Source organism: Apium graveolens, chromosome 9 (assembly GCF_009905375.1).
Source record: "Apium graveolens cultivar Ventura chromosome 9, ASM990537v1, whole genome shotgun sequence".
Lineage (NCBI taxonomy): Eukaryota > Viridiplantae > Streptophyta > Magnoliopsida > Apiales > Apiaceae > Apium > Apium graveolens.
In genome coordinates, this window is record NC_133655.1 from 280808922 (window position 1) to 280881010 (window position 72089).

At 34.9% G+C, this 72089-nt stretch overlaps 4 protein-coding genes across 7 annotated transcripts; all 4 read right to left on the bottom strand.

The window, feature by feature from the left end:
* Nucleotides 1-10277: 10277 nt before the first annotated feature.
* On the bottom strand, nucleotides 10278-13162 carry LOC141687161 (uncharacterized). The gene is made up of 3 exons (XM_074492345.1): nucleotides 12911-13162; nucleotides 10677-11960; nucleotides 10278-10603 (listed from the first exon to the last, which is right to left on the bottom strand). Exons 1-2 carry the CDS (start codon nucleotides 13130-13132, stop codon nucleotides 11175-11177), a joined length of 1008 nt encoding a protein of 335 aa, XP_074348446.1. The 5' UTR covers nucleotides 13133-13162; the 3' UTR covers nucleotides 10278-10603; nucleotides 10677-11174.
* Nucleotides 13163-13257: 95 nt separating this feature from the next.
* On the bottom strand, nucleotides 13258-26202 carry LOC141687160 (disease resistance protein Roq1-like). 4 transcript variants are annotated; one of them, XM_074492343.1, is made up of 5 exons: nucleotides 25988-26202; nucleotides 24761-25125; nucleotides 23352-24397; nucleotides 22881-23189; nucleotides 20090-20443 (listed from the first exon to the last, which is right to left on the bottom strand). In XM_074492343.1, the coding sequence occupies exons 1-3, from the start codon at nucleotides 25988-25990 to the stop codon at nucleotides 23743-23745; spliced, it is 1023 nt and encodes a 340-aa protein (XP_074348444.1). In that variant the 5' UTR covers nucleotides 25991-26202; the 3' UTR covers nucleotides 20090-20443; nucleotides 22881-23189; nucleotides 23352-23742. The 4 variants fall into 4 exon arrangements, with proteins under 4 accessions (XP_074348445.1, XP_074348443.1, XP_074348444.1 ...); XM_074492341.1 differs by having other exon boundaries at nucleotides 20090-20518; XM_074492344.1 differs by lacking the exons at nucleotides 20090-20443; nucleotides 22881-23189; nucleotides 23352-24397; nucleotides 24761-25125; nucleotides 25988-26202 and adding exons at nucleotides 13258-14435; nucleotides 14706-15394; nucleotides 15856-19365; nucleotides 19441-20054.
* Nucleotides 26203-37207: 11005 nt separating this feature from the next.
* On the bottom strand, nucleotides 37208-43032 carry LOC141687158 (TMV resistance protein N-like). Its single transcript, XM_074492339.1, has 5 exons — nucleotides 41795-43032; nucleotides 40435-41524; nucleotides 40020-40298; nucleotides 37869-39011; nucleotides 37208-37794 (listed from the first exon to the last, which is right to left on the bottom strand). Exons 1-5 carry the CDS (start codon nucleotides 42445-42447, stop codon nucleotides 37342-37344), a joined length of 3618 nt encoding a protein of 1205 aa, XP_074348440.1. The 5' UTR covers nucleotides 42448-43032; the 3' UTR covers nucleotides 37208-37341.
* Nucleotides 43033-52152: 9120 nt separating this feature from the next.
* Nucleotides 52153-53849, bottom strand: LOC141683576 (disease resistance protein Roq1-like). The gene is made up of 4 exons (XM_074488321.1): nucleotides 53621-53849; nucleotides 53232-53566; nucleotides 52729-53004; nucleotides 52153-52465 (listed from the first exon to the last, which is right to left on the bottom strand). Exons 1-4 carry the CDS (start codon nucleotides 53847-53849, stop codon nucleotides 52247-52249), a joined length of 1059 nt encoding a protein of 352 aa, XP_074344422.1. The 3' UTR covers nucleotides 52153-52246.
* Nucleotides 53850-72089: the final 18240 nt, after the last annotated feature.

The window sequence follows — 72089 nt, forward strand, 5'->3', positions numbered from 1 at the left end:
AGAAGATGTCAGAATAATGTCGTCAACATATATTAAAATATACGCCATATCTGCCCCCTGTTTGTAAATGAATAAAGAGTTGTCACAACGACTCTGAGTGAAACCGAGAGATAAAACATAATCACCAAAATGCTTATTCCAAGTTCGGGAAGCTTGTTTAAGCCCATATATTGACTTACGCAAGAGGCAAACATAATCTGGATGGGTACGATCTCTATACCCCAGTGGTTGATGCATGTACACAGTTTCTTGAAGCTCGCCATGAAGAAAGGCGTTCTTGACATCTAATTGATGGATAGGCCATGCCTTAGATAGAGAAATACTGAGAACTGTCCGAATAGTAGCCGGTTTAACAACTGGGCTAAAAGTTTCACCACAATCGATACCTATCCGTTGTGTTTTACCATCACCAACAAGGCGGGCTTTATGCCTCTCAAAACCACCATTAGAGTTAAATTTATGGGCAAAAATCCATATTGAACGAAATACATTCACACCAGGAGGTCTGGGTACTAAATCCCACGTTTTATTTTTCATAAGTGCATGGTATTCGTCATTCATGGCCATTTTCCAGTTTGAATCATGAAGCGCATCAACTGGGTTACGAGGTAACGATGACATGGAAATCTGAGTGTGTAGTGCATGATATTTTGGGTTTGGTTTAAAAATACCACGCTGACTACGAGTAACCATACTGGGTTTAGGAAGTGGAGGATCAGGTGAGGGTGCCATGGCTGTTTCTGGAGGTGATTGGGCCGTGGGTGAAGTATGAGGAATGTGGGTGATATATGATGGGGAAGTAGGTGGTGTATAAATTGTGCTATGAAGAGCCGGTGGAGTAGCAGACTGGTGGAGATGATCCACCGCATAAGGAGAAAAAACGTCATCTAAAAATTCATATGCATGTGATGAAAGAGTATGTAGTGAGGCAAATGGAAATACGGTCTCATCAAATATGACATGATGACTTATGATAATTTGACGGGAAGACAAATCATAGCATTTATAACCCCGATGATTAGGTGGAAAACCCAAAAATACACAAGGAGTAGATCGCGCTTGTAATTTATGGATTTTAGTGGAAGGAATAAGAGGATAACAAAGACACCCAAAAACCCGTAGATGAGAGTAGGAAGGGACCCTACGATATAGAACTTCTAATGGAGACTTATTATCCAAAAGTTTGCTTGGAAGAATATTTAGGAGATATGTTGCCATCTGTAATGCATGATGCCAAAAAGAAGGTGGAATAGATGCATGAGTGAGAAGAGTACGTATGATATTATTAATAGATCGAATTTTTCGTTCGGCCTTCCCATTTTGAGGAGAAGTGTGAGGACACGACAGACGAAAAGACATTCCACTCTTTTTACAAAAATCCCAAAAAGATTTATTGTCATATTCCCTCCCATTATCACAGTGCATGTTTTTAATATTACGTTCAAATTGGGTGACAACATGATTTTTAAAAATCTCAAACTTCTCATAGACGTCAGATTTTTGACCCAAAGGAAAAGTCCACAAGAAGTTAGAAAAATCATCCAATAATAAAACATAATACTTATGCCCTGCAGAACTCAAAATAGGTGAAGTCCAAAGATCACTATGAATAATATCAAAAGGTAAAGAGGTACTTGAAACAGAGGAAACAAATGGCAATTTAACATGTTTCCCAAACACACAAGAACGACAAACTGGAGATGTAGAAAAATTATTACAATCAATGCTTTTATTGACCCTAAGAGCTTGAAGAACCGGAGCACCTGGATGACCCAAACGATCATGCCAACGCGAGGAAGAGATAGCTGCAAAGGCTGATGGAATAGCTTGATTATTGATAGAATGAAAAGGATATAGATCACCCTGACTATCACACCTCATTAGAGGTATCCCCGTTTGAAAATCCTTCACAAAAAAACCATAAAGATCAAATTCAACCGAAACAGAATTATCAGTAGTGAATTTCCTAACAGAAATCAGATTTTTGATAATGTTGGGAGCATGTAAAACATTCTGTAAGGATAAATGGGTATTCGGAGAAGGTAAAACAGTATGACCATAGCCACTGATAGGAATTGAATGACCATTTCCAACAATAATACCAGAATTATGACTACTCAAATTAAAATAAGGTGAAAGAGTACCATTTGATGAAGTCATATGGGATGTTGCGCCAGTGTCCATATACCAAGTAGAATCCGGTTGATTTAGAGTCATTGTATGCATGGCTGACTCAATGTCTGTAGGTACATACGAACTTGTCTGGCCATGAACGGAGGGAGACATAAACGCAGTGTCAGCTTGGTACGCCTGATGCTGTGGACATGAACCAAGCACACCAGGTCTATTGTTGGCAGTAGGAGGACGAGCCCATCCCTGGGTAGGCATAGGACATGGTGGAGCTCCCCATTGAGGCCAACCCCAATTTGCAGATGGTCCCCAACCCCAATACGGCATCTGTTGTTGTGGATGTCCTCGCGTGCCAGGCCTGTTTGAACGTCCATTGTTGTCGCCTCTGTTTTGCTTGCCAGCATTACGACCTCCTGAATTTCTCCGGCCTTGCGAAGACTGTTTGCGACCGGTAGGCTGCTGACCCTTCCCTTGTCCCGAATGAGACGTAACAAAAGAGGGATTCTCATCGTGGTTCACAGCTGCAACCATGACAGATTCAGAATTCATAGTTGCCTCCTTAGCCAAGCCTGATTCCTCCAGGGTGAGCATGGACCTTGCTTGATAGAAAGGAGGTAGGGGATTACTTTGTCGGATCATAGTACCCACACCACGGTAAGGAGCAGTAAGACCCGAGACAAGCTGCAGTACCAATCGACTTTCAGAGACCGGAGCCCCAACATTCTTCAGTTGATCAGCCAAAGATTTGAGCCGTTGACAGTATGCTGAAGCATTGGAAAAATTTTCCATCCTGGTGGTAGAGAAATCATGTTCAAGTGTCACCGCACGAGAATGTTTATTGTCCTGAAAAATGTCACACAAACGGTTCCAAGCTTCCATGGCCGTAGCATCCGGCTCAATGATGGTGTGTAAAAGATCATTGGAAATTGTGGAATAAATCCACGATAAGACTGTGGCATCAAGAGTAGCCCACATGTCTTCATCTTCGACCTCCTGAGTCGCAGGCTGTTCCTTGGTCACAGGGGAGGCACTGGGAGTCTTCTCCTTGGTCGTAGAAGGGAGGATATGATGGAGAACCTTGTTTGATCCCTGCCACCCCCAATATTTCTCACAATTTATGAGGGACACGAAAGGCAAAGTTATGCCCCAAAGATGGGCGCCCGTGATCCACTCTTCGACCCATAAATGGGCTTTGGAGTGAGGGGGAGTGTTAGAATAATATAAGATCCTGGAAAGGGCCATTCTCTAACACCTTGAGGTTTTAGAGTAACTGGTTCCTTAACAACTTCATTCAAAGAATTTTCCATTTTTAAAACTAAATCTCTAGACAAATATTTGTGAGAAATACCAGCAAGTTAAGAGAAAAGTTAGAGCCTCTCTTTTTAATTCAATTAAAAGAAAACACTTAAAAAGGTTAAATTTATTTGTGAAAAGTTGAATTTTTAATTTTAAATTTTATTATGAATGGATTTGTTCAACTAAGTTTATTAAATTGAATTAATTTTATAAATTTTGGTTAAGAAGTTAAAATATATATATAAGAAAAATAAAAGATGAGTTGAAAATGGAAATTTCACTTAAATATATAGAGTTTGAGTCTGATGGGAGAAGGAAAAAAAGTGAAAAAAAATCTAAATAATAAATTATTGAAAATTTAAGTAACCTTCTAATCTCGGTATTGAGTCCGGAGGTTGCTCAATGGCCGTACAACTTAAATAATAAATTAGTTTTTGAAGAAAGATAATGATGTGTCAGCTGTAGTTCAAATGCAAGAAAGCGGGAGTCAAGGGGATGTGGTTATGGACAATGAAGATGTAGTAGTTGACCCGAAACGCAAGCGTGTCGAGGAAGATTTGAGTGGAGGAAATATTGGGATAGATGGTAAACAGAATAACAAACAAGATATCGAGTCAAAAAACTTGCAAGTGGCGGGTCCTGGGATCCAGGCCCGCCAAATATTATGAGTCTTATAGCTTGGAACTGTCGTGGGCTGGCCAACCCATGGGCAGTTCGATTTCTTAAAGAAATCATTAATCAATATAGGCCCAGTGTGGTTTTCCTTAGTGAGACTTTAGTGAAAAAAGAAAAAATCGAAAGAATAAAAAAACAATTGGGTTTTGCTGGATATTTTGCTGTCGATGTACAAGGTCATGGGGGGGCTTGCTCTGTTATGGAAAAACGAGGGGGGAGTCATGGTTAAGAACAGCTGTAGTAATTTTATTGATTTCGAAGTCGTTAATGAGATTATAGGTCGTTGGCGTTATACAGGGTATTACGGATTTCCTGAAAGAGAGAGAAGGGTAGATTCATGGCAAATGATTCGTGATTTGGCTGGGGCATCTTCTTTATCATGGTGTATTATAGGTGATTTTAATGATCTTATATCAATGATTGAGAAGGAAGGTGGAAGAGTGCATCCTCATGCTTTGCTTGATGGCTTTTCTGAGACAGTGGGGGATTGTGGTTTAGTTGATTTAGGTTTCAAGGGAGACAAGTATACTTGGGAGAGGGGACGAGGAACTGATAGGTGGATACAGGAAAGATTAGACAGGGGTTGGCAACGAAAGAATGGAGTGACATGTTTCCGCGTGCTGAAGTTAAAGTCCTAGAGGTGTCAACTTCAGACCACCTACCTCTATACTTGCAGCTGAATCAACAAGTGTATGTATCAAGGGGAAGGAGATTTAGGTTTGAGGATATATGGATTCAGGAGAAAGAATGTCGAGGGATAATTCAAGAGTGCTGGTCTGATGAGGGTAGTCGTGAGTTAATGGAAAAGATGGCTCGTTGTTGTGCTCGGTTGGAAAAATGGGGAGGAGGTATGATTAAGGAGATGAGGGTTCGAATATCAGAGTATCAAAAGGAGATGCAAAGATTTCAATCCAGAAGAGATGTAACTGGGGTTAGAAGATATAATGAGGCTAGATGGCATTACTTGAAGTTGCTGGAAAAACAAGGGATCTTTTGGCGATAGCGAGGTAAACAATATTGGCTCCGTGATGGTGATAAAAATACACGTTTTTTTCACAAGTTTGCATCTACGAGGAAGGATCATAATAGAGTAAAACGATTGAAGGACGAGAATGGTGAATGGAGGGATACAGATGAGGGAATTCAGGAGGTGATTACTCGATATTTTGATGATATTTTCAGTACAAAGGCAACAGGTGATGTTATATCAGACAGAATCAGGTTTGCAAGCATAACAGATGAGCAGAAACAGGAGGTTATAATGCCAGTAACTGGGGAGGAGGTTAAGAATGCTGTCTTTGATATGCATCCAGAAAAATCGCCTGGAATAGATGGGCTAAATCCAGCATTTTTCAGTCTTATTGGAGTATAGTGGGGAATGATGTGATTGTTTTTTGTCAGAAGTTTTTTAATACAGGGGAGTTGCCAGAGGGTATGAATCGTACACTTGTGTGTCTTATACCAAAAGTGAAACAACCTAAGCAAGTGGCTGATTTACGACCGATTCACTATGTAATGTGTTGATGCGTATTATTTCCAAAATCATGGCAAATAGATTAAAACCATGTTTGAATTCAATTATTTCTGAGAAGCAGAGTGCTTTTATTGAAGGGAGGTTGCTTACAGATAATGCTCTGATTGCGTTTGAGATCAACAATTATATTAAGAGGAAAACACAAGGTCAGGGTGGAGTGGTTGGTCTTAAAGTGGATGTATCTAAAGCATATGACAGGTTGGAATGGAATTATCTTGAACAGATGCTTAATAAGTTTGGTTTTCCATCAGTCTGGGTACAACGAGTTATGCAGTGTGTGAAGATTGTCACGTATAGTTTTGTTCGTGATGGAAAGATGTTTGGTAATGTTATTCCTCAACGAGGGATCAGGCAGGGCGATCCTATTTCGCCGTACTTATATATCTTGTGTGCAGAAGGCTTAAGTGGAATTATGCGAAGAAATGAGGAGACTGGTCTTATTCATGGGTGTAAAATAGCCAGAGGTGCCCCAAGTATATCCCATTTGTTATTTGCAGATAATTGCTATTTTTTCTTCAAAGCAACGCAAACGGAAGCAAATGTTATGAAGGGTATTCTGCAAAGGTATGAAAGGTTATCAGGTCAAATGATTAATTACAACAAATCTGATGTTATTTTTAGTTCAAATACAAGTAATGAGGATAGGGCTTTTGTTTGTAATTGTTTGGGAGTTAAGCAAACATTGAAACCTGGTAAATATTTGGGGATGCCCATGTGTGTGGGAAGAAACAAAACGGAGGTCTTTGGTTTTCTGAAGGATCGAGTTCAAGGCAAATTACAGGGGTGGTGTAATAAGGAGTTGTCGAAGCAAGGTGAAGTAACCTTGATCAAGACAGCAGCACAAGCTGTCCCTAACTTTTGGATGAGCTTATTCTTAATCCCAGCAAATATGTGTGAAGAAATAGAAAGAAAGATGAACGCTTTTTTATGGGGGTGTGGTTCGAATGGGAAAGGGGTTAAGTGAATTTATTGGAAAAATCTGAGTGTACCTAAAGCTTATGGGGGACTGGGTGTTCGTGATTTAAAGAATTTTAACTTAGCAATGCTTGCTAACAAGGATGTAGGCTGCTTAACGAAACAAATTCTTTGGTGTCTGCGATTATGAAAGCTAACTATTATCCAAAGTCCAGTTTTTTGAATGCAGAAGTTGGTGCCAATCCAAGCTATGTCTGGCGGAGTATTATGGCTGCTGTAGAGGGGGTAAGAGCAGGAGCTCGAAGGAAGATTGAAAATGTGATAGATACAAATGTGTGGAGAATGTCATGGCTTCCAAGTAAAACTGGTGGTTTTTTGACTACGCCAATGCCAGAGTATTTGAGTGATATAACAGTGAGTCATTTGATGGTTACTGGGGAACCTAGATGGGATATCAATGTGTTGAATGACATTTGTGAAAATGGGGATGTGGAGTTAATAAAGCGTATTCCACTTCCAATGGTAGATAGAGTGAATTCATGGTTCTGGATGCTCGAGGAGGGAGGGAAATTTACTGTCAGGAGTGTTTATAGGTGGTTGCAGGGAGAATATTTTGATGATTCTCAAAAGTTTTGGAATCGGTTGTGGTCAATGCAAGTCCCGGGTAAAGTAATAAATTTTCTCTGGCGTGTGTGTAAGGGTTGTTTACCTACTGCCCATGATCTGACAATAAAACATGTCAACATTGATCCTCGATGTCCATGGTGTCACAGTGTTGTGGAAACAGATACGCATGTGTTATTCTCCTGTGGTTTTGCAAAAATCGTTTGGACGAATGCAGGTCTGGACCGTTATGTTCAGAATTCAGAAGATGATACAGCTTTTAGGGTGATTAGTAGAGCTTTTGAGATGTGCACGAAGGACCTGTGTGTGTTTATTGGTTTGCTGTGCTGGAGTATCTGGAATAGGCGGAATAATTGGGTATGGAAGAAGGCTAATGGTTATGTTTTTGGTGTAAGGGCTGCAGCTAGCAACCTTCTTAAAGACTGGAAGAAAGCACAGGCAAAAGCAAATGGGGGTTTAGCACAGGTCTGTGTAGGTGCGAGAACTTGGAAGAAACCGGAGGTAGGGTGGATAAAGATTAATATTGACGCTGTAGTTTTCCAGGATAGTAATATTGGAGTTGGTTGTGTAGTTCGGGATGCACAGGGAAGGTTTATAGCAGCAAGGTGTAAGAAGGTGGAGGGGGCGTGGCAACCACGAGAGGCGGAAGCGATTAGTTTGAAAGAAGTTTTGTCTTGGGTGATAGTACGTAAATATGATCATTGTATCGTTGAAACGGATTCAAGATCTCTTGCTGTGGCTTGCAATGGAATACCAGGTGAAGCTTTCTTTGGTACCATAGTCGTTGATTGTATTCAGTTATTAAAGCACATTAATCCAGTGCTAGTTGAGTTTGTGTATCGATCTGCGAATAGTGTGGCGCACATGTTAGCGAAAGCTACCTATTCCATGTCAGGTCTAGAGGAGTGGTATGATATTCCACCTCAATTCCTCATTCATGTACTAGATTCGGATATTATTTATTGAATGCAAGTACGGTTTACTTCAAAAAAATTAGTTTTTGAAGAGTTGAGAATGGGGTCAGACAAAGATTAGTAGTTACTTCCTCTGTTTTTTTTAATATATGATTTTTGACTTTCTGGTACATATGTTTAGGAGATTTGACCGTATAGTTAAAATAATTTTTTTCGAAATTTTTTTTTTGAATAATATTTGTGAATGGGGTCAGACAAAGAGTAGTAGTTACTTTGTATTTTTTTTCCCATGTTTCTTCTTTGCAACATTGTAGCTCTTCTGTGATCTGTCCGTTTCTATGACTTTCTCATTTCAGATTTTTCTATCTATGTTGTATTATAATGGACGAAATATTAAAAATTTGATAGTCGGTCGGTCAGTATTTGCTGAAATTACTTAATTATCCTTACTTAATTATTCAAATTTTAATTATTGAGTTGATCAATTCTAATTCTAATTGATATTAAAGTCAACTTTTTCTATAGCTTTACCAATTTCAATTCTATTTTATATCGAACTATATATCATTATGATTTATATTAAATTCTTCTTCTATCAATTTATATTTTAATTCATATCGAATTCAATATTATTCTAATTTATAAATTCAGGCTAAATTAAATATAAGCAAACTAAATATAATTATTAATATTTAGTTGATATATCATGTGAATCGGGCTAAGATAAAATAATAATACTATTCATCCTCCTAAAAAAATTATATTAATGAACTTGGATAAACAAAACAATATTTTTTTTTATCCATGATAAAGAAATAATATTTTTTTATCAATGATAAAAATACATTATATAATTGATTCAGACTAACACAAAATTAAAATAAAAATACAATTCGACCAACAAAAAAAATTATATATACTAATTATTCAGTTTAAAACAAAATTATCTTATTAATCTAGACTTTAAAAAAATTAAAATTAAACTAAAAATAATTAGTTTGATTTGGTCAGTGTATTGGGCATTGGGCTAAAATAAAATAATGTAACCCACTGATCCGAGATAAATCAAATTAATATTAGACTAAGTATAATTCATATCTTATTGATGCGAACTAAAAAATCAAATATTAGTTAAAACATAAATATTATTTTTAAAAAAAATATACATAGAAATATCAATAAAACTATATCGTTCAATCAATAGTATTATTTTTTTCAAATATCTTTTATAGAATTATAATTAATCGATTAAGTAATCACCATTCTAAAATAATATTTTTTATGGTCTGAACATAATAAAGACATTATATTTTTACCCTCAATAAAAAATAATTTGGTTATAATAACATTTCCCCCTTACCAATGCTATCACTTTAAATAAGTTTAAATGTTCTAAAAAGTTATGAACATATATGTTTACTAATATAATTATTATGAAGTCATATCATTTAAAATTTTAAATGAACAAAATTAAGAATTGAATTCAATTTTTTTTTAAAAAAATATATAATATTAAAAAATATCTGTGTCATCCATGGCACGGGTTTTAAGCGAGTAATATCTAAAAAGTAAAACAAAAAGAATCAAAACTAAAAAACGAAAAAAAACTTGATAACCTTAATATTCTTGCTCTTAACCTTTACTGCCCCAATCTTTAGTGGGTGAAGGACAAATTTAGCCTATTTTTACACAAAATTAACAAAAATAACCAGTTTTTGAAAAGTTGGTCAACTTTAGCCGATGGGATACACAACTCTCAGTGGAGTATCCACTTTATACAAGATACCCAACTGGCAGTGGAGTATCCCATATATGAAATACCCAACTACCAGTGGAGTATCCTATACAAATTGGGATACCCAACTGACAGTGAAGTATTCAATCGGCCAAAATTGGCCACTTTTTTCAGAACGGCTATTTTTATTAAATTTTTTCAAAAATCGGCTATTTTTGTCATTTTTTCATCTTTAGTGACATGAGAACATCTATCGACAAAAACAGTGGAATGTTTTCTCTGACATTAGCACTCATCACGCTTGGCTCAAACAGAGGCAAAACTGATTTATCGGTATTTTTTTTAATGAACTGAAGTTGGGGGTCTATCTTCCATCACATGAACCCCGCACATGTTGACCTTCACTTCTCCGATACGAATTTCCACTTCAAAAAGAGAATACAATAAGCTTGAAAAAGAAACCTGGATTCTATCTCCACTTTTCACTGAGAGGTTCCGTATGCATTTGACCGTTGACTGTGCTTCACCGACTACGGGTTGTACATATAAAGAATATTTCTCTGTTATACCCTCCGTTTCATTCCTAATAACAGCTGTCATGCAGGATGCCCGGTGCTCTTTCTTGGCTTTGCATGTGTACACAACCCAGAGTGCAAGACCTAAGAAGTTCGATTCAAAGCTTGGCGGGATAACAAAAGAGACTGTATGCCCACTGCTTTTATAGTTGAACCATTCTGCTACCTCCGTGTTTGGTAGATGAGCTTCAAACGGTCGGTTACCCTGTAATATAAAATCAAAATGTAAATATACAGAAGTGTGATTGTGTGTCATTGTGAGACCAACAGCAGCAAACCTGAACGAAACTCTGTTCCAAACTTCTTGATTTCAGATTGTTGCACCCTGTAAAACTCAGATATTCCAATTCCTTCAACATTGACAGATCTGGTACATCTCGTAGGCTTGGGCATTCTTCAACTGAAAGTGATCCAAGATGAGAAGGAAGGAACGAGATTGATTGAAGGTTGATGCATCCCTTTATTTGCAACTGTCGCAACTTTCCTAAGATCGATAAATCAGGTAGTTGTTCTAGCGACGTGTGATTATATATGTACAACCTTTCGAGATTCAAAGGAAGCTCCGGAAGGGAGGTCCCAAGACTTGCACATTTTTTCAATGTAAGAGATTGTAGGTTTATAAGCTTAGAAAGGCTGAATGGTTTCGCCGAACAGAGAATCGGTCCCTGATCAGTAAGAGTTAACCTTTCCAAAGAAGAGAAACATTGAATCATAGGCAGGCATAATCTTACATTACAACGCAGGCTCAGATCCCTTAACTTCTTCATATCTTTTACTTAAGTAGATAAACTGATTTTATCCGTCTCCCCTGGGTGAAGCGTTAAATGTGCAACTGAGGTAAGATTCCAGATACTTTCAGGCACAAATTTAAGCTTCTTGCAACCTTTAAAAAACAACAATTCTAACCTACCCAGCAGTCCAATAGAATCTGGCACTTGTTCAATTGCTGTGTAAGATGCAGACAGGTATTCTAAAGATTGCATGTTCCCCAATTGCTCAGGCAATTGCTCCAGGTTTGAACAGCCTCTCAGATATAGTTCTTTAAGCAACTTGAGCTTACATATACTATTTGGAAGATTTCTAAGCTTTTTGCAACTGGACAAACGCAGTTTAACCAAATTGACGAGGCCCCCAAACGAATCTGGCAGTTGTTCAATTGCAGTATAACCTGCCCAAATAAACTCGAGGCCTTCCATATTCCCAATATCTTGAGGTAACTTTCTTAGCTTCTTGCATCCGCCTAAATCCAATGTAATCAACCCCTTTAATTTAGTAATTGAATCCGGAAGTTGTTCAATTGCAGTATAACCTGCCCCAATAGACTCGAGGCCTTCCATATTCCCAATATCTTGAGGTAACTTTCTTAGCTTCTTGCATTTGTACAAATTCAATGTAATCAACCCCTTTAATTTAGTAATTGAATCTGGCAGTTTCTCAATTGCGGTCCCCCCTGCATCAATGTTCTTCAAGGCCTTCATATCACCCAACGACTCAGGTAATCGTTTTAAACCACGGCAGTCCCTCAGATTCAAACAAGTCAGATAATTAATTTGCCTAATGGGCTGTTTCACACAATTAAAGTCAGTAAAAGCACAACTATATATTTCTAGTTTGTAAATTAGGGTAATGGCCCTTACTATCACAAATTTGGGGAGAAAAGGCCCAAAATCTCATAACTAACGAAATATGACCCTTTTTATCACTCAAAAATATATTTAAAAAATACGTTTTTAGAAAACGCATTTATGCTTTGCGTTTTTTTGTAAATTTTAATATTAATTTTTTATGAAAAAAATTAAAAAATTAAAAAAATTAAAAACGCAGGTCAATGTTGCGTTAACCCCATAAACGATGCTTTTAAATACGTTTAAATAGGTTACACGCATACTAAAAACGCGTTACTCCAAAAAATTCAGAAACCCGTGTTGAAGGCCCCGTATTGAAAGCATCTGCTTTTTTAAAACATGATTAATGCATTTTTTTGTTTGCGTTTTTCTGTGATATTAAGGGTCATTTTACTGTATTGTGATATTTTGGACCATTTACTCCAAAATTGTGAAATTAAGGGCCATTTTTCGTAAATTAAATAACTCTTGAAGTATTTAAATTAAAAACTATAGTAGAATGGCAAGTATTTAAAGCTAAAATTACCTAAAATAGTAATAGCTAATACTATTATTAAAATTCATAATGATCCTAGTAAAGATTGAAAAATTATGTTTGTTCCGTTTTACTATATAGTACTAAAAGATAATATTGAGTAATAATTATTTTACTCTGAAACCCAAATTAGGTTAAATTTTTTGTACATTAAATTGTCCATGAAACGTATATGTACTTGGGTTAAATTTTTTTACATTAAATTGTCTATGAAATGTATATGATATACTAATTAATTTTTGTAATTTTCTTTATTAAACTTCAACAACAATTTATTTTTTAAAAAAAAAGAAGAAGAAGAAGAGTTCAATTGAAATGGATGTATAAATCTACATATTTTGTATTTACCTACCTTTGGTCCTTTCCATAATCTTTTGAATTTACCACCTGACATGTCACAGGAGACGAGATCTTCTGGACAAAAGGTAGAAGGCAAATACGTCCACGGACAATAATGCCACCTAATGCATCTTAATTTGGGAAGTAAATTTTTAAAACTTCGTGTAATATCATTTGCATCAATTATTTGAAGTAATCTCAAGTTGTGCATCCTTTGGAATATTACTGTACTCATTTGCCTCTCTGCGGAAGTTGTCAAGTCTAATATAAGCCTTCAAGATTATTTTTCCCCTGGTAGTTTCATAAATAGTAAAATTTATAAAAACTGTGATCATGAAACATATCATAAATCTTATGAAAAGTTCCTGGTAATGAATGTGGGTTGTTCATTTTAACGTTTATAAAGACTGAATACAACAGGAAAAGTATTTTCATTTGGATTGCTTACCTCTAGATTTTGCAAGTCCTTCCAAGCATTTTCTCTCAAGAACAAGCGTGTAGTCTTCCCAAGTTCCCTTCCCATGTCTTGGATAAGATTATGCATCTCAAATATATTATATTCATCAATTGTCAGTAGACATCTGTCCACTAGATTTTGGATTCCAACACCAGGAAAGAAATCACAAGATTTGAAAACATCAGTAGCCTCATCTTTGTCCTTTCCGACAAAGAAGAAAGCAATATCGAGGAAAATTTTCTTCTGCGTCTCATCCTCTAATTCATCGTAGCTCAGTTGAAGGATTTTCTGTATATCATTCTCCGGGATTGCTTTAACTTTTTCAAGCTTTTTTTTCCAGAATGACTCATCCGTCCTACCCAGTAAAGATGACCCCAACACCTTAAGAGCTAATGGAAGACCACCGGCATGAGTTACAAAGTTTAGGGAGAGCTCCTTGAAACTTTCAGGCGGCACTGGTTTTCTAAAAGCTTGATAGCTGAAAAGCTCCAAGGACTCAATTTCTCCTAGTGTCTTCACCATGTATGTATCAACTTCTGATACATCTGCTTTTAATTTATTTAGCAGATTTGCATCTCTTGTCGTGATGATAATTTTACTTCCAGCTGGAAACAAGTTTCCTATGCTCGCAAGAAATTCTGAATAGTTTGCACAGTCCAAATCATCCAGAATGATGAGAGCTCTCTTAGAATGAAGAATGTGTGTCAGTTTTTTTATTCCACTTTCAACATCAGGAATCTTATAATCCTTTTTTCTGAGAAGATCAATTAATAGTTGCTGAAGTAATTGAAGTAGAGAACTACCTCCTTGTGAATGCTGTTTAACATTTACGCTAAAGCAGCTAATATCGAATTTGTTACAGTATATGTTGTAGAAAGCTTTAGCAATTGTAGTCTTTCCAATTCCGCCCATCCCACAGATACCAATGGCACGTACAGCATCAGACTCCATGCTTAGTGTTTGATATATCTCTTCGACAGCAGAATCTATCCCAACTAGATGTTTCTCTTGGTGTAACACAGTTGTAGATGCTCGTGATGCCACATCCCCTACAAATTTTTGAATGATTTCTGATTCTTTCCTGTTTTGAACAAAATTTAAAATTGTAACTTTTCTCTGTAGCATGTTTTTAATAAAAGCAAGAAGGAAACACAAATTCATTGAAGTAGGATTCCCTCCCCTCCTCGAAACAGAGAGCTTAGTTTCTTATGATTAACTTGATATTAGAATATTCGCTTCGTAATTGTATAAAAACAATCATGATTAGGTAGTTGGACTTATAATGACATTAGTAACCCGGGGACAACGAAGAAAAAATACTATTTCAATATTTAAAAATAAAGGGACATACTCATTTGCTTCTTTTCTGAGATGGTGTCCAGATAGCGCAGCAATTCAGAAAGAGCTGATTCCCACTTCTCAATCATAGCAATGGAATGACGCCTCTTATGGCCATCAGCTTCCCGAAAACTCCCTTTCTGGTAGCGAACATCTGTTGGATCAACATAGTAAAATACAGGAATCACCTGAATTTCTGTTGTCTTGCATTTAAGGATCTGTACGAGCTCATTAAGGCACCATGGCGAACGAGCATAATTCTCCGATACAACAACGATGAAAATCTTGGAATGTTTAATTGCTTCAAGCAGTCCAGATGAAATCTCTTGTCCCTTGTCAAGAGCAGGATCATCTCTGAAGGTAAGAATTCCTTCTTGATCCAAAGCAGAGTAAAGATGTGAGGTAAAGCCGTTGCGAGTGTCCTTTCCGTAAAAGCTCAAGAACACATCCCAAGTAGGCGGAGAAGAAGAAGAAGAGGAGGAACAAGAAGGATCAGTTGGTTGGATATTACTAGTAATATATTTGGAAGAATGCAGGTGCTTTTTCGTGGAAAAGGTACGGATGATGATGGCAAGTATTGCAAGTATAGTGAGCACCGGGAAACCCCAACTTAAAACTGCTTGTTTTGAGATATCCATGGACAAACGATAATGCATTTTAGAAGAATTTGCTCGGATGAAGGTGAGTATGAACTGAATTTCACTAGTTCATGTAATTAAAAAGTAAACTTCTACAACATTTTAGAATTGCACTAGCTTATATTAACATATAAGCTGCAAGTTGAACAATAAAACAAACACAAATGACAAAACATATAGGACTTTAATAATCTTATATTGATTATGTTAACATCAGTTGATCATATAAAAACACATGGAGGTGGACTATGTTTTCATCTTTTAGTGTACATAAAAGTCTATGTTCTTTGAATATTAAACTACCTTTCTACGTAAATAGACATTCAAATTTCATGGAAACTTCATTAAGAAAATTTGACCATAATTAAAACAAAATGTCTGGTGATAATATAGGGTACAGCCAAGTTGAATATACAAATGAACAAGCCTAATAACAAAACAATTACTTTAAGATAAGACAACAATGTGAACAAAAAAAATAATATTGAAAAAAAAAAATTAATGATGTTAAAAGAAATTGATAACCTGAACTGGTGATGGAACAGTGGCACTATTTTTTAAACCTTTTTTTTCCTAGTTGATCAAGCACACAAACCATGAGTCGAAATCCTGACCTCCGAAAGATTACTGGTAAATTGGTTGCATTAGGATCTGACTAAAAATTGGTTGCATCGGGATCTGACTGAAAATTGGTCTCATCGGGATCTCTTTCACCAGTATGCTCAGCTCTCCCAGATTCAGAAGCACTAAAGTCAAAATCAAATGTACCAATAATAGGCATTGCAATTGGCAGAGGATTCAAGTAAACTGAACAATTGTCATGACTTGTGTTGAACGGAAATACAGATTCCTTAAAAAGCACATCGTTGGAGACAAAAATGGACTTAGTCTTGATATCCAGTAATCTGTACCCCTTTTGAAAAGGTGGATATCCCAAGAACACACAAGCAATTCCTCTAGCATCAAGCTTGTCAGTATTTGCAGAAGTATTTCCAGCACAGCTAAACAGCCAAAGGCTCTCAAGTCATCATAATCAGGCAAATAATGATGCAACACTTCATAAGGTGATTTGTTATTCAGCACAGATGAGGTTAGTCTATTCATGATATGAACAGAGGTGAGCACACAATCACCCCAGTATATAGTATCCAATCCAGATTGAAACCTTAATGCTCTTGCCATTTCCAAAATATACATGTGTCACCTCTCTACTTATGCATTCTGCTGAGGCTTGTAAGGACATGAAGCCTGATGTACCATGCCTTTAGCAGTATAAAACTCAACACGTTGACTATCTTTAAATACAAAAGCATTGTCAGTTCTCAACATTTTAATCTTTAGTTCAAAATGTGTCTCCACATGATTGTAAAATGCTTTCATAACTTTGCAGAATTCAGATTTAAATTGTAATAGGTAAACCCAGACCATTCTTGAATAATCATCCACAATCGTCAAAAATTATTTCCCTTTGTTAGTACTTTGTATGGACCCCATATGTCCATATATACCAAAGCAAATGCAGTGTCAGTATGTGAGTCACTTAGACCAAGAGGTAATTTGGTAAACTTTGCCAATGGACAAGTTACACAAACATGAGATGGAACTGTTTTAACTTGGCCTTTGACATGATCAATAAACATTATCTTTGCACCTGGAGCATGCCCAAGTCTGTTGTGCCAAACTTCATAATCAATCAACCTTGAAGTAGATACTGAGCTACAGCATGTCTTGTCAACACTGTCAATATGATCAGATATATAATACAAACCATTCCTCATTTGACCCATGCCTTTTACTTTATGTGTCTGATTTTGAATGATCCAGCATTTATCTGGATGAAACATAAACTGACAGTCATTATCCTGTGCCAACTTGTGTATAGATACCAAATTATGATTGAAGCTAGGAACATATAACACTCCAAGTAACTGAAGTCCATTTCCCAGTACAACATCTCCAATGTGAGAGATTTCAGCTACATCTGCTGTAGATAATTTTATAGTATAATGTGAAGGAGCTACTTGAATATTGGACAATTCCATCAGTGATCCTGTCATATGATCTGTGGCCCCTGAATCAACAATCCACTATGCATTCTTGTTCGTAACAGCACCACAAAAAACCATGCCTGAAAAAGGACTATCTAGATCCAATGCAGCTTCTTCCTTCTTTACTAGTTTCAGTAATTGTTCAAGCTGCTTTGCAGTGAGTCTTACATCCATATTTTCATCATCATATTGTTCCGCCATTGCATTATTCACCATTTTCCTGAACCTCTACATGTATTCCATTTTCCAGTACCAGAATGACCTCCTCTCTAAAATACAGGCCTCTTATTCTTATTGTGCCATCTCGGATAACCTATAATTTTCCAGCAATTGTCCTTCATATGACCTCTTCCACCACACTCATAGCAAGTGATTACTCTTTCAAAATTACTCACTTTATCAGAAATGCTAGAATTGCTCCTACTATACATAGCAAGCATATCAGAATTAGGAGAAATCAATTTCAAGGTTTCTCGCTGTGATTCCGCTTGTTGAATCACAGAGCAAACATTCTCAACACTAGGCAAAGGGACTGACATTAAGATTTGATTTCGTTGATTATTATATGCATCATTTAATCCATTAATGAATTGTATTAACCTAGCTTCTTGTTTCTGCACTTCTAAAGCCTTCAAAAATGCTTTAACCTCATCAGTTTAATTAACAATTGTAGGAAACATATTCATATCATCAAGTTCCACCCAGATCGAACTGATAGCAGTATAGTAATCAACTAACGACATTCCGTTCTGTTTAACAATAAACACTTCTCGATTCAATTTGTACTTTCGCGAACCGTTAGCAACTTGAAATCGATTTTCTAATGATTTCCAGACTTCATAAGCAGAATTAACAAACAGACTTGATTTCTTAATTGAATCTAAAATATTGTTATGTAACCAGAAGATTACCATATTATTGCACGTATCCCACTGGACTGCATCTGTAGCATCTGTAACGCTTCTGATCTCTGTTCCTTTCACAAACCCTAGCTTATGCTTCGAGGCCAATTGAATCTTCATGGATCTGTTCCACGTTCTGTAGTCACCAGAACCTTGTAGTTTTGACACATTAATCGATGTCAGTCCATCACTTGGATGAAGAAACAAGGGATTTTGCACATCAGCAAACGAAAATCTGCTTCCAGATGCCATTGTCCTGACGTACCAGTAGGTACCAGAGGATATCGCGCAGGCTTAGAAGCTCACAATATCAACAACGATGATTTTAACTAAATCGTCACAATCACAACGAGCACAACAACAATGAACACAACTGTATCAATCTTCGTCTTCATCTGCAGCTCTGATATCATAAGAAAAATTAATAGCAAATGAAAACTTTGATATACTCATAGATGCATTCAAGCTCAAGCTCTGTTTACACACACTTCCAATTTTCTTCTAAATTCTCAAATGATAGTCTCATCTCTCTCTTACGTACAACCACACATTCCGTAATAAACTTTGTAACTAACTTTCATGATGTAATTACCTATCTGCTCTTGACTACTACTTGATATTACTAATACACCCTTGTTGCATTGTATCATATCAGTTATTAGTATGTTAATGTAATGTAATGCTAATTTACATTTTTAATAATTTACAAGTTCATGTTAATCGTAATGTAATGTTGACCTTCACTTCTCCGTTAGGAACTTGAAGTTCATAATCAGAATACAATAATCTTGGAAAAGAGACCTTGATTCTATCTCCACTTTTCATTGAGAAATCCTCTCCTGTAATGCATTTTATCCTTGACTGTGCTTCACTGACTACATCACGTACTTCGATGCGATAGCTCATCGTTATACCCTCTGTTTCATTCCTATTAACAGCTCTCGTGTATGTCCATTTATCTTTACCGGCTTTGCTGCAAGACCTGAGAAGTTAGATCCAAAGCTTGATGGGATATCAAAAGAGACTGTATGCCCACTGATTTTATAGTTGAACCATTCTGCAACCTCCCTGTCTGGTTCTCCTACCTGCAATATAAAATAAAAATGTGAATAGAAATATAGAAGTGTGATTGTGTCATTGGGAGACCAACAATAACAAACCTGAAGGGAACTTGGTTCAAAATTTATTGGTTTCAAATTGTTGCACCGGGTAAAACTCGATTCTAACAATTCCTTCAACATTGACAGATCTGGTAGATCTTGCAGGCTTGTGCATTCTTCAACGAAAAGCGATCGAAGACGAGAAGGAAGTGACGAGATTGATTGAAGGCTGTTGCATCTCTTTATAAATAAGGATTTCAACTTTCTTAAGCTCGATAAATCAGGTAATCGTTCTAGTGAGGTGTGATTATATATGTTCAACCCTTCAAGATTCAAAGGAAGTTCTGGAAGGGAGGACCCAATTATCAATTATCAATTGAGTTAAATTATCAATTGAGTTAAGATTCCAGACACTTTTGGGCACAATTTTAAGCTTCTTGCAATCTTTAAAATCCAACAATCGCAAGCTACTCAGCAGGCCAACAGAATCTGGTACTTGTTCAATTGCTGTGCTGGATGCAAACAGCCTTTCTAAACATTGCATGTTCCCCAATTGCTCAGGCAATTGCTCCAGGTTTGAACACTCGCTCAGATATAGTTCTTCAAGCAACCCGAGCTTCCCTATGCTATTTGGAAGATTTCTAAGCTTTTTGCACTTGTACAAATGCAGTCGTACCAGATTGATGAGCCCCCCCCCCCCCCCCCCCCCCACGACTCTGGCAGTCGTTCAATAGCAGATTCACCTGCAATAAATATCTTAAGCCTTTCCACATTCCCAATTTCTTCATGTAAAAACTCTTAGCTTGTTGCGTCCGAATAATTTCAATGTAACCAATCCATTTAATTTATTAATTGAATCCGGAAGTTGTTTAATTACAGTACTACCTGCATTAAGTTTCTTTAAGCTTTTCAACTCACCCAATTGCTCAGGTAACTCTCTAAGCTTTCTGCAATAGAACATGTTCAACTCAACCAATTCCATGAGGTGAGTAATTGAATTTGGCAGTTTCTTCATAGCGGTAAAACTTGTATCTATCTTCTTTAAGGCCTTCATATCACCCAACTGCTCCGGTAGTCGTTTCAAATCACGGCAATCATTCAGATTCAAACAACTCAGATAATTAAATCGTTTGATAGGCTGTTTTAGACAACCAAAGTCAGTAAAATTGAACAGCAGAAGCACAACTATACATTTCTAATTTTGTAAATCACATAAATAGTGATTGGATTATTTAATTTATATGTATTCTTGTCATTTTATTTATAAACTAAAATAACTTTTTGTTTTAAATGATAATAAAATTTCTAACTAAAAAGAAATACTAATTTTTTAGAATGATTAAATACATTAAGATATGTTATATTTTGAATATTTATATTTTATTTAAATATAATAGAAAATTTAGAAAAATAGTACTTCAAAATATAACACATATGGTATGCAAATCGATCGTTGAGAGATGGAGAAAAATACAGTGAAGTCGGATTTAAAAAAAACTTATTGTTTGACGGGAAAAATCAAATTAAAAATAGAGGGGAAAAGCTGAGATTGTGTGCGGGAGGGTGCAAATTAGTTGAGTGTAGTGCTTTTAAGAGGCCATTAAATTAGATTGATCTATCGGCCTAGATTAGTTTCTAGTTTCTATTTTTGATTTAGTATCTATTTTCACTTGCCTATATATATATATATATAGGGTGGCAATCCATGGAGGGCTCTCCTAGATAGAGGTCCGTAGAGAACCATTATTTAAAAAATATAAATACATAATTTATTTCATTTTTCATCATAAATAGTTACAAAATTTATTTACCAAATTAAAAAAGAAGTTGCACAATTTTTTTATTTAAAAAATCATTGAAATTTGATAAAATAGTTTAAAGTGGTTCTATAGTAGAATCACAGTAAACTCAAGCTTATCCAAAATTATTCCACAATATAATCAAATTTAAAATTAATTATTTTTTCCAAATTTCAGTTGTTAAATATTTTAATATATTTAAATATAATTATTATTCTACATTAGCAACAAATTTGATGAAATTCTATAATAGAATTAAGGGTTCTTAATGGTTCTCTATATAAAAGGGTTCTCTGTTGAAAGAAGGCCTACGGCCTTTTTTCAAGAGAGGGCTCTCTTATATAGAGAACCGTAGAGAACCCTTGATTCCATGCTAGAATTTCATCAAATTTGTTGCTAATGTAGAATAATAATTATATTTAAATATAATAAAACGTTTTATTTGAAAAAAATAATTTTAAATTTGATTCTACTATGAAATGAGTCTGGATAAGTGTGAGTTTACTGTGATTCTACTACAGAATCACTTTAAACTATTTTATCAAATTTAAAAGATTTTTTAAATAAAAAAAAGTGTGCAACTTCATTTTTTAATTTGGTAATTAAATTTTATAACTATATATGATGAAAAATAAAATAAATTATGTATTTATATTATTTTAATAAGGGTTTTCTACGGACCTCTATATAAGCCCTCTATGGATATATATATATATATATATACATATATAAATTATATACATATTTGAAAATTATAAATAAGTGATAAAAATAAAATATTTTTTAAACAACAACTAATCAACTCTATAAACAAATTATATTTAATTTGGCCCATGTTACGATTTTATGTAACATTATATTATTTTATATTTTAAGTATAAATAATTTTTAATATACATATCTAGATATATACATTATTCTAGTAAATTTGTAAATTTTTTATTAAATTAGTGTAGTTATATTTAATTATAAAGAATATTAACATAATACTAACTGACTACTATTTAAAACTCAAACTTTAACAATTATTTAAAAAAAATAGAGCATTTAAAAATCTACAAGATAGTAATTGATAAAATGACCAAAATACGCTATTTTGTACTTCAACTGCCCAAAATACTCCAACCGCGCAAAATATTCACGGAGTACGCATCTTGGAGATAAGCATTGAATTTTTTTAATTATTAGCATAGAATACGCATGTGGTGCATGCTTATTCACTTTAATTTTTTTTTGGAATGCCCCTGTTGTGCATGCGTATCCACTAAAAACAAAGTTAATACGCATGTACAAATGCGTGTTCTTGTTATTTATTAAAAAACTATATATACATGTCTCAAATGCGTGTTATGTGCGTATTTTGGACGGAACATCCCGTTTATATATTTTGGGCAATTGACTCTCAAAATTGGGTATTTTGGTACAACTCCCATACTAATTATTTTATTTACATATCATTAGCGGCGCCTTCCCTAATATTAATGTAATGGAATTGGTAGGTAAATATTATTGATAAATAATTAGAATCCCAGAACCCTAAATTATGTCAAAATACATTGAATGCATATGAAATATTAGTTATATAGTTATTATTATCATTATTATCATAAAGCAACTAAAACAACAATTATATGAAAATTTAAAAAATAGGGTAGAACAATTTAACAAATTAACCAGATACTAATTATTTTATTTACATACCATTGGCGTCTTCCCTGATATGCCGGATAGCATGCCAGCCTTCCATAATCCCTTGAATTTACTGAGTGGCATGTCAAGGGAGACAAGATTTGGTGGACAAAAAGTAGAAGGCAAATACTTCCACGAACATTTGTGCCACCTAATGCACCTTAATTTGGGAAGCAAATTGTCAAAACTTCCTCTAATGTCGTCAGCTTCAACTATTTGAAGTAGTCTCAGGTTGGACATCCGTTCAAATATTATTGTTCTCATTTGTCGGTCGGCCGAAGTTGTTAAGTCTAATACGAGGCCCTCAACATTAATTTTTCCCTGATCATTATATAAATAATATAATTTTAAAAGACTGTGGTAATGATGCTAACATAGCACAAGAATTCTGAATAGTTCCTGATAGTGAATTAAATGCGGGTTGTTCATTTTAGCGTGTCTTAAGACTGACTACAAGTGGGATAGTATTTTCATTTTGATTACCTCTAGATTTTGCAATTCCTTCCACGCGTATCCTCTCAAGAACAAGCGTGTAGTCTTCCCAAGTTCCCTTCCCATGTATTGGATAAGATTATGCATCTCAAAGTTATTCCATTTGTCAATTGTCGGTAGACAACTGTCCACTAGATATGATATTCCAACCGCGGGAAAGAAACCACAAGATTTGAATACATCAGTAGCCTCATCTTTGTCCTTTCCGATGAAGAAGAATGCTATATCGAGAAAAATTGCCTTCTGCATCTCGTCCTCTAATTCATCGTAGCTCAGTTGAAGGATTTTCTGTATATCATTCTTCGGGATTGCTTTAACTTTTTCAAGCTTTTCTTTCCAGAATAACTCATCAGTCCAACCTAGTAAAGATGAACCCAACACTTTAAGAGCTAATGGAAGACCGCCAGCATGAGTTACAAAGCTTTGTGAAGGCATGAGAACTAAAGAGCTTCAATGAATCATCTTTTGCAAGTGCCTTCACCATGTATATATCTATTTTTGATATAACAGCTTTTAATTTATTCAGAAGGTTTACATCTCTTGTCGTAATTATAATTCTACTTCCAGCTGAGAAGAAGTTGCTAAGACTTGCGAGCAATTCTGGACTCTGTGTTTGGTCCAAATCATTAAGAATGATTAGAGCTGTCTTAGAATGAAGAATTTGCTTCAATTTTCTTATTTTACCTTCAATGTCCATAACCTTATAGTTCTTCTTTCTGAGAAGATCATTTAAGAGTTGCTCGAGTGGAAGTAGAGAAGTACCTCCTTGTGAGTACTGCTTACAGTTTTCATTAAAGCATCTAATCTCAAATTTATTGAAATTTTCGTTGTAAAAATTTCTGGCAATTGTAGTTTTCCCAATTCCGCCCATCCCACAGATGCCAATGGCACGTACATCATTACAGTCCATGCTTAGTTTTTGATATATTTCTTCAACAGCAGAATCTATCCCGAATAATTTTTCATGGTGTGATGCTGTTGTAAACACCCTTGTTGCTACATTCTCCACAATTTTTTGGATGATGTCCGATTCTTTCCTGTATCATTAAGACAGAATTATGATTCTATCAGTTAAAATATACATCATATCCCTGCTTGCACAAACAATTGTATTCAACCATAAGCATAAAAATACCAAGGAGAAAACACAATAAATTCAGTATGGAGAGAGGCTCATGATTTTTGTCTCTGCTTGTTTGAAGTAAAATAACTTAATCTAGGAAAATTACTTCCAATCTTGTATTTTCATGGTGAAAATGTTTAATTATCTATTTAGTTGGTGCATATAATCAAATCCTAATTATTTTCAAAAGTTTTTGAGTAGATATATAGATTGTAATGACATAGTAACTCATACAACACAAAATACCATTTCTTGAAGAATTAAAAAATGGACTTACTCATATGCTTCTTTTATCAGATGGTGTCCTGAAAGCTGAGCAATTACAGAAAGAGCTGATTTCCACTTGGCAATCATATCAACGGAACAACGCTTTTTATGGCAATCAAGAGCTTTCCTAAAACTCCCTTTCTGGTGCCGAATATCTGATGGATCAACATAGCAAAATACAGGAACCACCTGATTTTTCGTTCTATCACACTTAAGGATCTCCGCAAGCTCGTCAAGGCACCATCGTGAACGGGCATAGTTCTCTGAGAGAACAGCAATAAACATGTTTGAATTTCTAATTGCATCAAGTAGACTGGGTGAAATTTCTTGGCCCCTTTCAAGTGCATGATCATCTTTGAATGTTCGAATACCAGCCTGATTTAAAGCAAAGTAAAGATGTGAAGTAAAGTTATTGCGAGTATCCTTTCCATGAAAGCTCAGGAAGACATCCCAAGTAAGTGGAGATGAAGAAGAGGTTGAAGAACAATAAGAGTCAGCTGATTGGAGATTACTAGTGGTATCCTTGGAAGAAGGACAGTGCTTCTTAATGGAAACAGTACGTATGATGATGGCAAGTACGGCAAGTATAGTGAGCACGAACAATGCCCAAATTAAAACTACTTGTTTTGAGTGCTTCTTAGCAGGATTTGCTGGGATGATTAGTGAGTATAAGCTGAACTTTACTAGTTCTTGTTATCCTACATATTAGAAAAATAGTAATATGACAATATTTTATCCAGCTGCCATGTTTGAACAGAAAAACAAACACAAATGACAAAACATATACTTTGACTTATATAACCCCTCCCTCTCCATTGCTAATCTATTACTGACTTGCTATAAAAACTCTTGCAATTTGAACCATCTCGAGTAGGCATATACACGTCTAATGTTCGTGTTTGTAAAATGATCAATTTCGAGTGGATTTAGAATTCATTATAATATAATGATATTTACGATCAAAGACTAGAATTTTAAATAACGGATTATATATATTCATATATTCGCTTAATTATGTCATTCTGTTGTCATAATTGAAATTTGTCACAGTAAATTATGTCTCCGATTGGTATCTACAGACTCCATATCACTCTCCTTAGATACAAACAAAATGACAATACTCGATCTCTTGTACGTTACAATATTCAAAAAATAGAGAAAATACTGCATTTTACACAAATTGACATCTCGTCAAACACCTTATGCACGTACTAATTTGCAAGTTGAGAATAAATACCATTAAGAGGAGTAAGAGGAGTTGAGGGTGTTCTTTGAATCCCCATCGAATCGAAACCTTGATACCTAGATTGAGGGCGTCACACTATACTTCACCCTCTGTGATAGTTCTTTGTTGTACCCCGTTCTTCTAATCACAATAAGTAAGACTATAACAGAAGAAAGTGACCTTGTGTTCATGAAAAGAATGGTAGAGGGTAAAATAAAAGAGTGGTCATTTATTTTATTTTATTTGATTTAAATTTTTTCGATGAGTTTTTGCAGAAAGATTTTCTTTTCTTTTGAAAAATCAGAAGCATGATTATGAAATAAATAATTCAATATTTTTTTCATTTTCTCCTCTTTTTTAAAGGTTGTTAAATGACTAATAACTTATGACCTGTTTTTTTTTTTGCAAAGATAATTTGTGAGCTGTTAATATTTTGTACAAGTACTAAATCTGAATACTGGTGTTATCTCTTAAATAAAATGTGAAATTATCTTAAGATTATTTAAATTCATTGTACAGTTGCACATAGTTATATATTACTGGTGTTTACTAGTACTTTAATTTATTAGCTTTAACCCTTCCAAATTTACTAACAGATCAGGTAACTTTCTAAGCTTCTGGCAACCCACGCAATCTCAACATAACCAATTCCATATTTACAGAAAATGTTAATAAACTGAAGTTGAGGGTCTCTTTTGGATCACATGAACCCCACACATATTTACCTTCACTTCTCCAATAGTAACTTTCTCCAAATTAGAACACAAGCAGCTTTTAATAGAAACCTTAACTCTGTCTCCACTTTGGTGAATCAGCTTTGGTGTATCACAAAATAAACTGTTAAAAGATTTTTTTACTTGTTTTGTGATTTCCATGGACAAAGGTTAATGCTTCTTAACAGAATTTGCTCCGATGAAGGCGAGTATGAACTGAAATTTATTAGTTCTTGTAATTATAAACTCAACTTCTACCACATTTTAGAACTGCACTAGCTAACTTATAACGTTGGCATTCAGTAAATTACAACCAAACTTTATGGAGGTGCCTATGATTTAATAAAAAATGATGTTAACTCGTTTATTTGATTTTAGAGTCAACTTGTATAACATTTTATAACTGCAGTCATTAAGGTTTATGCACAAATGACAAAATACATACATATATAGGCTCTGCTCAAGGCCATAGTTATATTGAAAGAATAATAATACAAAAATGACAAAGCAACCTAATTATAATCGTAAATGAGACTAAATCATGCCGGATCATTGCCCGATCAACTTGTCAAAAATAATATTGAACACTATTAAACTTCAACAACATTAGTTTAGTGTACAGTAAAGTCTACGTTCTTTGAATATTAATTTCAATGTACATATGAAAAAACTAAATGGGGCGTGTTCATGGTGTGCATACTACAGTAAACTAAACAAAAGCAAGATGCTATAAGAAGAAAAAGTTCAGTAAAACCAGTTCTAACGATCTCCCAATATAAATTCTCTCAGAATATATATAACTAATCCGAGATAGGCCTTGTTTTAAATTATGAAAGTATTAAGCATGAGAGCTTTCCGTGCTTGTTCTTAATAAGACATCAGCCACCTCTTATACAGGGTTTTAAGTTTTTAATGTACAAAAATTCCAAGCTACTCAAATTAATTGTATCTGTCACTCAGATGAGCTCGAATATCAAAAACAAAGTAATTTGGCCAAAAGATTTAGAGAAACTGTTGAAAATTACATAGTTAACTAGAAAGAGGAGCAATCTGATACGGGGATGAGACCATGACATTGAGCTTACAGCACAAAATATGATGATATGAGAGGCGCCAAAGGTAAAATTAAATTTATCCACGACTTGTTCATAATTTTGTTCATATCTTTAACAATCTAGTTTTGTGAGATGCCAACCAATTGTTAAAGCATCCAAATCCCCAGACAACTGCCCAAACAACTTTTTTTTGATGAAATACATTATCATATGTCTAACATCATTAATAATTTTTTTGGCTTGAATGCATAAACTAGAGTTACAAGGTATCATAAAAATACTGTTAGTCAAGTTCTAACTAATGTGTTTCACATCAAACAGATAAATTAGCATATATGATACAGGAGAAAAGAAACTAAAGGCATTACCTCAGTCCGGATACTTGTAGCGCCATGGCAATTATATATAATAAGGTTAAAACCTTTACTTCTCCAGCAGGAACTTCTTCATTACATATAAGCCTAAGAAGACATCACGGATATGATCAGTTATCTGATTACTTGTGGTAACCATAGAAAAAAAATACTCAAAAACTGAAAAATGGTGGTGAGCATCGGCAGATTTTACAAGTTTTACTCATCAACGTTCCATTTAGTCTGGCATATTTGAGAATATATATACTGATATTTGTCAAATGTATTAGCTGTATGTTAGTTGTATTAGTTGTCCCTAATTAGATTGAGATATATTAGGTGTATTAACATATTTGGTTACCTTCCATATTTAGAGTATAGAACTGTTGTAAAGGCTGAAATCTGCAAATTAGCTGCATTTCAGGAGATAATTCAGCTTGTATATTGTTATATAAAGAGGACTCTCCAACAATGGGAGATATACTTTTTCCCTACCAATATTCTTGTCATGGTATCAGAACTACAATTCTGATTTCCTCTTATTTCTGATCAATTCTTTCTCTTCGTTCTTGTATCTTGATAAAGTTTCTTGTTCCTGGTTACTCTTCATCATTCTCTCAAAATCATGTCTTTAGACAAGTATGACACTCTCTTGGTTCGCCTTAATGGCAAAAATTATTCAGCATGGGCATTTCACTTTCAGATCTTTGTCAAAGGGAAGGATTTATGGGGTTATGTTAGTGGCACCACTCTTGCTCCTGACAAAGAAAAAGATAAGGCTGGATATGCTAAGTGGGAAACTAAAGATGCACAGATCATGGGTTGGCTGCTAGGATCTGTCGATCCCAACATTATATTGAACTTACGGCCTTTTAAAACTTCAGCTGAGATGTGGGCTTATCTCAAGAAGATATATAGTCAGCAGAACACTGCTCGTCGCTTTCAACTAGAACATGACATAGGCAAACTTCAACAAGATGGTCTGTCAATTTCTGATTTTTATTCTTCATTCATGAACCTATGGGTTGAATACACGGATATTGTATATGCTTCTGTATCAGCTGAAGGTCTTAAGTCGGTTCAAGATGTACATGAAACTACTAAAAGAGATCAGTTTCTTATGAAATTACGGTCTGAGTTTGAAGCTACTAGGTCAAACCTTATGAATCGAGATCCTCTTCCTTCTCTGGATACATGTCTTAATGATCTGCTTCGGGAGGAACAACGTCTTCTCACTCAAGAAACCTTGAAAGAACAGAAATCTGATTTAGTTCATCTGGCATATGCAACACAAGGTAAACTAAGAGGTAGGGATATGCGTAATGTTCAGTGTTTCTCTTGCAAAGGTTTTGGACATTATGCTTCAAACTGTTCCAAAAAATTTTACAATTATTGTAAGAAAAATGGACATATAATCAAGGAATGTCCTATTCGTCCACCAAAGAAATTTGAGACCGCCTACACAGCTATGGTTGGATCCTCGAGTACCGGAGGTATGTTGAATACTGGACATACGACACGGAATGATATCGCTCCTGTCCAACCCGTGACACCTGAAATAATTCAGCAAATGATCATTTCAGCATTTTCTACTCTAGGAATTTCTGGTAAATCTACTCTCAAATCACCTACTTGGTACTTTGATTCTGCAGCTTCTAATCATATGACCAATAATGATGATTTTCTTACAAATATAAGTAAATATTGCGGAAATCTTGAAATCAGTACTGCAGATGGAAATCATTTACCTATCACAGCAACTGGTGATTTTCTTCCTCTCTAACCGATGTCTTTGTCTCTCCTGCCCTTACCACTAACCTTATTTCTGTCGGTCAATTGGTAGAAAATAATTGCAAAGTAACATTTTCAAAATCTGGTTGTATTGTGCAGGATCAGCAGTCAGGGAGGGTGATCACGAGGGGGCCTAAAGTTGAGCGTCTCTTTCCTATACAATTTCCTTCACCATGTCGCTCGTTTCCTATTGTTTCTTGTAATTCTGTCCGTATTGATTACCATGCATGGCATAAGCGTCTAGGGCACCCCAATAATAACGTTCTTCGTGGTTTGCTGAAATCTGGTGTACTTGGGAATAAAAAAATATCTTCTCTTAGTTCTGTCCAGTTCGATTGCAATTCTTGTAAACTTGGAAAAAGCAAAACTTTACCATTTCCCATTCATACTTCTGATGTAACTCAACGTTTTGATTTAATACATAGTGATGTTTGGGGTATGTCACCGGTTGTTTCTCATGCTAAGTATAAGTACTTTGTCACATTTATTGACGATTATAGTCGTTTTACTTGGATATATTTGCTTCGTTCTAAATCTGAAGTGCTCTCAGCCTTCAAGATCTTTCATGCATATATTCAAACTCAATTCGATACAAAAATCAAAATTCTTCGCTCAGATAATGGGGGTGAATATACGACTCATTTATTTCAAGAGTATTTACAAGCCAATGGTATAATCTCTCAAAGGTCTTGTCCTTCAACTCCCCAACAAAATGGGATAGCTGAAAGAAAAAACCGCCATCTCTCGATGTTGTTCGTACTCTTTTGTTGGAATCATTTGTGCCCTCTAGGTTCTGGTGTGAAGCTCTCTCTACTGCAGTGTACCTCATAAATAGATTACCCTCACCATCCTTAAATCACGTTTCACCTTTCACTCGGTTGTTTGGTCGCTCTCCAGATTATTCAGGTCTTCGTAATTTTGGATGTGTATGTTATGTTCACCTTCCTCCACATGAACGCACAAAACTCACAGCCCAGTCAACAAAATGTGCTTTCTTAGGATATGCTCTACACCAGAAATGATTTCTCTGTTATGATCCTAATTTACGACGAACTCGAGTTTCGAGAAATGTAGTTTTTCTGGAAAACCAACCTTTTTTCTCTACCTACAATGATCATCATTCTGATCATCATTCTCCGTTATCTTCAGTTGTACCTCTATTTACTAACTCTTCTGCAGATTCTTTATCCATTCCAGTGTCATTTGAATCTCAACATCCATCTCCTAAACCACTTTTGGTGTATCAACGACGCACTAAAGTCATGCCAAACCAGAATACTATACTAGAAACTCCAACTTCAAATCCATTTCAAGCCAATCCACCTCCACACACTGATTCCTTTGCGGCTGATCATGTTCAAGCTTCTCCACCCCCTCAAAATGATTCCCTTACTACTGATCCCGTTCAAGCTGCTGCACCTGCCACTCGTAGACATAGCACTCGAGGAAAAAGACGGAGACGAGAGTTGAACAAAAGAACTTGTTGCCCTGACACAAATGATTTGAGCACTAGACCCCTATCTTGCCACCTCTTTACTTTCTCCTTATATATTTTGTTGTTCTCATACGCTTGAAGTCGAAACTCATCGAGTTCATTCAATTGAAGCATCCTCTTCTTACCAGCTACATCCATATCAAGGTTCAACTTTTTCAAAGCCCAATAAGCTTTATGCTCCAGCTCCACAGGCAAATGACATCCCTTATCATAAACCAACTGAAACAGTGACATGCCTAGCAGAGTCTTGTATACTGTTCGATACGCCCAAATAGCTTCATCCAGCTTCAAAGACCAATCCTTCCTTGATGGACATACCACTTTCTCTAGAATACACTTGATCTCTCTGTTAGACACCTCAGCTTGACCATTAGTCTGAGGATGGTAGGCTGTAGCAATGCGATGATTCACATTATATCGCTGCATCATAGCAGTGAACTTGCGATTGTAGAAATGCCATCCCTGGTCACTGATTATGACTCTTGGAGTTCCAAATTTTGTGAATATCTGTTTATGAAGAAAATTTAGCACTACCTTCGCATCATTCATCGGCAAAGCCTTGACTTCCACCCATTTCGAGACATAATCAACCGCAACAAGATATACTGATTATTGTAAGATGAGACAAATGGCCCCATGAAGTCAATTCCCCAAACATCGAAGACCTCAACCTCGAGAAGCATATTAAGAGGCATTTCATCCCTCTTAGACATATTACGCACACGCTGGCAGCGATCACACTTCAAAACGAACCGATGCGCATCCTTAAACAATGTATGCCAGAAGAATCCCGCTTGAAGGATACGAGTTGTTGTCTTCTCTCCACCATAGTGGCCTCCATAAACAGTCGAATGACATTCTCGCAAGATACCCTCCGTCTCGCTGTACGGAATACATCTCCTGATAATTTGGTCAGCTCCTTACCTAAACAGAAACGGCTCATCCCACATGTACCACTTCACCTCATGAAGAAACTTCTTCCTTTGAGCAGAAGACAAGTTTGAAGGCATAATATTGCTCACAAGGTAGTTCACAATGTCTGCGAACTATGGTTCTTCCTCTTGCACCCCAAACAACTGCTCATCGGGAAAATACTCATTAATCAATGTCTTATCCTGTGAAGTTGCACTTGGATCTTCCAACCGAGATAGATGATCAACAACTTGATTCTCAGTACCATTCCTATCCTTGATCTCCAACTCAAATTCCTGAAGTAAAAGAACCCATCGAATCAATCTAGGCTTCGAGTCCTTCTTCGAGACGAGATAGCGAATAACAACGTGATCAGTGAAAATTGTCACCTTCGTCCCAAGCAAATAAGATCGAAATTTCTCTAAACCGTAGATAATGGCTAAGAGTTCTTTCTCAGTAGTAGTGTAGTTCAGTTGAGCACCATTGAGGGTCTTACTAGCACAGTAGACCACATGAAATATGTTGTTCTTTCTCTGCCCAAGAGCTGCTCCATCTGCATAGTCACTTGCATCGTACATCATCTCAAAAGGCTCATTCCAATCAGGTGCAGTTATGACAGGTGCCGTGATTAAACTCTTCTTTAAGATCTCAAAAGCAGCTAGGCACTCGTCATCAAACTTGAAAGGGACATCTTTCTCTAAAAGATTGCACAAGGGTTTAGAGATTTTAGAGAAGTCCTTGATGACACACCGATAGAAACCCGCATAGCCAAGAAAGCTGCGGACTCCCTTAACAGAAATTGGTGGAGGAAGATTTTCAATGACCCCCACCTTGGCTTTATCCACCTCAAGACCTTTACTAGAGACCTTGTGCCCAAGAATGATGCCCTGTTGCACCATAAAGTGACATTTCTCCCAATTTAGAACCAGATTGGTCTCAACACACCTTTTAAGAACTGCGTCAAGATTCTGCAAGCACTCGTCGAAAGAATCACCAAACACAGAGAAATCATCCATAAACACCTCCACATTCTGACCAATCATGTCAGAGAAAATGGCCATCATACATCTCTGAAATGTGACAGGTGCACCACACAACCCAAAAGAAACTCTTCTGAAGGCAAAAGTACCGAACGGACAAGTGAAGGTAGTCTTTTCCTGATGAGCGATACAAATCTTATAAAAATAGAAATTAACCTTTATTTTATTTGAGACTCTTTATTTTTACAAATTATTTTATTTGAATACATGTATATATGTAAAATTGTACAATATAAAAATTTGAAATGTATATTAATTTAATGAATCTCAACATATTAAAAAATAATTTATGTTAAAATATAGTACAAATAAAAGTAAATAAAAGTACATTGAAAAGAAAATGAAAGAAAAAGTAATAACAAGTTAAAGTAAGATTATAACAGGGAAGTTGCCGACAAGTTCTTAAATACTCATTACACGTTATCCCAATACTCATTACACGTTATCCCGTCATGTCATTTTGTACAAATTTCTGTATTGCTTTCTGTGGACGTAGCATTTCTCAAAAATATGGTTGATAGAGGATTTTCGTTTTTAAATTTTAATGTGATAACATAATCCGGATACTGATCAGGTGAGATTTTGACATGTACATTGTCAATCTGTTATTGAGTATTAGCGTGCTTTAATAATATGCCATATAATAATCCAACAACAAGAAGTTTAACTAAGAATGAGATGACTATCCACCATAACCATGAACAAGTCCACCACTACTTCCTTTGTGGGCTGAGAAGGTTGAGACAAAGGATCGACGAAGGTGCTTTGAGAACAAGAAGATTGAGGGTTAACAACGGTGATTTGTGTTAGTTTCTGCTCCGCCATGTTTAGGTGGGAGCAATCTGGCAGAAGGGCAACCAATGGAGGATGGAGGTTGTTTCATAAAGAAATTTTGTTAATTTCTTAACCTGTAACTATATTTAGAGTACATGCTCAACCGTAGAATTTTAAACAAGCATTGGTGGTCTCATTCCCATATCATCCTACCAGCAAGTCTTTCACGATGATTCTATTACTATGCAAAATAAAATCTTTAAGGCTCAATACACTAAATAAGCAAGTACTATAATGTAGGAATAAAAACTTATTAGTTTGGCAATCCGAAAATCATTTGCCAGGTCAAGATATTAAAACTATTACAAATTGCAACTAAAGCTAACAAACCTGTATACCACTTCACGGAGGGTCAGAAGCAGAGCAAAGGGGAACTGATATGAATTGCACTAAAGAATCGAAAATGAGATGACCAAGCAAAACGAAAGTACTATATGACAGCACTGACATGAACTACAAAGGGGAGAGTGTTCAAACCAACCAAATTGCAGCATGCGAGGTAATGTGAGCATATACTAGTTACCTTAAACTGAAGAGTCGTCTTTTACAATGCTATAACAAATATGCAAAAATAGTACATCAAGTTTGTTGCACAATCAAGATTAGAACTCACCAGTTTTCTACTAACTCAGAAATTCTTCAAGATTCGACATTACATGTGTTGACGAATAACTCATCTACATAACGACCCATTAAAGATATTGTAAATGTAGTACCTTCACATGGGTCACCAGATCTTTACAAGTTCTGCTCCTCAAAGTTCCATTCAAGTTTAGCATATTTGCGAATATACTGCCATGACCCGTTCATTGAAACCGACCAAATATTAAACTAACCCTGCTGACAAATATTGTAAGGAAACCAGAAAAGAGTTCATTTGAGTATAAGTCTATGTTTTTTGAATATAATAAAACAAATGGCCAAGTTGAAAGAGAAAACTGACAAAATTTGGCAAAACATATATGCGTAAATAATCTCATAGCATACAATTAGCAAAAATGACAAGCCAGACAATCCCGAAAGCTGGGTATGGAGAGAAAGCTTGAAGGGTGAAATTAAACTACTCGAACACAGTCAAGTTTATGTTCTTCTGAATATATTTTAAAGCTATATAATTCAGGGACCAGAAACACAATTCTTGTTCAGTAGAAATGTGGTAGTCTCCGACAAAAGACACTGTTAAGAAAGAACTTATGAATGCAAGACACTGTTAAGAAAGAACTTATGAATGCGACGATAATTATACAAAATACAACATAGAAGTTTTAAAAAATACAGCAAGGAGGTACCACAACATCAAGCGCCTAACTGTGTTCTATGGAGTAGTACTTTCAAACAAATCATATTTGAAATTTTCTCAGGAGAAAATCATCAAACACTTAACGTAATTGGTCAAAAACTTGTATAGAAACATTTCATCAATATTGCAAAGGGATTAAAAAACGCGGAAAAGTCCTGTCTACAACTAACGAGAAAGCACAAAATAAATAGTGCAAAGATTGTGCCCATTTGAGAATTCTTAAAATAAATAACTTATCACTTAAACTGATGGTAGGCGAATATCAAATAAATTGGAATTCACGTACAAAACTGAGCAAACGGAATTTTTTTAATGAACTGATGTTAAGGGTCTATTTTCTATCGCATGTACCCCACACATGTTCACCTTCACTTCCCAACTTTTTTTAAAGGATCGTAGAATAAGCTTGAAAGAGAAATCTTGATTCTATCTCCACTTTTCACTAAGAGGTTCCCTCCTATAATGCATTTTATATTTGACTGTGCTTCACCTACTACACAGTTTGTACATCAAAAATATATTTCTTTCTTATACCCTCTGTTTCATTTCTAATAACAGCTGTCATGTAGGGTGACCACCAGTTCTCTATACTGCAGGCTTTGCATGTGTACACAACCCAGAGTGCAAGACCAAACAAGTTTGGCGGGAAGATTATGTAAAATTTGAAGCACTTCAATCATAGTTGTCCTTATTAAAAAATATAGATAATCACACTTGGTTCGTTATATTTGTTCAACCACTAAATTCCTTAGATATAATTTTACTATCATAATTATACATAATATTATCGGAGTGTTTATAATTTCTTTTAAGTAAAATTTTATATAGTTCTTGATTTATTATATTTTAGCTAACAGTTCTTCTGATTACTACTGAAGATACTCTTAGAGAACATATTTTCTTCGTCAAAATAAACTTATCATTTACTGAAAGGTAAGTTGCCCTGCAAATTAAGAGAATTAAAATGTCAAAACAAATAACAACGTTGAAAAAGTGAAATGAATAATAATGACAAGACATTTATGCATAATTAATCTCATAATAAATAATTGAGAAAACCGACAACACAACAAAACTTGAAATCCGCATATGGCAAGAAAGATTAGTGGATAAATTAGGGAAATTAAACTACTTTAAAAAGCATTGTGAAAATGACACAATTATGTCTAACATAATCAAGTTTATGTGCTTCTGAAAATGTTTCATAGCTAACCAGAAAGGAAAATGTTAGAGGCCCCAAATATTATTACAATTTTTTTTCTCAAATGCTTTATAAATGGTAACTTTCTTAGTAATAATATGGGACACCGCCTGTATTCATATATACACACGAATAATATTTAAACACGTGTCATGCCACGTCACTTTGTAACTATTTTGGTACGAGTTTTGGGTTACGTAGCATTACTCGACCACAAATACTATTGTTGTCACGTAAAAAGGTGGTCATCTCCGACAAAGGCACCATTAAAAAAAATTATAAATGCAACAATAATTATACAAAATGCAACATAGAAGTTTGAAAAGATATAGCAAAGATGTACCACAACATCAAGCGCGTAATTGATCAAACATTATGCCAACATTTCATCAATATTGAGCTTTTAGGATTAGGAAATAATATAAATATATACAGCCATTGCGCTACCAACTGAGCTAAACACAACAAAACAAAAATTGAATAGATTGAATATAAATGAGTAACTTCTAAGTTTAATCCCTTATAAGTTTAAAGAGGATAAGAAATTGATCAAATATATATATATAGAATAAAATATTACATAACATATATTAATCATTTTTAAAGATGTCCCTTCATTTTCTATTTAGCTAATATATTTTACATGGTGGGCGAAGATCAAATAAATTGGATTTATGTACAAAACTGAGTAATTGGTAATTGAAGGGGTCTATCTTCTATCACATGAACCCCATACATGTTGACCTTCACTTCTCCAATAAGAACTTCTTCAAAAAGATCGTACAATAAGCTTGAAAGAGAAACCTTGATTCTATCTCCACTTTTCATTGAGAGGTTCTCTCCTGTAATGCATTTTATCTTTGACTGTGATTCACCTACTATAGTTTGTACAAAAAAAAGATATTTCTCTGTTATACCCTCCGTTTCATTCTTAATAACAGCTCTCATGTAGGGTGAGTCCCACCAGTTCTCTACACTGCATGAGTACACAACCCAGAGTACAAGTCCTGAGAAGTTTGGCGGGACAACAAAAGAGACTGCATGCCCACTGCTTTTATAGTTGAACCATTCTGCTACCTCCGTGTTTGGTAATTCAGCTTCAAATGGAAGGTCAGGTTGTCTTCCCTGTAACATAAAAAAAATTATAAATAGATTTATAGAGGTGATTGTGTGTCATTGTGAGAATAACAGCAGCAAACCTCAACGAAACTCTGTTCCAAACTTCTTGATTTCAGATTGTTGCACCTGGTAAAACTCAATCGTACCAATTCCTTCAACATTGACAGATCTGGTACATCTTGTAGGCTTGGGCATTCTTGAACTGAAAGTGATCCAAGATGAGAAGGAAGTAACGAGATTGATTGAAGGTTGATGCATCCCTTTATATTCAAGTGTACACACTTTCCTAAGCTCGATAAATCAGGTAGTTGTTCTAGTGACGTGTGATTATCTATGTTCAACACTTTTAGATTCAAAGGAAGTTCCGGAAGAGAGGACCCAAGACTTGTACAGTTACGCAATGAAAGATAATATAGGTTGAAAAGCTTAGAAAGGCTGAATGGTTTTGCCGAAGAGAGAATCGGTCCCTCATCAGTAAGTATTAAGCATTTCAAAGAAGGGAAACATAGAATCATAGGCAGGCATAATCTTACATTACAACTCAGGTCCAGACTCCATAACTTGTTCATATCTTTTACTGAAGCAGGTAAACTAATTTTACCCGTCTCCCCAGGGTGAAGACTTAAATCTTCAACTGAGGTAAGATTCCAGATACTTTCAGGCACAAATTTAAGCTTCTTGCAATCTCTAAAATCCAACCTTTTTAACCTACCCAGCAGTCCAATAGAATCCGGAACTTGTTCAATTGCTGTGTAAGATGCACTCAGCGTTTCTAAACATTGCATCTTCCCCAATTGCTCAGGCAATTGCTCCAGGTTTGAACAACCACCCAGATATAGTCGTTTAAGCAACTTGAGCTTACATATACTATTTGGAAGATTTCTAAGCTTTATGCAGCCGTACAAACTCAGTTGAACCATATTGACGAGTCCCCCAAACGAAACTGGCAGTTGTTCAATTGCAGATTCACCTGCATCAAAAAACTCTAAACCTTGCATATTCCCAATATCTTGAGGTAACTTTCTTAGCTTCTTGCATCCGCCTAATTCCAATTTAACAAATCCCTTTAATTGAGTAATTGTATCCGGAAGTTTGTCAATTGCGGTCCAACTTGCATCAATCTTCTTCAAGGCCTTTATATCACCCAACGACTCAGGTAATCGTTTTAAACCACGGCATTCCCTCAGATTCAAACAAGTCAGATAATTCATATGTTTGATGGGCTGTTTCACACAACTAAAAACTCAGTAAAGTACAATTATATATTTTAATAGAAGGCCAAGTAATTAAGGCTAAAATTACCTAAAATAGTTATAGCCCTTTTTAATAGAATTTTAAATTAAATCCAAGTAGTATATGTAGCTAATACTTTTATTAAAATTCATAAAGATTTTAGTAAATATTAAAGAACTATATTTGTTTCGTTTTACTATATAGTACTAATAAAAGAAAATATTGATTATTAATTATTTCAACCCCAAACCCAAATTAGGTTAAGCTAGCTTAAACCCTGAGACTTTTTAGTAATATAAAAGGTAACGTGTTCTTGTTAAAAAAGATAAATAATTTTTTAGTTGAAAAGGAAACTGTTTAATTATTAGTAATAACTAATAATGATATTATTAGTAAATAATTGAAAATCAAACTTTTGATCTAAATATATATATTTTTTGATATAATAAAATTGATGGTATAAAATAATACAAATATTAGTAGAGAAAGGGTTATAAATATAATAATAAAATCTTAGTACATCAGACTTGGGCTCTCTGACGAACATGTCAACTTGGCCCATATTCGTACGTGCCACTATACATATTATACTCTCTAAGAAGTCTGCAAGATTAAGAATTTTAACTGGGTTCAAAGGATGCTCCTTTTTTTTTATCACCGGATTTTGTAATACTAAATATTAATCCAAAATTATAAAAAAAATTTAAGTGTAGTTCGGTAAAATCATGGTGTACCAAAAAAAGGTACGATGACCAAACTTTCAATGTTTAGTTTATTATATAATAGTATAGATTTTTTGTACAATAAATTGTCTATGAAATGAATATGATATACTAATTAATTTTTAGTAGTTTTCTTTTTAAAACTTCAACAACAAATTATTTTTAAAAAAAATAAGAAGAGTTTAATTGAAATAGAAATGTATAACTTTATATATTTTGTAAATATATTAAAGATCAGGAAAGAAATATAGAATACTAACCATTGTATTTACCTACCTTTGTTCCTTTCCATAATCTTTTAAATTTACCACCTGGCATGTCAAAGGAGACGAGATCTTCTGGACAAAAAGTAGAAGGCAAACACGTCCACGGACAATCATGCCACCTAATGCATCTTAATTTGGGAAGTAAATTTTCAAAACTTCCTGTAATATCATTTGCATTAATTATTTGAAGTAATCTCAAGTTGTGCATCCTTTGGAATATTACTGTACTCATTTGCCTGTCTGCGGAAGTTGTCAAGTCTAATATAAGGCCTTCAAGATTATTTTTCCCCTGGTAATTTCATCAATAATAAAATTTATAAAAACTGTGATCATGAAACATATCATAAATCTTATCAAAAGTTCCTGATAATGAATGTGAGTTGTTCATTTTAGCGTTTAATAGTATTTTCATTTGAATTGATTACCTCTGGATTTTGCAAGCTCTTCCCGGCATTTCCTCTCAAGAACAAGCGTGTAGTCTTCCCAAGTTCCCTTCCCATGTCTTGGATAAGATTATGCATCTGTAACTTATTATCTTCATCAATTGTCACTAGACATCTTTCCACTAGATTTTGAATTCCAACACCAGAAAAGAAATCACAAGATTTGAAAACATCAGTAGCCTCATCTTTGTCCTTTCCGACAAAGAAGAAAGCAATATCGAGGAAAATTTTCTTCTGCGTCTCATCCTCTAATTCATCGTAGCTCAGTTGAAGGATTTTCTGTATATCATTTTCCGGGATTGCTTTAACTTTTTCAAGTTTTTCTTTCCAGAATGACTCATCAGTCCTACCCAGTAAAGATGACCCCAACACCTTAAGAGCTAATGGAAGACCACCAGCCTGAGTTACAAAGTTTAGGGAGAGCTCTTTGAATCTTCCAGGCGGCACTGGTTTTCTGAATGCATGATAGCTAAACAGCTTCAATGACTCGCTTTGTCTTAATGTCTTCACCATGTATGTATCAACTTCTGATATATCTGCTTTTAATTTATTTAGGAGATTTGCATCTCTTGTCGTGATGATAATTTTACTTCCAGCTGGAAACAAGTTGCCTATGCTCGCAAGCAATTCTGAATAGTTTGCACAGTCCAAATCATCCAGAACGATGAGAGCTCTCTTAGAATGAAGAATGTGTGTCAATTTTCTAATTCCACTTTCAACATCAGGAATCTTATAATCCTTTTTTCGGAGAAGATCAATCAACAGTTGCTGAAGTAATTGAAGTAGAGAACTACCACCTTGTGAATGTTGTTTAACATTTACGCTAAAGCAGCTAATATCGAATTTGTTACAGTATACGTTGTAGAAAGCTTTAGCAAGTGTAGTCTTCCCAATTCCACCCATACCACAAATACCAATGGCACGTACAGCATCAGACTCCATGTTTAGTAATTGATATATTTCTTCGACAGCAGAATCTATCCCAAATAGATTTTTCTCTTGGTGTAACACAGTTGTAGATGCTCGTGATGCCACATCCCCTACAATTTTTTGAATGGTTTCTGATTCTATCCTGTTTTGAACAAAATTTAAAATTGTAACTTTTCTCTGTCGCACGTTTGTAATAAAAGCAAGAAGGAAACACAAATTCATTGAAGTAGGATTCCCCCCCCCTCAAAACAGAGAGCTTAGTTTCTTATGATTAACTTGATATTAGAATATTCCCTTCCTAATTGTATAAAAACAATCATGATTAGGTAGATGGACTTATAATGACATTAGTAACCCGTGGACAACGAAGAAAAAAAATACTATTTCAATATTTATAAATAAAGGGACATACTCATTTGCTTCTTTCCTGAGATGGTGTCCTGATAGCGCAGCAATTTCAGAAAGAGCTGATGTCCACTTCTCGATCATATCAACGGAATGACGCCTCTTATGGCCATCAAGAGCTTCCCGAAAACTCCCTTTCTGGTGGCGAACATCTGTTGGATCAACATAGAAAAATACAGGAATCACCTGAATTTCTGTTGTCTTGCATTTAAGGATCTGTACGAGCTCATTAAGGCACCATGGCGAACGAGCATAGTTCTCCGAGAGAACAACGATGAAAATCTTCGATTGTTTAATTGCTTCAAGTAGTGCAGAAGAAATTTCTTGTCCCTTGTCAAGAGCAGGATCATCTCTAAAGGTAAGAATTCCTTCTTGATCCAAAGCAGAGTAAAGATGTGAAGTAAAGGTGTTGCGAGTGTCCTTTCCGTAAAAGCTCAAGAACACGTCCCACTTAGGCGGAGCTGAAGAAGAAGAGGGAGAACAATTAGGGGCAGCTGATTGGAGATTACTAGTGGTATATTTGGAAGGACAATGCTTTTTAATGGAACCAGTACGGATGATGACAGCAAGTATGGAGAGTATAGTGAGTATGGGCAGAGCCCAGATTAAAACTACTTGGTTTGAAGGATAAAGGCTGGTTTGATTATTTGAGGTATCCATGGACAAAAGACAGTTCTTATTAGCAGAATTTGCTGGGATGATTAGTAGAGTTTAAGCTGAACTTTACTAGTTCATGATATCTTTAAGTCAACTTCAAGTCTTCTCCTACATATTAGAATATAATATGAAAATATTTTATTCAGCTGCCATGTTTGAATGAGAAAAAAAAACAAAACATACACTGTAACTAATCTTATACGCTGGCATTAGAATATACCCTTCCCCATGCATTTCTAATCTACTGTAAAACTCTTGAAATTTGCCTATCTACGTTAATTTTAATATAAATCATCCCTCTAACATATCACACTATAATCTGTAATCACCTATACAATTCACCATTTTTTATTTTGACTAGATCTAGAACGACGATTTAGAATTCCGTGTCATGATCTTGTTTGACCTAAAATTGTTTAAAATTTAATGATATTAACCTCAAGAAATAAAATTTCCATAATCTCGAATTCCGTTAATTATTCCCTTCTAGTGTCATTATTGGATTTTGTCTCGGTAAATTAGTCTCCAATTGGTTCCGTTTCGAGTCGTGTTTCAAGTTACATCTCTCTCTCTCTCTCCCTCTCTCTCCCTCTCTCTCTCTCAAATTATGTCTCTCTCTCTCATCTCTCATCTCTCTCTCTCTCTCACACACACACACATTAGAGGAACAAGCAATAGATCTATACTGCAGTTCTAATCGACAACAAAATATAACAAATATAACAACATGCATTATGCACAAATTGACATCATATCAAACACCTTATACACACACAAGTTTGCAAGTTAAAAGTAAGCTAAATAGAATAATACCTTGTGATTTTCCCAAGTGTTTGTTGAGAACACATCATGCTGCAAAATTCTTATTTATAGGTGACGTCTCGTAGTCGTATGCATTTTATTTTTATTATTTTAATTTAAATTACCTTGCATTCTCCCCTGAAAGATGTTAATTTAAGGATATCTAAAAAGTGGGGACACTTGTTTACAAAATGTTTCAATCAGAATCTTATTATTGCTCTTTACCTTTACTGTTTTTTCTGACATTAGATTTTAATGTGATAACATATATACTGATTAGGTGAGATATTGACGCGTACATTGTCAATTGGTAGTGAAGATTAGTGTGCTTGAAATATATGCCAAATAATAAGCTAACAACAAGAAGTTTTACTAAGATTTAAGAATGAGATGACCATGCACCAAAACCATGAAGAAGTCCACCACTTCTTCCTTTTTCAAGTACAAGTGTTGATTTCTAAACCTGTAACTATATCTAGAGTAATGTTACTTGGTCTGTTGTTATCAATCGTGATTAAACACAAGAAACTTCAGATTTGTTATGAACTCCATTGTTGATCACATAATAGCTTAAAATGTATTTACACAATTGAAACTATACAGAGAAAAGAGAAAATCAGATCTAACTAACTAACTAACTTTCTAATATCAACTATATAAATACTAACAATGCTATTTACAAATATGTCCTGCTTCTGATACACTAATGCTGATGTGATGCTGATATCGAAAGCTGTGACATACTATTTATATCTCTGTTATTTTGTATCTCAGCAGCCCCCTCAAGTTAGGGATGGGAAAACTCATGCCAAACTTGGACTTTAACATAGTAAACTGAGGAGATGGAAGGATCTTGGTAAACAAATCGGCTAATTGATCATTGGTTGGCAAATATGATAATTGAATGAGTCCTTCAAGCACTTTATCCCTGATAAAATGGCAATCAATATCGATATATTTTGTTCTCTCGTGAAAAACTGGATTCCTGACAATGTGCATAGCAGACTGGTTGTCACAGAATAGGGTGATGGGTTGCAGATTAGTAATGCCAATATCATCAAGTAAACGCACTAACCAAGCAACCTCAGAAGCAGCTGCAACCATCGCCCGATATTCAGCTTCAGGGGAGGATTTTGAAACAGTAGTCTGTTTCTTAGACTTCCAGCTGATGGGAGATGAACTGAGAAGAAGTAAATAACCAGAAACAAATCGTCTAGTATTGGGACAAGCAACCCAATCAGAATCAGAATTGGCCTTGAGAGTTAAAACATTTGATCCATTAAGGACAATTCCCCGACCAGCTGTACAAGCCATATAGTGTAGGACATGCTCCAAAACTTCAAATTAATGGGATCGTGATAAATGCATGAACTGACTAAGTGTTAAAAATTAAGTTTGCCAACTAGAGTTCTGTAAAGCACTGGATCAGCATAAAGATCCCCTGTGTCAGCTGATAACTTCAAGTTTAACGGTAAAGGAGTAGCTACTTTGTTGAAGTTAGTAAGACCATAATCAGCTAGTAACTCTTTAGTAAATTTAGCTTGAGTCAGAGTTATACCAGACTCAGTGTAGCCAACCTCAAAGCCCAAAAAGAAATGTAAGTAGCCAAGATCTTTAATTCCAAAATACTTGTGAAGATGTTCCTTGAAACTCGTAATGGTATCAAGATTAGTACCTGTTATTATTATGTCGTTGACATAAACGGCAACAATTGTAATGTCAGTACCAGAATGCTTAGTAAACAAGGAGTAGTCATTCTTGAATTGTACATAATCCTGACATTTGAGTTCATGTAACAGCTTTGCAATCCACTCTCTACTGGCCTGTTTTAATCCATAAATGGATTTCTTCAAACGACACACTTTGTTCTTAGGGTTGGGCAATCCCTCAGGCACCACCATGTATACCTCTTCATGGAGCTCACCATGAAGGAAGGCGTTATTAACGTCGAGTTGAAATATCTTTCATTTGTTGTGAGCAGCTAGGGAAAGAATATTGCGGACTGTTGCCATTTTTACAACTGGAGAAAATGTTTCCTGATAGTCGATTTCGTACTTTTGATTAAAACCCTTCGCAACCAATCATGCTTTAAAACGCTCAATGGAACCATCTGCTTTAAGTTTAGTTTTAAACACCCAGTTGCAGCCGATGGGCTTCTTTCCAGGAGGCAAGGTTACTAAATCCCATGTATTATTACTCTCTAATGCCTGAAGTTCCAGGTTCATAGCTTGAACCCAACGTGGATCAAGGGAAGCTTGTGCATAAGAGGTTGGTTCTTTTATAGATGATGTGTGTAATAAAAAAGTTTTGTGATCATTTGGAAGAGATTGGAAAGATACAAGAGTACAAACATAATCATATAAATGAGCCGGCGTATGAACCTGCCTAGAAGAACGTCTAACAACAGGTTCAATAACCTGTGGAGTATGAGAATAAGTAGATGTATCAAATGATTCCGATGGATTATTTGTAGAAAATGATGAGGGAGATTGATAAAAAATATCAGGTATATCAACACAATGATAAGCCTCAGGATTAACATGAGCTGGAAGAAAAAATTGAGTAACGGGCATGGAAGGCAATGTAGTCATATGAAAGGGAAAGTTTTTCTCATGAAACTTCACATCTCGAGAAATAATAATTTTGTTAGTAACTAAATCGAGTAATTTGTATCCTTTGGTAGCAACTAGGTAACCAAGAAAGACACATGGATGAGCCCTGGGTTCGAGTTTGGTTCGAGACTGTTTAGAAGTGGAAACAAAACATAAATACCCAAAACACCGGAGTAAAGAGTAATCTGGTGCACTATCAAACAAGATTTCATATGGAGTGATATTTCCTAATTTCTTAACTGACATTCGATTAATGAGAAAGGTAGCACATTGTACGCAGTCTCCCCAATAACGAGAATGTAAATTAGATTGGAAAAATAGTGCACGAGCAGTGTCTATCAAATGCTTGTGTTTACGTTCGACCACCCCATTTTGTTGGGGTGTGTCGGGACAACTAGTTTGATGCAAGATCCCATGAGTCTTATAAAGTTCTAGAATTTTACCATGGCAAAGCTCTAGTGCATTGTCCGTACGAATGATTTTGACACTAGTACCAAATTGCGTGTGAATATGTCGAAGAAAAGTGTTCAGAATAACAACAGTATCAAGTTTAGATTTCATAAGGTGCACGCAGGTGGCTCGACTAAAATCATCAACGATAGTCAAAAAAAATTTGCAACCATTGTGTGTGACAGAATGATATGGACCCTAGACGTCTAAATGGAGTAGTTCAAATATCTGTGAAGTATGAATTTCACTAGAAGTAAATGACAAACGATGCTGTCTTGTAGCGGGACAAATGGCACAAACACAATCAGATAAAGCATTTATATCTAAGTGTTTTACAATTGTACTGAGTTTTGAATAAGGCAAATGCCCAAGTCTAAGATGAAACAATTTAGCTTCATCAAGCTTAGAATTAACAACAACATTAGCTACAGGTTTATGATGAATAATAGACTATAAAGTTCTATTCAATGTACTTGACAAGGAAGGTTGAACATCAGTGAGAGAAGAAGTCCTCATCAACAAAGTAAAGCCCATCAAACTTTTTACCAAGAATTTTGGGTGGACTCGTTGAATGCTCCTGAAGCAGACAAGAATCAGAAGTAAAAGAAATGACATGAGTAGTATTCTGAACAAGTTTAGAAACTGAAATTAAGTTGAATTTGAAAGAAGGGACGAATAGAACATCAGTAAGTTCTATAAGATTGTTCAGCTTTATATTTCCAACATGAGTGACTGGGACTTTAGTTCCATCAGGGATAGTTATAAAATTGTTATCAGAAACTTCTTTAATGGTGTGAAAAAAGTCATGGAAGAACACATATGGTCAGAAGTTCCGCTGTCTATAATCCAATTATTTGCACGAGATGAGGACAATAAACAATAAGAGGTACCTGCCAATAGTGCATTGCCAGAGTAAGAATTGTCGTGTTCAGAAATGTTATTCTCAGCCAAAAGTTGCATAAGCTGATTATACTGCTCCACAAAAATGTTAGGAGAAGACTGTGATCCATTTGCATTATCAGATGATTCTTTGATAGACTGGGATTCATCAGTTGTATCAGTTGTAGTACAAGCTGCAAATTTCCTCTGCTGATTGTTTTTGAAACCAGGTGGATATCCAATCAATTTAAAACATCTTTCCTTGCTATGACCTGGAATTTTACAATGATAAAAAAATAGTTGATTTTCCTTTGCTGAAAACCTGTTGAACCCGTTCCAGAATTGAATTTCCCAGCAGAAAATGTTCTATTGAACTTTGGAGGACCTTGATAACCAGTGTTAGGAAACTGTCTAAAATTATTCTGACCAACAAAAGCAACATGCTCATGTACTGTTAGCTTAGAAATCTCTTTATGCCTCCGTTCCTGGAGTAGCATTCGATAGACCTGTGGTAGGGTAGGTAGTGTGTCCATCATCAATATGTGAGATCTCACATTAGCAAATTCATTAGACATTTTCATAAGGAAAAACATGAGCCTTTGATCCTGTTGAAGCTTGAGAACCTTCTGAGTAATGTTGCAATTACACTGTGCACATTCACATTTAGGTAAGGGTTTGAGATTATCAATCTCATCCCATATTTTCTTCAACTGTGTATAGTATTCAGAAATGGCAAGTGTATCTTGTGAAATCTGAACCTGTTCCAAAGCATATAACTGTGCTGAAGATGCTTGACCAAAGCGCTCTTCAAGATCAAGCCATATAGCTCTTGCAGTATCAACGTACAGTATACTTGCTGCAATCTGAGGATCTAAAGCAGTAATAATCCAACCCGTGATCATACTATTGCAACGAGACCCAAACTTGTATTCAGGATCCGTAAGTGCAGGTTTAATGAGTGTTTCGTCAACAAACGGCATCTTATTCTTCGCGGTGAGACCTGTGATCATAGAACGCTTCCAATTTCCATAAGAATTTTCGTCAAAAGGTGTATTGACTAGTTTCATGCCAGTATTATCTGAAGGATGCAAGAAATACACACTAGAAGGATTTTGTGTCAATTCTATGTGATTCTCAGTTTGAGCAGCCATGAGTCAAATCAATTGAGAAACAAGTTCTGTTTTTAGAGTAAGATTCAGATAAATGAGAAGGACGATGATTCGAAGAGCGATTGATTTAGATGTTTGGAGAAATTTAGATCGATTAGATCGAATTTTCAGAGATCTGAAATCGAATTCCGTACAATCAGTAACAAACTCAAAACGAAAATGAAGACGAAAAAAAACAGTATGAAACAACAATTCCGTACAGATTATACCAAAGATCTTCAACAATCAGATTATCGAACAGATTACAGGTATTGTGTAGAATGAAAACAAATCGTAGGATCAGATCAAGAAATTATGTAACTATCTTACTTGAATCGATGCGGAGACATAAAACGAAGATGACAAGAATGTATGGCTCTGATACCATGTTATCAATCGTGATTAAACACAAGAAGCTTCAGATTTGTTATGAACTCAATTGTTGATCACATAGTAGCTTGAAATGTATTTACACAATGAAGCTATACAGAGAAAAGAGAAAATCAGATCTAACTAACTAACTAACTTTCTAATACCAACTATATAAATACTAACAATGCTATTTACAAATATATCCTGATTCTGATACACTAATGCTGATGTGATGTTGATGTCGAAAGCTGTGATGTACTATTTATATCTCTGTTATTTTGTATCTCAGCAGTTGTAGAATTTTAAACAAGCATTGGTGGTCTTATTCCCATATCATCCTATAAGTTAATCTTTAATGCTATTTCTATTACTATGCAACATAAAATCTTTAAGGCTTAAACCACTAAATAAGGAGTAAATGAAGGAATAAGAAGTTGTTAGTTCAAGGTCAAGATACTTGAAACTAATACAAATTGCAACCAAAGCAAACAAAACCTGCGAACCACCTCTCTGAAGCATGGCATGAGGATTAGAAGCAGTGAGGAAAGAGGAACTGATATGAATTGCTACCAAATAATCATTATGATTGTTCAAAACTAAAATACTATATGGCAACACTGACATGAACAACAAAGAGGAGAATGTTCAAACCAACCAAAATGCAGCATGCATGGTGATTTGAGCATAACTACTAGCTTAAATTTAAGAATCATCTTTCAGTATTCTATAAAAAATATGTAAAAACACAACGTCAAGTTTGGTACACAATCAAGATTTGAACTAACCAGTTGTTTACCAACTTGTTAATTCTTCAAGATTCGACATTACATGTGTTGACGAATAACTCATCTACATGTGTCACTAGAATGGCTGAATGGAACAATATGAACAGTAGATCAACCCTATAAAATATTTAGCTTTGAAATTAAAAAACGCAGGAACATATATTTCAAACTTCCCTAAACATACAGGAAAAATGACATCATAATATTACATGACAGCACATATATTTACCTGGAGTACAAGGTCCCCTCTACCAGATGCTACTAAGAAAGACAAAGTTCAGTAAAACCAGTTCTAACTATCTCCCAATATCAATTATCTCAGAATATATACAACTAATCCAAGATAAGCCTTGTTTTATATTATTAATTATTAAGCATGAGAGCTTTCCGATACAGGGTTTTAAGTTATTAATGTACACAAATTCCAAGCTACTCAAATTATTTGTATCAGTCACTAAGATGAGCTCGATTATCAGAAACAAGGTAATTTGACCAAAAGATTTAGAGAATATGTTGTAAATTAAATTACATAGTTATGCAGAAAGGGGAGCACTGAGCAATCTGATACTGGGAATGAGAGCATGACATTGAGCTTACAGCACAGCATATGATAAGATGAGAAGCGCCAAAGCCCAAAGGTAAAATTTATCCACGACTTATTTATAATTTCCGTTCATATGTACATTGAAATTCTAAAATTGATTATTTTCTGAATATTTTTTATAATCTAGTTCTGTGAGATGCCAAACCAGTTGTTCAAAGCATCCGAATCCTCAGACGCCTTTAAAGTTACATGTTATGACTATGAGATCAGCTTCCCAAACAACTTCTGTTTTTATAAGATATTTTATCATATGTCAAACATCATTAGTAAATTGTTAATCTTCAATGCATTAGTTAGTGTCAACAAGATATCACAAAAACCGCGTAAATAATTTTAAATATTTAGTATCAAATGACCTAAAAATTCTATACATTTTCTATGAGATTAATGAGGTTGTAACTAATGTGTTTCACATAAAACGAATAAATTAGCATAAATAATTCATGAGAAAGGAAACTTAGGCATTACCTCAGTCGTGATACTTGTAGCGCCATGGCATTAATTAGTATGAGATCAACGGCAGGAATTTTTACCGATTTGTAAGATAAAAGAAAACAGAAATTAATACTAGGGAGTGGAGGATGTTTTTTGTATCACAGAGCCGCACACGTTAACACTTTCACTTCTCCAGTAGGAACTTCTTTACCGTCATCACAGGTAGAATACAACAAGCTTTGATATGAAACCTTAATTCTGTCTCCACTTTTCACTGAGATTGTATCCCCCCTCACACATTCTACCCTCGAATGTACTTCACCAACTACATTCAGAGGTGCATAGATGCAGTAGCTCTTTTTCATAACCTCTGTTTTATTCTTAAAAACAGCTTTAATGTATGGCCTAAACCGATTAGTGGTTTTGCATGTATAAACAATCCAGAGCGCAACCTCTAAAAATCTATCATCCAAGTCTGGTGGGATCTCTAAAGATACTGTACGCCCATTGCTCTTATAGCTGAACCATTCTGCAACCTCCGTGTTTGGAAGATTGGCTGTAAATGAGGAGTAGTTGTCTAGTCCTACATGTAACATAAAACAATGTTAATAGATTGATTAAAGTTTGATTTTTTTGTCATTGAGAGCGAAAAAAGGAGAGAGGCCAACACCAACCTGTTGGGAACTTTGTTTCAAACTAAAAAATTCAGATTGCGGCACTTTATTAAACTTAAGGTGGTTAATTCTTTCAACATCGACAGATCTGGTAGATTATGCAGGCTTGTGCATTTACGAGCTTCAAGTGATTTTAGACGAGGAGGAAGTGGCGGAAGTGATCGCAAGCTGATGTATTTCTCCATATACAATTTCTTCAATTGTTTTAATCCGGATAAATCGGGTAACTGTTGTAGTATTGCTTGCGTACACAAATTTAGGACAATCAGATTTGGAGGAAGTTCAGGAAAGGATCCGAGATTCGTACAATTTTCCAATGTACAATATTGTAGTTCAAAAAGCTTAGAAAGGCCACACGATTTCATTGAGGCGAAACCCTGTCCCTCATCTCTAAGAGTCAACCTTTTCAAAGAAGAGAAACTGAGACTCACAGGGAGCCATATTCCTATATTACATAACAGACTCAAATATTCCAACTCCATATATTTGATCGTTTTAGGCTGACTAATTCGAATGCTTGCATGAAACGACCTTAAGCCTTCCATTTCACCAAACTGCTCAGGTAACTTTCTCAGCTTCTTGCAACTGATCAATTTTAACTCAACCAATTCCAATAGGTGGGCAACTGAATCTGGCAGTTGCTCAATTGCAGTATAACTTGTATCAAGCACTTTTAAGCCTTTTAAATTACCCAATTGCTCTGGCAATCTTTTAAGGCTGTGGCAACCACGAAGATCCAAATGGCCCAATTTAGTTAATTCTGTCTCCACTTTTCACTGAGATTGTATCCCCTCTCACACATTCTACCCTCGAATGTGTGAGATGGTAGAATTCTACCCTGGAACTGCTCAGGCCATCGTTCCAGCTTTGAAGTGCCACTCAGTCGTAGAATTTCTAGCAACTTCAGCTTCCATATGCTATTTGAAAGATCGGAGCAACCGCCTATATTTAAGCATTCAAAATTATACAACAGTTTGATAGGCTCCGGCAATCTTTTAAGGCTGTGGCAACCACGCAGATCCAAATGGCCCAATTTAGTTAATTATGCAACTGTCTCCGGTAATTCTCTCAAATGGCCACACTCATTTAAATCCAAATGACACAACTGACTCAACTGTTCAATTGATGGATGAACTCTTAGCAAGTTCCTACAACCACGAAACAGTAACTTCTCAACTAATTTTGAATCTCTAAAGTTAGGGGTTGTTTTCAGGTTCTTTGAGTAACTGACGGTGATAGTATTCAGGCTCACTGAAGGCTGCTTTGAACAAAATACAGGTCATCACAGTTAAGATATATTCAGTATGCAGCTAAATTTATCTTTTATAATCCCATACAAATAACTATTAGCATGCAGATTCTGTTTAATTGCATAAAGTATACTTCTACAGATTACTTTTTAGTGTTTTTGTTTTGAATAGAAGTTTAGCCATAGATATAAACTCCCCCCCCCCCCACACACACAAAACAAAGAGATAGATAAGAAATATACATTGATTTGGAAGAGTCTATTCGACTTCTTACCATGGTGCCCTTCCACAATGTCTTCAGTTTGCTAAATGTCATGTCAAGGGAGACAAGCTTCTGTGGACAAAAACTAGAAGGTAGATGTGTCCAGGGGCAATGACGCCAACGGATGAACCTCAACTCATGAAATGATCTTTCGAAATTTCCCCCGATGTCATGTGGACTAATTATTTCAAGTAATCTCAAGTTGGGCAGTCTTTCAAAATTTTTGGCACTGACATGTCTTTGTGTCCCCGGAGTCAGATCTACCAAACCTTCAATTTTATCTGTTCCCTGATTTTATCATTGGAAAGAAGAAGTTCAGAAATTTCATTATAACATAATATTTTTGATTATTTAATACAATTTAGTTGTCCTAAAGTTATAAATCTGTAGATGTTTAACTTTAGTTCTTTAAATATTAGTATCAGTTTATTAGGATAACTAATTGCAATTATTGTAGTGTTAAGGCAGTGATTATACTCAGACTAGACGTCACATATTATTTGCTATTTCATTACCTCTAGATTCTGAAATGCCTCCAATGCATTTCCTCGACACAAGTGCAAGTGCAAACACTTACCATGCTTGTATTCTTCGCGAATAACTTCCCTACCCATGTCCTGTATAAGGTTATGCATCTGAAACTTATTATCCTCATCAATTCTTAGTAGAAATCTTTCAACTAGAACTGGTATTCCAGCGTCTGGACAGTAATCACAAGATTTGAAAATATGAGCAGTCTCATCTTTATCCTTCTCGACGAAAAAGAATACAATATTAAGGAATATCAACTTTTTCTTTTCATCATCTAATTCATCGTAGCTGAGTTGCAGAATTTTCTTTATATTGTTCTCTGTTTCTCAAACTTTTTCAAGTTTAGCTTCCCAACATGACACAAGAGTCCTACCGCGCAGAGACGAACCCAATGCTTTCAGAGCTAATGGATGACCTCCAACATAATCTACAAGACTTACTGAGAGCTCTAGGAAACTTACAGGTGGTAGTGATTTTCGAAAGGCATGATAGCTAAACAACTCCCATGACTCCTTTTGTCTCAATTCCTTCATCATATACATATCTGTTTCTGATATGTCTTCTTGTAGTTGCTGTATCAGGTCTGCACATCTTGTTGTCATGATAACTCTACTTCAGCGGAAAACAACTTTTGAAGATGTTTGTGGTGCCAAATCCTCAACAATTTCTTCAATGGTGTCCGAGATACTCCTGGAAAATTTAATCAAAATTGTAAACTAGTTTATATATGAGAAAAGAGTTTCTAAATCACACAATAATAGAGTTCCCTACATGTTTTATGCTTATGTATTCATACATCACCTGGCCCAGCATTAAAATTTCTAATAAACTAAGCAGATTTAGATTGCAAAAGCAATATGTTACAGGTGATGAAATATTAGGAGTAAACTCAATTTCATTTACTTAGCATCATCATAAATAACCACTAATCCTGACAATTTACTAGCTGGTGACGTATTTCAAGTGCTTGGTGGACAATTAAGATAATTACAGGAAAATATAAATCAGTACAGCAACAAATAAAGGGGCTTACTCATTTGCATCTTTTTTCAGATGGTATCGTGTGATTTCAACAAGAGCAGATTTCCACTTGTCCACCATACGAACAGAGTGATTGTTCTTGTGACCTTCGCCAGCTTCTCTAAACACCGTTTCTGGCACCTTATGCGTGATGGATCAACTTGGTAAAAAACAGGAACAATCTGATTTTTTGTTCTGTTGCAACTATGAACCTCTAACAGCTCAAACAAGAACCGTGAAAAACGAACATTATCCTCTGAGAAAACGAGGACAAACTTTTTTCAGTTCTTTATTGCTTCACGTGGTCCTGATAAAATTTCTTGGCCCTTTTCTAAGTGCAAGATCATCTCTGAATTTTACTACTCAAAGTTCCATTCAAGTCTGGCATATTTGAGAATATACTGCCATTGACCAGTTCATTGAAACTGACCAAATATTAAACCTAATTCTATTGACCAATTTTTGTAAGAAACCCAGAAAAGTGTTCAGTTGAGTATAAGTCTATGTTTTTTTGAATATAAAAACAAATGGCCAAGTTGAAAGAGAAAGCTTGAACGGTGAAATTAAACTACTCAAGCTTATGTTCTTCTGAAAGGCACAAACACAATTCTTGTGCAGTAAAAAGGTGGATGTCTCCAACAAAAGGCACCATTAAGAAACAACTTATGAATGCGATAATAATTATAAAAAATGTAAAATAGAAGTTATTACAAAATAAATAGTCCAAAACCATAAGCGAATAGATTGAATATTAATCAGCAACTTTTAAGCTTAGTCTCTTCTAAGTTCAAAGAGGCAAAGAAATTGATAAAATATACATTTAGAATAAATTATTACATAATGTATATTATCAATCATTACAAATATTTTCTATTTAGCTAACATATTTTATATGGCGGGGCGAAGATAAAATAAATTGAAATTTATGTACAAAACTAAGTAAACGGTAATTTTTTTAGTGAATTGAATTTGAGGGGTGTATCTTCTATCACATGAACCCCACACATGTTGACCTTCACTTCTCCGGTAGGAACTTCTTCAAAAAGAGAATACAATAAACTTTGAAAAAGAAACCTTGATTCTCTCTCCACTTTTCACTGAGAGCTTCCCTCCTGTAATGCATTTTATCTTTGACTGTGCTTCACCGACTACGGTTTGTACATCAAAAAGATATTTCTCTGTTATACCATCCGTTACAGTCCAACTTGCATCAATCTTCTTCAAAGCCTTCGTATCACCCAACGACTCAGGTAATCGTATTAAACCACGGTAGTCCCTCAGATTCAAACAAGTCAGATAATTCATTTGCCTGATGGGTTGTTTCACGCAACTAAAAAGTCAACAAAGCCCAACTATATATTTCTACTTTGTAAATTAAATACCTCTTGGAGTAAATAAATTAAAACTTATACATTTCTAACTTGTAAATTAGGGTAATGGCCTTCCTATAACAAATTTGGGGAAAAAGGCCCAAAATCTCACTAGTAACAAACTATGGCCCTTTTTATCACTAAAAAATACATTTAAAATATATGTTTTTAGAAAATGCATTTATGCATTGCGTTTTTTGTAAATTTTAATATTATTTTTTATGAAAAAAATTTAGAAAATAAAAAAAAATAAAAACACATGTTAATGTTGCGTTAGCCCCATAAACAATGCTTTTAAATCCGTTTAAATAGGTTACACGCATACTAAAAATGCATTACTCCAAACTGATAAACGCATGTTTTGTTTTCGTTTTTCTGTGATATTAAGGGCCATTTTTAGTGAATTGTGATATTTTGAACCATTTACTCCCAAATTGTGAGATTAAGGGCCATTTTACGTAAATTAAATAACTCTTGGAGTATTTAAATTAAAAATTATAATAGTGCGGCAAGTAATTAAAGCTAAAATTACCTAAAATATTTATAGCTAATACTATTATTAAAACTTATAATGATCCTAGTAAAGATTGAAAAATTATGTTTGTTTCGCTTTACTATATAGTACTAAAAGATAATATTGAGTATTAATTATTTTACTTCGAAACCCAAATTAGGTTAAATATTTTGTACATTAAATTGTCTTTGAAATGTATATGATATACTTAGGTTAATTTTTGTGTACATTAAATTGTCTATGAATTTTATATACTAATTAATTTTTCGTAATTTTCTTTATTAAACTTCAACAACAATTTTTTATTTTTTTAAAAAAATAATAAAAAATTAAATGAAATAGATGTACGAAACTATGTATTTTGGAAATATATTAAAAACCAGAAAACAAATATGGAATACTAACTTTGTATTTACCTACCTTTAATCCTTTCCATAATCTTTTGAATTTACCACCTAACATGTCAAAGGAGACGAGATCTTCAGGACAAATAATGCCACCTAATGCATCTTAATTTGGGAAGTAAATTTTTAAAACTTCCTGTAATATCATTAGCATCAATTATTTGAAGTAATCTCAAGTTGTGCATCCTTTGAAATATTATTGTACTCATTTGACTGTCTACCGAAGTTGTCAAGTCTAATATAAGGCCTTCAAGATTATTTTCCCCCTGATAATTTCATCAATAATAAAATTTATAAAAACTGTGATCATGAAACATATCATAAATCTTATGAAAAGTTCTTGGTAATGAATGTGGGTTGTTCAATTTAACGTTTATAAAGACCGAATACAACAGGAAAAGTATTTTCATTTGGATTGCTTACCTTTAGATTTTGCAAGTCCTTCCAGGCATTTCCTTTCAAGAACAAGTGTGTAGTCTTCCCAAGTTCCCTTCCCATGTCTTCGATAAGATTATGCATCCGTAACTTATTATCTTCACCAATTGTCACTAGACATCTGTCCACTAGATTTTGGATTCCAACACCAGGAAATAAATCACAAGATTTTAAAAACATAAGTAGCCTCATCTTTGTCCTTTCCGACAAAGAAGAAAGCAATATCGAGGAAAATTTTCTTCTGCGTCTCATCCTCTAATTCATCGTAGCTCAGTTGAAGGATTTTATGTATATCATTCTCCGGGATTATTTTAACTTTTTCAAATTTTTCTTTTCAGAATGACTCATCAGTGCTACCCAGTAAAGATGACCCCAACACCTTGAGAGCTAATGGAAGACCACCGACATGAGTTATAAAGTTTAGGGAGAGCTCTTCGAAACTTTCAGGCGGCACTGATAACATTTCCTTGGATGCTGACACTTTTACTCATCCTGTTTCAGCCTATCAACTGTTGGCTGCTCAGGGCAATGTGGAGGCAGAACAGACTTTGAACATAGTGCACACTTCAGAATCTCTTCAAAGAGATAAAGCTGCTATTAATAGGATGCCTTCTCAAGCTGGTGAGCCATCTGAAGAATTTGAAGTAAATTCTAATGATGATGACTCTATTTTTTTGGATGGGAGCATGAACTTAGGGGGAGATGCAGGCCCAAGTTCTGTTCCAGATTTACCTGAATGGGCATGGACAAAGAAATCTACACCAGGACAGTTTGGTGTAGCTTTGGTCAAGCAGGTTATGGCTATTCAAAAGGCCCTTCAGGACACTTCAGATGCTGGTACCAAGGCTATTCTTCAAGCTCATCTAGACTCTCTGCATCTCTTGCAGTTGCAGCACATCAGACATAATTTGAGTGTGGATGAACTCAAAAAGGATATTGCTGATCTGAAATCCTACAATTCTGAGAAGTTGGATTCAGTCATGCCTTATGGTACAATGCAAGATTTGTTGCTGAGATTGAGGAGAAAATCTGATGCTGACAAGAGGCTGGCCAAATTGGAAAACAAAGTTCAAATCATTGAAGACTCTGTGGTCACCATTCTTCAAAATCAATAGTCTCAGACAAGTCTACTATTGCAGCTGGCAAAAGCACAAGGCTTGACCCCTATCCTTGATGATAAAAAAGGGGGAGAATAAAGGGGAAGGGAAAGGAGAGCCATCAACAAAAATTCAAATATCTAAAGTGCTAGTTCCTGCCATCACCACTTCTCCAACACTTCAAATCAAAGGAAAGCTTGATGGAATTGATCTAATCCAGATAGCAGCAGCTAAGATGAAAGTCAAAGAGCAAAGGAGGAGAATTGATGAAAGGAAGCAACAAATTTTTGGTTCTACAACTTCAAAATCATAATCTGTGAAGCATAGCACAAAGGTGGAGCCAATCATTATGGAGCTCAAGCCAGTAAGGAGGAATAAGGTTGAAGAGACTTCTTCCAAGAATCTGAAACCTATGGTTCTCAAGCCCAATAACAGATCCAATAAGGACTCTACAAAGAACCCTCTAAGCCTTGCTCAGTTGAAAGGAGTGGATTTTCCTCTTCCAAAACCTGATGAAGACAAGGTTTTGGGTGGTAATATCATGAAGTACAAGGAGACCAAGGATGTGGTTGAAAGAATGAACATGGCTATTATCTTTAGAGAGGGAAAGAGTATCTGTGTGATACAAGGATATCCCAAATTCTCAATAGCCAAGAGGGAAGAAGCCAGAAGGTTGAAGGAAGAAGCTAAAAAGCTAAAGGCTGACAAAAGAGCACAAGCAAAGCTTGAAAAACAGCTAAAGTCAAGTCAAGCTGAAGAAAAGAAAGAAATTGAAGACAAGGGTGAAGATGTAGGTATGGGGGACATGCTTAGTGATGATGTGGAAGAAAGAAGTAAGGAAAGAAAGGAATGACAGAAAGGGAACAGAAAGAAGGCCAATGCAAAAAAGAAGATTGTAGATGAAACTGAAGAAACCCAATCAAAATCTAAACCACTACCTTCTATTCCTGAACCCATTGTACCTGACCCCTTCATAAACATCCATGGTGAAACAATCACTCCTAAGGAGGAACCAATTGATTGGGACACCATCAAATTGCCCACTTTCTTAACCATTTCTCCACCATCAAAGAAACAGAAAAGAAAAATCAAATCAACACCTCCTCTAACCTCAATCAAATTCACTCAGAAGCCTAAGCCTAAGCCACAAGCCTCAAAGTATGATTATGTTCACATTTGTGACATAAAGGAATTTACAGACATTGAACTCTATCTGGATGAGCTGGAGGAAGTAAGGGGAATAGATGCCTACAGACAGCTTCCAGAAAGACTAGTGTTCAAATATAAAGGAAGTGGGAAAATGACTTGGCCTCTTTACAGAATTCTGAATGAAGGCTATTCTACCTTGGTTAGAGTCTACTCAGCTATAAAAAGGGATTCTGGCTTTACCAGAACTGCCAAAACTGAGATTCTCAACAAGATTGCCAGCAGAAGGAAAACTTGGTGGGAGCCCAATGCCTTGCCTAGAACATTACTCATCCCAGAGAGAGGAATTACAGTTCATAAATCACCTCATTGGTTGATAGAGTTCAGAGACAATAAAGGAGTCAGAAGATTTTTCAGACTTGAAGATCAGCTCAAGATTGCCAGTAATGAAACTCTCAAGGATATGCAATCTAAGTTGGACATCAATGAAAAAGATGAAGCTGAATTCTACAGACAACTCCAACTCCAAATAGAGGATGATGACAGGAGGCTAGGGAAGAAAATAAGGGATCAAAGGAAAAGGAATTAATCTGCTCAGGCTAAAGGAGCACCCTTGGAAACAATGTAATTCTTCAATTCTATCTCAGTACATTTTTGCAGCACTTTTGAATTTCTACTTTATTTCAGTTCATATGTTTGATAAGTGTTTTGTTATCATCAAGTTAAACCCAAATTTATGCCTACAGTTCTAGTAGACATAAATAGGGGGAGATTGTTAGGAATATGTGTATTAGTTTGATGATAAGTTAAACAAAACACTTAAGTAGAAATCTAGTGTTAGTAGCCTCAACGGATAAGACCATTTTGGCTATCCGTTGAAGGAGTAGCTTTACTTAGAAATAAGTTTAGTATTGTAGCACATTTCATTCTCTGTATTTAAGTTGTAATTCTTAGATATTGTGGGAAATTATTAGTCATGTTGACTGCTAGTGGATATGCAAATAGGAGGGCTAATTGTAAATATTTCATGCCTTGTAATTTTGTATAAGTGAAGTAGTATCAACTGATATTAAAGGCCTTCAATGGATGAGAAACAAAGCTTCAACAAATGTCTCTAAAGCTTCAACGGATAACATCCATCAACGGATGAGTGCTTCAACGGATAAAGCTTCAACTGCTAATGCATCAACGGATAAAGCTTCAACGGATAAAGTCATCAACGGATGAAAGCTTCAACGGATGCTTAGTTCAATAGCAGTTGATAGTGATAATTCATAAGATGACAGAGGCACATGGGTTGACAGAGACAAACTGGAATGTGGCAGCCTCTAGGAGGAATCAAGAAAATGCAGCATTTCTATTCTGGTGCAAACAAGGAAGTATTCAAAGATTCACAGCTAAACCTAAATTTCATTGGATAGAGAAATAAAGAAGAAACATGTGAAGAATCTTTTAATTGTATTTTACAGTTTTGTCTTCACTTATAAACTTGGTGATATATAAACCAAGTAGCAGCTAGTAATTAGATGGTGAATTTTCCAGAGCTGTTTAGAAAAATCCAGAGAGAAAATCATCTAGTTTGTACTAGGACGCAGCTGTGATTTAATTCTTCGAATCACAGATTTTCTGAAATAACACATCTCTGGTGGAACAACAAATCCATCAGAAAAGTTTTTAAGTTCTTTGTGTTCTTTACATTTGTGTTTGAATATATATCTGTCTGTATTAGCTTCAAGCAATTCACACACATTTGCTCACTAAAACACTTAGTCTTAGAAACTGCTCAAAACTTGAAAAAGTTTTGAGATTTACATTCAACCCCCCTTCTGTAAATCTCATTGTTAGTCCACTGGGAATAACAAATATGCCACTCTTTTCTTTTATCAAGTTCAATGTTTAAAGAATGTTTAAAGACTAATTATCATATTATCACTCTCTTTTGGATATTTAAGCCATATCTGACATGGATGATTTTAATATTTTGTTGAACTATTTTCAAGTATTTTAGACTTTGAGACTTTTCTGCTTTAGTCTATAATTATTAATATTACTTTTGAATATTTACTAAACTGATCAAACCGATCCAAACCGATGTATTACAAATTGGTTTAGGTTACAAATTTAAACGGTTCGGTTTGGTTTGAAATTTTGAAACCCTAATTTATTGGGTTGGGTTTCTAAATTCACTCAACCCACCCATCTGTGTACACCCCTACCAACTAATATTTTGGTTTATAGCTGGGATGGGGGAACATACTTGTATTGATCTTACAAGAGTTTCTCCTTTGAATGGGTTTGATAAGGGGGCGTTCACTTTTGGTCATGCGATATTTAAATAGGTGGAAGCAAAAGTACATAAGCATGATCAAGCATGTAGAGATGACCAGCATAATTTTATGCCATTTGTTTTTTATGCATTTGGTTTCTTAGCTTCTGATGTTGTTGAATTTCAAAGAAGATTACAAAAAGTAATGGACAAGAATGTAATGACTGCTAGTTCAGTTGAATTTGTATTTAGACGGGTAGGATTTGCAATTCAACATGGTCTCGCGGTGCAACTTGTTGCTCATTTACCTTGTGCGCATGTAACATAATGTCAAGTATTAATGTTTATTTAAATTGTAAAATAAGAGATTATCCCAAAAAGAATTACTTGAAAAACAATGCTAACAAATTTCCTTATTCAGAGCTCCACTAGAAATTTTCTCTAGTATAATATCGTCCATTTTAATGAAAATTTATAAATCACATGCATTCACTATTCGTCATATTTAAATAATTAACGTGCCTCCCACTTTCACGGAGTCCATAAAATGTAGTCATTTTCCAATGATAGTTATATATTATCTTAAAACCATTAATATCTCATTTTTCAACAAAATTCTTTTTACATGATCAATTTGTTCACCATTTTCTAAATGGATAAATTTAAAACAATTTGTCACCGATACTTATCTTATTTCTTTCAAGTTTTCTGGATATTTACTCAAAAAAAAACTCCCTTCAATGAAAAAATCCTTTGTGAGAAAATAATATAACCATATATTATCACAAATATTTTATTTTATACATGCGAAAATAATATCATCTATTATAGTGATAATTTTGAATTTGCATAATGATAATAATTTTTTTCTCGACTACATCCAAAGTTGCTAGTACCGTTTAATATTCTAAAAATGCCAATTAATGAAATAAAATGTCTATCTCATTTTTAAATCTAATAACTAGATTTAATAATTAAGCCAAGATGTAAGCTTTAAATAACGGATTCTATATCGCAAAATTAAAAAACAATTATTAAAAAATGAGTAATGTGAAAAATGAACTCTTGAATTTATCATATGAAGAGTAGGAAGTTCAATGTTTCTCAATTGTGCAATAGATTTATTTGGATTTGACATATTTAATTTGTAAAAAAATAGGATTTCTTGATTAGTTATACGAATATCTTAAGTATGGAAATACTCAACATCGCTCTGATAACAGTGTAGTATTATTAGACCTACACTTTAATATTAGAAAATTATTTTTTATGGGGTTCCGGAAATAGAGTGAACAAGTTACGTTTGGATGCTTTTTCTTGTAGGAAATAATCCTCTATATATGGGCTTAACCTCCAATGTCTCCACCCCATAATATGTAACAGCCTATAATTAATAATCAATTTTACCATCAATATAATTAATTATTTTATTTGTAACTTCTTTTGTCATTAATCACTGAACAAATATATGTAACTTTCATATATTTATTTCCATTTCAAGTCTATTAGGCTCTATACATTTGGTTTCTGTAAGTAGTATTTGGTCTATTCTTCCGTCATATTTAGAATATAAGGGTTTTCACTAACTAATAATTTCTTCCTCTGGTTAATAGATGTACATTCTTGTGATGTATTTGAGAATCTAGATTAAAAGTACTCCTCAGTCACAGCTACCGCATTGATATATGTCATTATATCTATAAGAGTCTTCTCAGGTACTAATAAGTTTTTCTCTGATACTCAATATTGTTTCTCGAGGATCACGTTTACCATTATAGTTTGAAGTTGTTTTACCGTTATAAAAAACCTCTGATTTGGTGTTTACAGAGATGATATTAGCACATCACACATGATGTTTAGACTTGTAATTAGTCAATATGAGGATAAAATCTACAATCACTACACCATATCTGGCCAATATCAACACATTTTTTTGGTATTACAAGCAAAAATATTGCCTTAAATTACTAAAACTTGACCTAAGATAACAGTTTTTTTGTGTTACAGTAAAGGATACTAGATGTTATCATAGACACGATAAAATGGCTTTTGTAACACAAAAAATAGTGCTAGAAATGATAGTACAATTAGTGTTACCATAACACTAAATATTTAGGCGGGATTGTAACTACGGGCCAAAATTTAACCAAATTTTCACCGAATTTTGGGCGGCCCAAATGAGAAAATTTGACCCGCTCATTTTTACTAAAATAAAATATGAATATTCAATTTGATCCGCTTACCTGTACACTCATTGATAAACACTCTCATACATTCAAATACCCTCGACGAGTTTGAAGATTAGGGTTCTAGTAGTTAGGGTCAGAGCTCTTTCCATCACCGACGATAATTCTAGTTGATTTAATTAGTCAGGGTCTTCAAAGAGTCTTCACTGTACTTACATCTACTGGGGCTATCAATGATTAGGTGAATATAGGTTGGTTAATCTCAATTGGGGTTTTCGGCAATTAGAATTTATTAGATTTTCATAAATTGGAGCTTTCATCAATTTGGTTTCTTCTTTTTGTAGGTGTACATTCCAGTAATAAACAAAGAGTTTCATCAGCTTCATGGTAAGTCGACTGTACTTCCCACAATTTTTTTTACCGATTTTGTTTATTTACGATTTAAGATACAAACTTTTACCTAATAATTTAATTTAAGACACACTATACACTTGAGTGTTTTTGTTTTTTTGTGAAGAATTGATGTTATATTTTCTTTTTAATTATTAATTTGATATATATATATATATATGTGTGTGTGTATACGTAGTAGCAGAAACAGTCATATTTTTCATCATTTTATAGATTAATAATCTTGATTATATATTATATTATGCCTTGTGTATTTTTAGCCTTGAGTGCGCAAGGTATGATTTTTTTCTCTCTTTGTTTTATAGTTTTGAGGTGAATTTATTTGGTTGAGTATGTACTTGAGCACTTGTGGTTAAATGATTTGTTGTCATATGTTACATGAATTATTCTGCATTTTATTGTATAATATCTCTTTTGGATGTTAGCATTTTGTGATAGTATATTTGTAATACTGTTGAATTTCCTATGGAATCAGAGTCTTCACATTTACGTTAAGGTTGTGTATTTTGAGTTCTGTACTTTCTTAGGAAAAGCCTTGTTACACCATAAAATCCCTCCATTTTCAAGGAAATAATTCAAACCCAAAACCCAAAATTTCCTAAAAACACGAACACTTAAAAACTAAACTTTCAACCACCATTTTCAAGAAATTAATCCAAACCAAATGGAGCCAAAACAAGCACTTAAGCAAGAATATGGTATATATTAATGTGTCTAAATGGTACATCTTTATCTTTACATCTACTTGCAGTTATACCATGTAGGTATACGTCTTTGTGACTCGTTAATACTGATCTTAGATTTTTTTTGGGGGGCTGGGGGGTTTGGCGGTGGCACACGCCACATTGTTAACATTAAATAGGCCAACTTTGTTAACCATGAAAGCGTATACTATTGCTTGTAATGTTTATTCGCTTTCTTTAATGATTTTTATGTCCCCAATTCTCAGCTAGGTTAGTTATATATTTTTAGAACATGCTAATTTCAGTTCCAATTTGTGCTTGAATAATATGACATCATCTTCTTATGCAGACCATTTAAGGCGGGGATCTAACTCCAGAGCCTGTTATATGGCATGAAGATTATAGAAGGAAGCCATGGGAAAATAGAAGGTAAAAACACCTCTCTTATAATGCTAGTGGTTGGTTTACTTGCGTTGATCTCTAGTTTACTGAGTATATTTTTTAGGCACTACACTGTTATTCTTCACTAGTGTGTAATTGTATCTCAGTGTTGTACAAAAGTGTCTTGTACTTGTTGTATGTTATGTTTGAAGTTGTAATAAAATAGATGCAGAATAAAAGCAATCCATGTTGTTATGTCCGAATATGGGTACTGTACTAATGTGTTAGATACACTTAAATCTTATCTTCAGTTTTAGTGGTTCATGTTTATGTCAAAGAATCTGGAGAACGTGTACACTACAAAATTATTTTAAATTATATTTGTATGCTTCTCCAACTCACCTACAAATCTAATAAAAAAGTTTATTAATGTCATTGGTACAAATACTTCACGATTCCATCATTTATGATTGAGTTTTGAGAATATTAAGATAAACATGACCACATAGTTAATTTCTTTGTTGGATGTTTCTTGACTTTAAATTTAAAAACATTGTAGCTTTATATATGGCACTACAATGGAAGAGGTGAGACAGTATCACCTTCGATAATACTTAAAACACACCATTTTCTTCGTGTTGTGCATTTCCATCCTCATGCTGCTCCATTTCTTTTGACTACTGAGGTAATTTTCGATGTTGATATGTTGAAAATTAGAATTTTCTCATTTTACTCTTTATGATCGACTACGCGTTGGTTTCAGATCAATGAACTTGAATAATCAGATTCAACACTGACACTTGCAACTTGTCCAAATTATTTGCGGTACCCCCTCCCACAGTATATCTGGCAGATGCTCATCCTGATAATAAATCTAGACAGGTGAGTGAGTTACCATTAATGACTTTTCTATTCTTGTTATGGCCTTCGATTGGTCGAGGTGATGGGAGAATCCCATCGTGACAAACTGATGCAGATGTCAGGTCAACTTGCTGCAGCAGCTTCAATATTTGCTACAATACTTTATTGAGCGAATCCAATCCGAGATTTCCAGATCACTTGTTGCAGTAGCTACAACAGAGTTTCCTTGCACTGTGAAGCTTAGAATATGGCCTCACAATGTTAAAGAACCTGGTCAACTTCTTGACGCAGAACGATGTCTCTTCATCATACCACATGCTGTGCTTTGTAGGTATATTGTAGCCCATTATAAGATTTCAACCTTATGTTCAATCCCTCTTCATTAATTTTACTATTTAGTGGTAATGTGTCTGACAGGTTTATTTGGTGAGATCCATTGGAATTATTAGCTCATGACCTTTACTTCGCTTAATAAGAAATTGATTATCTGAAGATGATTATTTCAAGAATAGAGGCTCATCATCCAAATGTTTTACTGGTTGAGAAAGGTGTTTCTTCTTATGTCCATGAGTATCCATTGGCAAAAAGAGATCTCATTGGTGTTGAATGTTAAAAGGCCATTACTTCATAGAATAGCTAGGTGCACTGGTGCTTCTATAACTACTATTGATAAGTTATCTATAGCGTGGTTGGGACATTGTGAACTCTTCCGGATAGAAAAAGTATCTGAAGAGCTTGAACAAGCTAATTAGCTCCAAAGGAAGCCATATAAAACCTTAATGTTCTTTGAAGGTTGTCCACGGTGTTCAGGCTGCACGGTATAAATTTCCATCTCTATGCATTACCTAATTCAAAAGGGCACCCTACTATTCGATACCTCCAATGTGATTAAATGTAGGAAGCTTATTTATCTCCAAATTTATTTCAAAATTTTGAAATAGTGGAAACTATAATTACTTTTTATCTTTTAATAAAGAGATATTTTCCTTGATGATCAATTTGTAAGAATATGTAAATAATTAATCGGTACAGTGTGTCCCTAAAAGCAAGTATTATAAATGGTTCACCTAATTAATTTTATGTGCGCTCTTGAAAGTACAAAATCTGATAGCGAGATAGTTGCATGCTTGCATCTAGTTGAACATCAACCATAAAAGTATTTATTTTTTGCATCCAAGTTGATGCTTATATTCAAAGTTTATTTGCTATGTTGCTTGCTATTTTTGTTTCAAGAATAATTTTTCGGTGTCAAGTGAAGTCTTATTAATTGTTCATTATTTTCTGTTCTCATTAGGTCTTGCTGAAGGGTTCATGTCATGAAGAACTGTTAGGAATATGTTGTAGGCTTGATGATATTTTACCAAAACACCTTAGTAGATTTAATTAAGTGTTTTTGTAGCTTTCAACGAATAATCTCATTCTATCATTCGTTGAAAGAGTAGCTTATGTTCAAATAAGTTTTTGTAGCATATTCCTGTGTACTGTAATTCCTTAGAGAACTAGAAGTTGTAGGATATTCTAAGCCATGTTGACTACAAGAATGATATGTAAAATAGGTTGGCTAATTATATATATTAGATGTCTTGTAATTTTGCATAAGTGAAATTGAGTCAACTGCTATGGAAATACTTTCAATGGATGTTTCTATAGGGCTTCGACGGATGACCCAAGTCTCATTCAACGGATGATCCAACAGAGTCTCGACGGATGATCCAACAAAGTCTTGACGGATGATCCAACAGTGTCTCGACGGATAACAAATTCATATAGGAGTTGATAGTGATTTGACAGTCATATGGGATGATTGTATACAAAAGGAATGTGGCAACCTATTAGCAGGGTTTTGAGAACAAAGAAGCATTTCCATGCTTACTTGAAGAAATATTAAGATGCTTGATGGAGAAATGAAGAAGCATGTGATTAGACTTAGACAGTTTTATTTTATTAGTTTGTCTTTTTTTTTCACATGTAACTTGGTGATATATAAACCAAGAGTAGGAAGTAAATGATTGATTAAAAAGAACTGAGAAATAGATAAGGCATAATCTGTTAAGAATTTCTTAGTTCTCTCTTTATAAATTTAATTGTAAGCAGCTGTGTACATTCTTGCATCACAGAGTTCTCAACCAATATATATCTTTGGTGGAAGAAATAAGCTAAGTCAATCTAGCTCTAATGGCCAAATCAGATGAAGCAGAAGTCAGTTCTTCAAGATATCAAGTAATCACTACTAAGTCTGTGGTGAGCTTGTGTCCCTAACCCTCTTGGCCTGTGCTCTTGGTTGGGAGCTTGTTTTAATAGTAACATCCTTTTGGGAGGATGAAACTAGAATTAAGCTGATTTCCTTATTAACAACCACAGTTTGTTGGGAAACTGTGGTGTGGCTAGTCTTAGGTACACTAATCTCACCAACCTTATCCTTAGGGTTTCTTTGATTTTCACCCTGTCCCTCACCTAATTCACTCTCCTTCACAGTCCCCTCTTTGTGTTTGATAGTTTTTCCAACTGGTTTCTTTTGAAAGAAACCAGAGGGGGCTTTCTTAGCCTTGGATTTTGAAATTGTTGATCTGGTAGCTTGGGTAGGCATCTGTTGGGTCATTAACACAGATGCCATAGCTACACTTGAAGGCACAAAAATTTGTGAGGTTGGAAGTGTAGAGACAGTGGTGCTTACCTCACTTACCTGAGGGCCCTCCATGATCGGAAAGTAGAAGAGGGGCACCTCTTTGTGGTGATTTGCTCTATTTAGATTTACAATTATTATCCTTTCTTAAACCCAACAATTCAGTTTGTTGGTTGGGTTCTCAACAACAATGTTCTCAATGAGATGGTTAGCAAGCATCATAAAGAATCTAGCATAGTAGACACTTTTACCCCTCTTATTAAGTTCCCCTAACTTATAACCTAACCCAAACATGATCATATCAATGAAGTTAAAGTACTTATCAGTAACTAGCATGTAAAGCATGTTAAGCATAACAATGTTAACAGAATCAAAATTACTCACTTTACCAGAAAATACCTTAGTTACCACATCACACAGATAGCTCCATTCCTTTCTAAGACCTAGCCTCCTAATCTCACTTAACTTAGAGGTAGAAAGTGCATAGCCCATAGAATTTAACATGGTAAATAAATTAGCATCAGTATGTGGAATAGTGGTAGAGTTATCTGGAATTTTAAAGCATGCTTTAAAAATGTCACTATTAATGCATATCTGCTTACCTTTAAGAGTGAAAGTTATGGTCTTGTCAGAAGATTGATACACAACAGTTGTCCATATCTCCTCCACAACTTCACAGTAGATTGTGGGTGACTCCAGCATAGCATAACTGGGTTTACAGCTCCTTACAAAGTCTATCATTTTGTGAAAGTCTATAGATTGTGGAATCTCCTTGTTCACAAGAGCTACAGAGTTGTTCTTTTCCAGTCTGGGACATGATTTTGACTACTAGTGCCATTGTTAGAGTATGGAAATTTGCAGAGAGAGAGTATTTGCTTTGGGGAAGAAAGAAGTTAGAGCAATTGATTTGAGAATGATAAAAAGATAAAATAAAAATGAATTCTGCTTTTATACTATCTCAGAAATAAACTGTCAAAAATAATGAAGTAAAATAAAGTAACCAATCAAAATAGCCAAAAATAGGCGTTTTAAAAAAAATAAATAAACTGTCGAAATTCTGTCAATTATCCATCGTGTTATACTTACAAACTGTAAGTATACCCAATTGATAATGTTCAGAGTTTTAACGGCTAAGATTGAGACAATTCGACGGATGAGAATAAAATAATTATACGTCGGGTTATATAATTATCGAGAAAAGTAATTAATTTTTACTAGTAAGTATTATTCCGACGGATGATCAAACTCGATGGATAATGAGCATCCGTCGGGATGTAAATTTTGACTTAGCCAAAATTTCATCCAGAACAGAAAAATTAGTTAAATTTCTGGCTACATTATAACTTGCAAAAATATATGAAATGATTCAAGAATAATTAAGCATACCTAATTCACTTACTAACCTTGAAAAGGTGGATTCATCAAGTGGCTTGGTAAGATATCTACAAGCTGCTTTTTACTTGGAACAAAATGAAGTTCCACAGTACCATTCATCACATGTTTCCTAATGAAGTGATACTTGATGTCTATGTGCTTTGTTCTTGAATGTTGTAGTGGATTTTTATTGATGGCCATTACACTTGTGTTATCACAGAAAATGGGAATTTTGTCCACTTGTAGACCATAGTCCAACAATTAGTTTTTCATCCACAAAATCTGTGCACAACAACTACCAGCAGCAATATATTCAGCTTCAGCTGTAGAAGTAAAAACTGAATTTTGCTTTTTATTGAACCAGGATACAAGCTTGTTCCCTAGAAATTGACAGGTTCCTGTTGTACTTTTTCTGTCTATTTTACAACCTGCATAATTCTGTATCTGAATAACTAGTTAGATCAAAACCAGAATCTCTAGGGTACCAAATGCCAAGTTTTGGAGTTCCCTTGAGATATCTGAAAATTCTCTTTATAGCTACTAGGTGAGATTGTCTAGTGTAATAACCCCAAAATTTTTCAACTTTTTGTAACCCTTGTGAATAGTGTTTTAGCTGAATGAGAAAACTTTTCACGCCACACTATGTAGGGGTTCTGTTATGGATATTCTGGGATATTATTAGTACTCTATGAAGTATATAAGTGTATGTAAAGATCGTCAGAATCCAATTCCGAACACTTTGGTTTTTCCCGGAAATCCACAAGATACGGAGAGAATTGAGTATAAGGTAACAGGATAAAAAGGATTTAAATTAAAGGATTATAATAGAGGATCATAAAAATGAATATAATGTATTGAGAAAGGTTAAGGGAACCTAAGTAATAAGATCCCGGGTGTGATCCTTCAAACGATAAACGAGAACGAAAGTTAAGCGAACCGTATAACAGATCAGCGGTCATTAGGCAAACGATTAGGAAGTTAATCAAAGGGATTAGCGGGAAGGATGTCATCCAACCAATAGAAAGAGGACAAGGAAGGGAGGATGACATCATGAGGATGACATAAGCATGACATGGGAAGGAAGGAGGTGTGGTAGCTTTGTAACCACACAATTTCAAGGGCAAGAAAGTAATTGACTAAAGCAAGCACAAAACAAGTCAACCAAGCCAAGTAAAAATCATTCTCATCAAAAATCAAAAGCAACCAAGGCATGAGTTCTTCATTTGCTCTCGGCTTTTAGCTTTTTTTAAAGGAATAAAATTTCAAACTCAAGATCCAAGCCTCCTAAATTGGTAAGATAATTCCCTAATCATCTTCATGCTTAGTTAGGACTATATCATGAGTTTAAGCCATTAATTCTTTCTCAATCTTCTTCATTTAATCAAAGAAGAAGACAATGAATAGTGTTTTCAAGTTTTTTTTACTTGAACTTTTCTTGGTTTTCTTGAAGATCCAAGCATTCTTAAGACTTCTCCAAGCTTCTTAAGGCTTCCTAGCTCCACCCACCACTTCAAGGAAGGTATACCATCTCCAAACCCTAGATTCCTATATATTATAAGATGATTTTGATTAGTGGGTTGATATTGTAGCTTGTTGTTATGATTTAGAGTTTGGGATTTGGAATGGTAGTGAAATGGAATGGTAATTGTTGTGGTTTTGATTTAAAGGAACTTAAGTATGATTAAAGTTAAGTTTAAGCATAAGTATGAATGATTAAATTGAATTGGTTGGGGTTGTTATGATGTGATAAGGATGGATGTTGGTTGTATGTTGGATTTGAGGTTGGTTTGTGGTTGGTTTTGTATGGTTTAAAATTTGGAAATCGCGTAAACATAGCCGTCGTACCGTCCGATTTTCTTTGGACTGTTTTTGTGCATAGCATTAGGACCCGAGAACCCCCTGCTAGATTATGACCACTGCCATGATTAGATAGCTCATGTTACGATCTTCGTTTTGATATGTAGTTCGTTCGATTCCGATGCACGGTTTAGGAGAAACGACCGTTTCAAGTAACGGCGTTTCGCGAACGAAACTTTTTCCCTCGCCTTACTTTGAAACATAGGTTAAAGAC

Coding starts and splice junctions, on each gene's coding strand:
- LOC141687160 (XM_074492342.1), bottom strand. Junction 24,398..24,760: donor CTGATAAAAGAAGCATATGA/GTAAGTCCATTT, acceptor TTAATGATACAG/GAAAGAATCGGACATCATCC.
- LOC141683576 (XM_074488321.1), bottom strand. CDS start 53,849: ATGACAACAAGATGTGCAGACCTGATACAGCAACTACAAGAAGACATA. Junction 53,567..53,620: donor ATTGGGTTCGTCTCTGCGCG/GTAGGACTCTTG, acceptor TTTGAGAAACAG/AGAACAATATAAAGAAAATT. Junction 53,005..53,231: donor AGGCATTTCAGAATCTAGAG/GTAATGAAATAG, acceptor TGATAAAATCAG/GGAACAGATAAAATTGAAGG.
- LOC141687161 (XM_074492345.1), bottom strand. CDS start 13,132: ATGAGTACAGTAATATTCCAAAGGATGCACAACTTGAGATTACTTCAA. Junction 11,961..12,910: donor GATTATGGAAAGGACCAAAG/GTAGGTAAATAC, acceptor TGTGTGAAACAG/CCCATTAGGCAAATTAATTA.
- LOC141687158 (XM_074492339.1), bottom strand. CDS start 42,447: ATGGATACCTCAAATAATCAAACCAGCCTTTATCCTTCAAACCAAGTA. Junction 40,299..40,434: donor AGAGCTTGCAAAATCCAGAG/GTAATCAATTCA, acceptor TGAAATTACCAG/GGGAAAAATAATCTTGAAGG. Junction 39,012..40,019: donor GATTATGGAAAGGAACAAAG/GTAGGTAAATAC, acceptor TGTGTGAAACAG/CCCATCAAACATATGAATTA.